The following is a 71,145-nucleotide window of genomic DNA, read 5'->3' on the forward strand; positions in this document are numbered from 1 at the left end:
CACCATTCCGTCATTCTGGATAACCCCTCTGAGTTTATCTAGCAGCATCTGAAGGTGCATATTCGGTCTTGCAGGGCCTTGTGAGCTCTGGACAATGCCCTCCAATGCCCTTATGTCTGTGGAGGACATGAGATGCCACACTTAACATAGTTATGGTCTCCACAGGCTGGGAAGCTGGTCTGGAGGATGGTCCTGGTAGGAACCTGGTAGGAACCTGGTAGGATGTAGTATTAGGTATACTTGATCCCCTAATCTCCTTGCTGAATAGGCTTTAGGGTTTCATCTCCATAGTGCAGACTAAGCATCTTTTACATCTTTTGTGCTCCTTTCCCTGCTCTACTTCATCTCACAGCAAAATGGAAGTTCTGAGAGTCCAGCTGCATATCCACCTCTTCAGATGTAGAGAAACCACATGCAGTCCAGATAAAAGACAAGGACACAGGGAATATATGGAAATTCAGAGAACGAATGAATCTGATTTCAAAATATTTCAAAACAAACATAATTTATTCTGGAACACAGCACTTCATTGTGACATCTGCTGTTGTATTTATCGTGGGTGGAAAACTGGTTATGATTACCAAAACTCAGGCAAAATGTAATCCATAGCCCAATAATTCAATGAATACAGCAGCAGTACTTTACTGTAGCTTCCATATCACAAGTCAGCAGCTAACATAGGAAAGCAAGGACCATGGGAACAGAGGCAACTACTTGGGCAAAAGGGTACACACAATATTTTTATTTTTACTCACTTACCAAGGTAGTCCTTAAGTATGGAAAAATGAAGAAATTGTAATGAAATTCAACACAAGAGCTCTCTGTGGCTCTGTGTCTGTTGAAAACAACAATATTTTTTTTTTTTTTAATTCCATCTCCAAAGTGCCATTCAAAAGCTGTGGTCCAGCTGAGTTTTATACCAATAAAAACACAGAGAATGAATGTCTCCAGGGGAGAAAGCATAATGCTAGTGTGAGCTGGGATTGCTTAACACCGTCTACATTTGCCAATTCATTTTTAAGAATTTCATTGACAGAAAACTGACTCATAAACTACTTGTGTATTCCACATTATTGTTTACTGTCTTTTGGCCGAGGAGTATGATAGCTCTCCAGGCAAAGGAAAGTTTTATTGGAGAACAAATAAAGCTACTGCAGGTGCTTTGGGAAACAACAAGAAATTATTAGTTCAAAATGTAATGCAACTGCTGAGAGAAATTATCTTCTGTATCATGATTCAATAACAGGAATTATAATAAACAAATGAATTAAAAAAATGCATAAAATGCATTATAGATGCTGCAGGTTGTTCAGACAGGTCTGAGGACAGCATTAATCTCCTCCAGTGTAGACATCCACAGCACAGAGAGATGTCTATGGCTGAACCAGTCACCTGGCTCTGTGCCTGGTGACGGGAGTGCAGCTTGTCTCATTTTCAAGCAGGGGGTGACCTCCCTGTGACTCTCGCTGACCACAGCTGGAGCCTGTGCTGAGATGAACTCTATGTTCTGAGTGCTCAAGTGAGGCATTTTGAAAGCCCGAGGGACCTATGGACTAAAAGTCCCAAGGAGCTTGCCCTGAAGGGAAGTTTGTGTAGCACTGGAGAATAGGAAGAAAGAAAAACAAGTAGAGGAGTGTGGCAGTGAGACACTTGGACACCTTGAAAATAAGGAAGTTGGAGACTGCTTTAATTTCTGCTGAGTGTTGTAAGACAAGGATAGGATTTAGGAGAAGCTGTTTTGCTGTAATGAATTGGTCTCCTTGTGGTAAGATAAAAGAGAATTGCAAGGCTACTCTTAGAAGGTCTGAGCTAATGTTTGTGTTTGAAAGACGTGGAAGGAAAAGGAAAGAAGCAAAAACATCTGTTAGTGTTATGTGTTATGAATACTGCCAATGACTAAAAGCCTACTGAGAAAAAAATAGGTGTGTCCTGATTGATGTGCTACAATGAATGACAGGGATGCCACAGGGAGGGCCCTGTAATAGGTAAGCTTTGTTTATATACCGGAACTGCAATGAAGCTGTGCCTCATAGGCTTTAAATCTGTCCATTTTGATGGTGAAACAATTTTGGTTGCATCTAATATGCTGGCACTGAGCAAAAACTATGGCATGACACAGCCATAGCAGTCTTCCGCTATGAAAGTGTTTGTGTTCAGTTCTTTCCACATGTACTGGTAAGTAGATGACTGAAATCCAGTTTCTGCTTCTTGTTTATAATCTGACTGTTTCTATTCTCCTTCCTCTTTTCCTTTGGCTCCTCTATTTGAGAGGTAGGTGGGTACAGGGTGGGCACACAATGACTGCAAAGAAAAATCTGTGTCAATAACTACATTTTGGACTTTATAACAAGTACTAAAGAATAGCAGATAGATGTCATTAATATAGCGTATATAGAAATTCTATTAATGTAGTATTAATACAAACCCAATAATAAGAATAATTCATGAGCCTTTCTCCCCAGGGAACATGAAAGTACCAAATTTTTTGAGTAAGGGAGCATGTTGTAATGCCGGTTGCATTCATTGCCCCAGACTGTTTGGTCTTTTCCCAAAAGTTCTTTGCAATTAGGCTAGCACTGGATCTCTATTCAGTTTGTACACAAAGCTTCTGAGGACTAATTAATTAAAAGCTACTAACAATGGCAGTACTAATTCTTTGTTATGACACTTTAGCAAAGTCAATGGCTTAGGCTGGCATAGAGTTCATTTTCTTCCTAATAGATGGTATGGTGCTGTGTTTTGGATTTATGATGACAACGGTGTTGATAACACACTGATGTTTAGTTGTTGCAGAGCAGCGCTTACAGAGGGCCCAGGACTGTTCAGCTTCTCGTGGTACCCTGCCAGCCAGGAGGCTGGGGGTGCACCAGGAGCTGGGAGGGGACACAGCCAGGACAGCTGGCCCAGGCTGACCAAAGGGATATTCCATACCACGTGGTGTCATGCTCAGCAATAAAAGCTGGGGGAAAGAACGTGGAGTAGGGGATGTTCAGAGTGATGGCATTTGTCTTGTCAAGAAACTGTTACATGTGATGAGCCCTGCTTTTCTTGGAAGTAGCTGAACCTGCAGATGGAACATCATGAAAGAATTCCTGTTTTGCTTTGCTTGTGCATGCTGCCTTGGCTTCATCTACTGTCCTTTTCTCTAGACAATTCTGTCCCCAATCCCACCCGGGGAGAGTGAGCAAGTGGCTGTGTGGTGCTTAGCTCCCTACTGAGGTGAAACCATAATAAGCAACAAGGTGAGAAAATAGAAAATCAAAGCCTTTGAAACAACTCAGCGATGATGCCAGCACAGGACATCTGGAAATGCATACAGCAGACAGAAAACTGACTGCTTGGCAAAAATCAAAAAGAAGTCAACTATTCTGCTGTGTCCCTGAAAGCATTTGAGGCAGCATTTAACACAGCGATTCATATTCAGGCAGTTAGAACTCAGCCCTATGTAAGACAATAAACTATTTTTCAAAGGAAAAGGGTTCATGCTCCAGTCATGGGAAATCACTTGCTGTTGAGTACTAATTCTTTTATTTTGTCATGTGCATTATCTTCCACACAGCTAGTACTTTGACTTTCTTGCTTTTTTTTTTTTTCTTCAAGAAATGTCATAGCTCAGGCAAAAATAGTTCAGTATTTATTTTCCTATGTCTCTTGCTGTTTTGAGGCCACAGCTTTTACAAGTGGTAGGAGAAAGCAACAGTACTGTCACTTTTACCTGCTTCTGAGGCAACTAATCCTTTCTAATCTGGGGTGAAATTACCAATAAACCTTAGTGTCTTTTGGGACAGAGGTTTATCTTTTTCAAAGCTCAATCTACTGCAGGTTACTGCTCCCAAAGATTCTTTCAATCACCACATTTCAGAGTCTGCTCTGATTTTGTGCATCTTTTTTTTTTTTTTTTCACTCTCCTAGCAATTTAAAGAAAATTTATTTTGTGTATGCATTTCCTCAGGCCACTTTGTTGCTCCAGTTTGCTTGGTTTTGTTCATATAATTTTAGTGGTATTCTAGCAAGGGACTAGATAACCTGATTATAGACATTCAGACATCGTACACTTTGTGCAGACTTTAATGTGTTCTGCCTCTTTCTGGCTGGGTAAAAAGGCTAAATTAAAGATTCTTTTGCTCACAGTTCTAGGTTCCTTTCAATCACATTGCCCTTTATTGTATAGTTTTTAAGAACAATTTCTGAGGGTACACGGTACATAGGAAATTCCAAATGCAGAAGTTAAACAGCCACTTCATAACAGCAGACAGATAGTACTCATTATAGCTGAGGGCATTTCAAACTCATGCTAGCTGTATGTGAAGGATAAACTACTGCATCCATCTTAAAGAATTCATTGCAAATTAGTTACAGCCATTTCAATTGCACTTCTGCTGTCTCCAAGAGCTTTAACCCACAAAGCAGGATAAGATCTTGAGGTGGCTGTGTGTCAGAGATATAGTTGTGAAACTTGATTTTCTTTTCACTGAGTCACCCACTGGCTAGTGAAGCCATCACTTTCTTTGGCTCTGGTGAGTTTTGTTACTGCCAGCATATGGGCTCCACCTCAAGGAAGTGGAGGGAGACCAATAATAACCCTGAAGTTATTCCAGGATATGCCTTGAGAACTGCTTCAGTTCAAACCAGAACTATTGAGTTAATGTCAGAAATACAAGCACTACTAATTTATTTAAGTGTAATCAGTAAAGCCAAAAAAGCAGGGTTTTGGACCTGCTTATTGTGGTGGATTAAATTTGGCTGGGCAGCAGGTGCGCACCAAGCTACTCTCTCACTTCCTCTCCTCAGCAGGAAGAGGGGGAAAGTATGATGAAAAAACTCATTGGTTGAGATAATGACAGGGAGATTGCTCACAAATTACCATCATGGGCAAAACTCTTAACTTCGGGAAGACTGATTTTCATTACTGCCAATTAATAACAGAGTAGAACAGTGAGAACTCAAAAAAAAAAAAAAAAAAAAATTACCAAACTAAAAACATCTCCTCCAGTCCATCCTCTTTTTAGGTTCAACTTCATTCCTGATCCTTCTACCTCCTCCCCTCGAGCGGCTCAGGGGAATGGGGAATGGGGGCTGTGGTCAGTCCCTAACACCACATCACTGCCGCTCCTTCACGGTCACTCCCTGCCCCTGCTCCACGTGGGGTCCCTCCCACGGGATGCCGTCCTTCCCAAACTGAGCCTGCGGGGGCTGCCCACAGGCAGCAGCTCTTCAACAACTGCTCCCACATGGCTCCATACCACGGGGTCCATCCCCCAGGAGCAAACTGCTCCAGCACGGGTCCCCCACAGGTGGGCGGCAGCTCCCCCCAGACCCCCTGCTCCTGCGTGGGCTCCTCTCCACGGGCTGCAGCTCCGGCCCGGGGCCTGCTCCTGCGGGGGCTCTCCATGGGCCGCAGCCTCCTCCAGGCCACATCCACCTGCTCCACCGGGGGCTCCTCCACGGGCTGCAGCGTGGAGATCTGCTCCATGTGGGACCCATGGGCTGCAGGGGGACAGCCTGCTCCACCAGGGGCCTCTCCACAGGCCGCAGGAGAATCTGGAGCACCTGGAGCACCTTCTTCCCATCCTCATTCTCTGACCATGTCTGCAGAGTTCTTACTTCCACATTTTTCACACTCCTCTCTCTCACAGCTTTTCTACAGGGTTTCTTGTCTTTTCTTAAATATATTATCACAGTGGCCCACACAGCATCGCTCCCTAGCTCAGCTCTGGACAACTGTAGGTCTGTTTTGGAGCCAGCTGGAGCTGGCTTTTACATGAAATGCGTGGTTCCTGGTGTCTACGCACAAAGGCAACCCCTGCAGCCCCCTACTGCCAAAACCTTGCCATGTAAATGCAATACACTTAGTGTGAATGAACAAGACTACAGAGTTTCTGCATGCTAAAGGCAAAACGAAAAAATCACCAGCAATTCTCAGCATTCTTCTCAGGAGGCAGGGAAAACAGTCACAGAAAAGATAGGGCAGAAGCATCTTGTCATCCTGTAAAGATATCCACAGTGATATGCATTTATAGGAGTGGATGGGAAGAGAAAGGTGCTTCTAGCTCTGCTTGCATTCCTGGTTAAGAGCTGCAATAGCAGTCACACCATTGCAGAGACCTCCTCCACTTTAGCTGCAGTTGCACATGGAAACATGTGGAACTGACGAAAAATCTTCCAGCTCTTTTGAAAGGAAAATTTAAATACCCGTTTTTATTCTAAACAAGATTCCAATTACTAAAGCTGTCTTTTGAGATATGTGGTGTGTTCAGGTTTTTCACTTAAAATGTCATTTTGAGATCAGTTGATCTAACCAGTATAAATTTGCTCCAAGTGCTGACAGATATTTCTGATCAAAAATGAACACTCTTTGCTTTGTGTGGAAATGCTGGACAGTGTGACTGAACAAGTCTGAACACATGAAAACATGCTTCAGATTACTGCCATGTGTACAAAGCAGGTTTGACCTGTCCTTGAAGTAGCACTAAAAGCACTATTATGAGTGCAGTGTGATGTCTTTTTACTTCAGTTGCTACTCTGTACTACTCAGTCTGAGTTTGAACTTTGGGCTTGGTTGAACATTCTGCACTAAACAGAAAATCAACGACTCATTCATTTAAGATTTTCTGGAATGAGCACCCTGGTAGACACAAGCTCTGATGTTGTGTTGAAACAGGTATGTTCAGACTGTAGAAACTGAGAACTGGTTTGTGTTTTCAAAGATCTATAGCTTTTGGTGCTACGGCAATCTGTAGCAAGACTTAACTCAGTATAAATAGATACTTTGGCATAACTGTGTTTCTTGTTTTCTTTTCACATTATCCTATTTTAAGCAACAAGTCCAAAGTGTCCCATGGAGAACTTCAGTGGAACTACCAGGAATACCTTTGAATTACCAAATGTGATAGCCATCACTTCCCACATCAGTGATGGATGAGTCAAGTGCTGTACCTTTCAGGACCAACAGGAACTAGTTACTGTATTACTCTGAAGTTCACCCTGGCCAGATACTCCAGGATACTGAAGGACACAAACCTCTGTCCAGTTTCTTGATGCTGACTGATTCCTGAACAATGAAGTCTTACTAGCAGCAACCTGGCATCTGCCCAGAGGTCTGAGCCCTGAAACATGCCCCAGGGACATGCAGTTGGAAGCAACGAGAGGCTTTTCCCAATTACGTGAGCTCAGTGCCTCAGTATATTCTCATGGTTGACTGTATAATTGGGGTAACAGGCTGGGTTGTACAACTCATGCGGGAGAACAGTTATACAGTAGGATAAGAACAGACTTTAGGAAAATTATTCTCCTCTAACTGGAGTCCTACTAGATGTTTCATGATAAATTCATCTACAACACTCAGGAAACTCTAGGAAACATCCTCTACTTTGAGAAAGATGCATACTTTGCCACTGAATCACAACTTGGCAGTACGGACACTTGCGTGCGTTCTTTCAGAATTGTACTTTTGGTTCCACATGATTAGCTTCTCTAAAACGAATGCCAGAGAGTACTTTGGGTTTTTTACTTTAGAAGTGTGGTTGTGACAGATATGAGATACCACAATTATGGAAATAGTGATGTGTGCCAGATTCTAGAAATGACTACTTTATCTTCCAATATGTAGGTGTTACTCTTTCTATGAGACTGATGGGTTTCTGGCACGCTCCCTGTTCCCTGGCTTTCCTGCTTATTGCCAGCTACTGGCAGAGACTTCTTTCTATGAACCGTCACGAGTCACCGACTTTCAGTCTAGTTGTGCAGCTTAACTGGAAGCATTGCTATCGTCCTTTGGATATTGTGGAATAATGTATTGCACAAATAGCCACTCGCAGCACCCTAGTATCTTTGTTCTTAGGATTGCTATAGCCTATGAAATGAATGTTTCAGTGTTAGCCAGTCACCTTAACACCACCCTTGAGTCAAAAACTGTGAAGGCAAAAATAGATTAAAATATTCCTTTAACAGAGCTAAAATAAATAGAAGAAGTTTGCAAAGGTTTATAAACACACAGGCAACAGGAAAAGAAATTCACCCATCTAGCTCATAAGGTTTTGTCTCACCCTTTATATCATCCAATAAGCTGGTAAGTATTTCATGGCTTTCCTTTCTGAGAACTCCATGGCTCAGGGAAGCTCTTCGTCCTAAAATTGTCAACACAGAAGAAGCCCAGTAGGACAATCCCTTCTTTTCTCTGATTAGTGTTAATGAAACCAAGAGACAAGCAATCTAGCCCTTTTCCCCCCAGAAGACTAAGCTTTCCACTTTGGAAATGGCAATTGTTGTGTAAGTCTGGAACAGAGGATTGGCTGTGCCATTTAATAATTTAAAACATTCCTTCCCACACTTTTCCAACCCCTTAACAAGTCCCTTCACACTGTTGTGGGAACTGTTCAAACCCCAAGGGGAGCCTTCTTACGTTTTTATAATTCGTATTATGAATGCTTACTTTATCTGGAATTTCAATGGAGTTTATGCATGTGGAAGATTTTGAATAAAAGCAGAGGTGGGAATAAACGATCACTGAGTACCCTCCAGTCACGTTTTTGAGGAGTGACCAAAAGTATGTCGGGTAGAATCAAAATGAAGGAGGCTAAGTCAAATTCAAGGAGGAGAGGACACTGAACTGAGAACTATAGGCAAGGAAGCGATTCCAGAGGAACTTTTCCCTGTTTGGAAAAAATTACATTTTTATGTTTGAACATGCTTAATTTCACCATCGAAGTAAAGAATGAGAACTTCTATAAAGTTACTACTGAAATCCAGAATGAAAAAGCTAATTGAACTGTAAGAGTGATGCCCTGAAACAGTAGAAGGGACAGATGACCAAACAGGACTAAAAGTAAACACTATATGACAGAAAGCAAAAAAGCTCTGCTCCAAATCCGAGCATAGACTCATAAACTCATGTTTATGACCCTGAGGAGCTCTGAGGAGGGCTCCAGACCACGGCTCTCCACGATCCCTGAAGGAAACCAGCCGGCGTTGAAGCCGTACCCTCGGAGCCATCCCACGGGCGGTGCAGGCCGAGGGGCGGTCCCGGGGAGGGGCGAGTCCCCGGCGGGGCTCGGCGGCCGAGGCGGAGCCTGCTGCTCGCCCGCTATGTGGCGGGGCCGGGACGGCCGCCGAGGCTCGGGGAGCAGACGGAGGTGAGGAAGGGCGGCGGGCGGCGGGGCTCTGGGGGCCGCCTCGGATTGAGGCGCGGCGGGGAGGGCGGCGAGAGTCCGACGCCGCGGGCCGCGCGGGGGCGCGACCATTTTCCCCCCGCGGCAGCGGGGGCCGGGCGGCCGCTGGTTCGCAGAGTGCGCGGCACCGAGCAGCCTCGTTGGGAGGCGTTTTCCTTTGGCGTGCCCCTGTGCTTCATCACCGCGTGTCCCACTGCACAAGAGCAGGTAGGAAAGGCTGCAGGGAAGCGAGAAGCGTAGGAGCGCCGAGCGTGCCACGTTTAAAGGCTTATAACAGGAAGCAGGACAAAGCTTTTCGTAAATCTCCTTGACCTGGTAAAACACCACAGCAACTGTTTATTGCACAACCCTGATCAAACAAGGATTTTTTTTTTTTTTTTTTTTTTTTTTAACTGTTAGTTACGATGACAAGAGCAGGCTTTGGGCAAAAGCGCTGCCCTGGTTGAGCTGCCTGCGGATCTCCCTGCAGCAGCCGTAGGGGCTGGGATGGTTGCAACCATTGCATTGCACGACAGCTCTCGATGGAGTGAAAGCTCGATAGGAATGAGTCGTCACCCAACAGCTACCGAGTTGAATCACGGTTCAAGTTTTCAAGTTTCCAGAAGCAGCTCTTAACTTTGGGGAATTTCGCTAGGGATGTCAGGAAAATGCTGGATGCGTTTTGTTTTTGTACCTCATAAACTTGGTAACTTCGGTCTTGTTTGACTTGGACTCTTTGTATGTGCTTAGACTCTCAAAAACAGTTCCTAAACGAACACTTGTCTTTCATACCGATTGTGAAATTGGAATGCTTTGAAAGCTGGGGAACTGACTTAAAACTCTTGCACAAATGTTTAATAACACAAAATCCTTAACTTAGATCCTTTAAGTTAATCCTCAAGTGAGAAGTACTTTCTGGTTTTGGTAAACGTTTTATTTTATTTTTTTCCCCTGAGAATAATGCATTAATTTTTATATTTTTTGCATCACTGTGTTTTTTATATTTATAGTTTTACCTACATGAGTCCTCCAGGTCCTTTTAAATGGCTCTGTTCTTTGAAAATGATGGTGAAAAAGTAATAATTTACTTTCGATTTAAGTAACAACTTTTTCACATCACTTTATATTGACAGGTATCAGGAGTTGAAATGACATAGAAAACTGCTACAAGCTCTGACTACAAAATGAGATTCTTCAACTTGATGCTGAAAGGAGGAACTGGGTTTGATTTATTTAAATACTGGTAAGTTCACTTCCTTGAAGGTGTCATGGATGCTCTCATTGTCTCCAGTTTGATGTGAGGTGGAAATTTGTGGATAGGTAGCTTTTCATTTTGCTGGCATCCATGGCTAGTTATCTACATCTACAGATATCCATCTGTCTGTCCGGACATCCATCCATCTCTGTCTCTCTCTCTTCCCCCTCTCCCTGTGCTTTGATGAAAGGTGAGGTGGTATCTGTAACAAACATTTAGCTCAGAATCTAGGCATATGGTTGCTAACACTTTTTCTCAAAGCTGAACTGGATATGGTCAGCTACATTTGGCTCTTATATTGAGCACGTTATACAGGAAAGTTGGGACCTCAGGTAGAGTAGACGGGAAACAAAGTATGACTGATAGAAAGTCTGTTTTGCTTTGCTTAGCTTAAAAAAGCCTAATGACAGGAGTAAACACATCAAGGAAGAAGGTGTGAGCTGTATGAATTGTTGTGGTGGGGTCTTGTCTTGGTGGTTGTATTTTGCAACAAGTACTTTTTTTGTTTGTTTGTTTTTGTTGTTACCCCCCCCCCCCACCTCCACTGTTTCAGTTAAACTTTAATAAAAATTTTAGTTAAACATAAAAAGTTGACTCATGTAGGCGTGCTTACAAAATCGGGGCACTTTATATCTCAAGTTGCACTTCAAGCACAATTTTTGTTTTTCTCTTTATGGCTTAGAGACTAAGGATCTGTTGGTCCCCGATAGTAACAAGTCCCTGTAGGTAGTGATCAATATTGAAAATCACTTAAATAAATTAATAGCAAAGTGCTGATAAACAATTGAAGGATCTAGATGCTTTCTAAGCTACTATCCTGAATGATTTGTCATTGTGTTGGCCTTTACAACAATCAGTCATGTCCATGTATTTGTAGATTATTTACAAGTAAAATCATTTAAAAAGTTGGAGACAGAAAATTTTGAAAAGAAAGCTACGGTTATGCCTTTTGCACAGCTTCCTGAAGGACAAGTTTGCTTAGGGGCCCAATATGTCTTTAAAAGCTGTTCTTACCGTGTTTAAAGTTGGCAGTGTGTCTAAGGCAAGTAAAAGGGCAAGTTCTGTGATGACAGGCATCTTTCAATGAACAAAAAGTCAGTATCTTAAATCAGGTCAACATATTTTCTATTTCTGTTTTCAAGATGTTAATTTTAAAAATTTGAAGGAGAAGTAATAAGTCGTATTTCAGCTACGGGAAGGTAAATATTAGGAAAGTAACTTGGAAATCAAAACTTTTCTTTTTTTAGTAGATCAAACCACAGATATGATTGGTAGGTGGGTGGTTTGTTTTTTTTTTCTTTTTTCATAAAGATTTCGCGTACAAAAATTTTTCCTTTGAGCTCAGCAAGCTTTGAGCTGAAATAGTTTTTCAAACTAAGTATGTAGGCAGTGTCATCAGTGAAGTTGCTGATCTCTCTACATAAGTGAGACTTTTTGAGCCTCTGTAGCTGTGTCATAGGGGCATCTCATACTGCTGTGACTGAGGTAGAAGGCAGTACAAGGCTAGTCACTAGGTATGTGAACAAACATCTGTGTTTTAAACAAAGTTTCACATTTATGGAGTCTGAATAATGTTTCACTGTATATTCTTCTTAAGAAAGAATGCTTGTAACAACCTTTTGTGTCACTTGAAACTGGAATAAAAATGCTCTGTATATTCTCAGATACTGCAAATACAAAAGCTGGAGGCTTCTTCCCTTCTTTCCAGAGTTTCCAAGTTCTATCATTGCAGTATTTGAACTAGGGGGAAAGAAGTTTGTAAACAATAGAACTTTTCCGAAAATGTTGAGCTTTACCATACGCTATTGGAAAGACATCCACCCTTGGTATTTGAAGCCAGTAATGAGTGCAAAACGTAAAGTTTAACCTGTTAGATTGCTTACTTATTTTTACCCTAAATTTAGGCATCGTTTACTTTTAGTAGTCAGCTCAGTCTTACAAAGTAGTTACTTATGTCTGGCTTTGTTGATTGCTTTGACATGTGTAATGTCGCCTTTTTGACAGAAACAATATTTTTCAAATCTCTAGAGTTCTTGGTCAGTCTTCGCTGCAAGTTTTGTTATTCCGCTTTTGTTTTAAGTAATGTCTCCAGTGTAGGCACAATTATGCTCTTGCTTTTACATTTAGGACGACTGTTGAAAAAAATTAGCTTTGTGTTAGCATGACTATTTTGGTTAGTCAGATTTTCAACCAAGTGATTGTCCCCCTGTACTTGGCTCTGGTGAGGCTGCACCTCAAATAGTGTGTTCATTTTTGAGCCCCTCACTACAAGAAGGACCTTGAGGTGCTGGAGCATGTCCAGAGAAGGGCTACGAAGCTGGTGAAGGGCCTGGAACACTAGGCCTATGAGGAGCGGCTGAAGGAAGGGGATTGTTTAGTTTGGAGAAAAGGAGGCTCAGGAAAGACGTTATTGCTCTCTACAGGTACCTTAAAGAAGTCTATAGTGAGGTGGGGATTGGGGTCTTTTCCCAGTCACCAAGTGATAAGGGGAAATGGCCTCAAGTTGTACCAGAGGAGGTTTAGGTTGGATTTTAAGAGAAATTTCTTTACTGAAAGGGTTGTTAGGCATTGGAATAGGCTGTCCAGGGAAGTGGTTGAGTCACCATCCCTGGAGGTCTTCAATAAATGTGTAGATTTAGAACTTAGTAGCATGGTATAGCGAAGAACTTCAGTACTAGGTTAAAGGTTGAACTAGATGATCTTAGAGATCTTTTCCAAAGTGAAAAATTCTATGATTCTATTGTCCAAATAGTCTGTTTTGTACAATCACTTTTCCCCTTTTCATTTTTTTACAGGTAAACTGGAATGTCAAGAATGATGATCAACTCTGACAAGTTACAGGAAAAACACTTACAAGGCAACTAAATAAAGGCTATGGTATGAATGCTTTGTCAGATAAACAGATAAACTGTCATTTCAAAACAAGTAAATACTTGGAAGCTTTTATATTCCAATGTTGAACTCTGTTCTGTGTGTCCCTTCCTTCTGCCCTGATGCCTCCGTATGTGCAAAGTTTCAAAAGAAGTAGCTGGTGGGGCCTATACATTGCTGTGTGAACTATATTGGATATAAAAGTAATTCAGGGCCATGGGTGCTTTTCAGGGAATACATGCTCTTCTTCCAAGCCATTTCTAGCTGATTAGAGTACTAGCACTAGGTCATTGCATTTGCAATGATTGTTACATGGGAAACCAGATTGCTTTAGTGCAATCTGGAGTAGCAGACAGAACAGTCACATAGGAAAGGCAAGACTGTTAAATGCAGACCTTAACCTACAAAGAGCTGCCAGAAAGGAAAGGGGTCAAGTGTTTTCCCGCTGGCTGTCAGTACATGGCTTGGGAAGGGCTCTGATGACATCTTGCCAAGGAAAAAGCAGGCCCATCTGAGAGAGGGCTTGGTTAAGATGCAGAGATTTTGTGGAAACCAACTGTGGGCTATGAGGGCAGTGGTTTTCTGTTCAGTCGTGTATGTGTTAGAGAAACCTGTGAAGAAGACCTGAGGTGTGAAGTGCAATACAGTTCTAGGAGGCTTTGCTGTTTTGTGTCTGACCACAGCAATTCACATCACCCACGGTTTCCACATATGTTTGTCTGAAAACGTTGTCACCTTTAGACACGAATTTAAGTGCCTGCCAGATCACCTTAGAGTTACAGTACGTTTGTCCTCCAGCAAAGAGCTACAAGTTCATCAGCTGTTAAAAGCAGTGCTGCCTCAATGGTAGGAGCACAGTTTGCAGAATGAAACCTCATGTATCTCTGCAATTGTGTCTTTCGTAAATGTGGAGAGCGGAGCAGCTTGGTCAAGCTTGGTATCAAAATTATACAGTATAACTTAAATGTTAGCTGTATGCTAGCATAATTTCATCCATGTTAAAGTTGTTTTTGGGTTTAGCTAGGCTGGCAAAAGAAAAATACACTTTATGCAAGAGTTCTTCCAGAAGAAAATTGGAAAAGTTCCAATGGAAAGCTGAAAACCGAGCAGCCTTCTGTGGGCACCAACTTTGGTGGTGGCCAAAATCTTCAAAGGCTGGGGCTAAACTGCCAAACCGAGTTTTCCCTCCCCACGATGACTAATGCTTCTAAATTTTTAAGGAGTAACGCAGGGTGCAGAGGACAGTGCAGCTTGGAACGCTCATACCACATTAATGGAAAATATTTTTTTCTTTGCAGCAAAAGATGACATCTACATTTTTCCTTATTGGTCATCTAATTCTACTGATACCTTTGTTCAGTGCTGGTAAGTTAAATACATTGTTGAAATTACCATTTTAAAAAAGAAAACCTGCAAGAGACAAGTTGTGCATGTCTAGTCGAAAAGAGTTACTGAGAGAAAATAGTGGATTCAAAGTGCTGAAGATATTCTGAATGCCGCGTTTTGGATTGAAGTTGCACTGGGCATGGGAAGGACAGGTTGACATAAATAGTTTTAAATCTAGTCACATAAATTTAGGGTACTGAGGCTTTGAATAACCACTCCCTAGTTCCTTTAAAGAAAGTGCAAAGAGATTGGCTTCCTTGACTACAAGTGAGCTGTTAAATGCCTTCTTTAAGAGATGTGCTGTTTCTCTAGTCCTGAAAACAGAAAGGTAGAGGCCAGTTTCCTTTGCAATTAATTAGTAATATTTTTAATGATAGATCTAAGTTTTCAGTAGAGTTCAGGCTACATAATTTAACGGTATTTACCATGCTGTTCTTGGAATAAGCAGGATAATATTAACGGATCTTAATTAGTTTAAGCTCTATAGGGAACTATTTCAAAATTTTAGATTAGGTGACAGGATGCTGGTAGGGGTGGAAAGGTTACTGAAGTCGTATTTTGAAATTCAGTATGTTAGCTTTGAATTTTATGGTCATTCAGCAAGATTTGCAAAATAAGATATTTTTCATACAAATTCAGTGTTGCATATGTATGCAAATGTTTGGAAGCTTTTAAAATCTGTTTTATGGCCAAGTGGCCTACTCTGTTTGTGATAAACTGGTATTTTCAAAGTAATTTCGGACTGTAGGCTTGAGTTCTTGATGACTTCTTGCAGTATCTGTCTGTCTTTCCTCTTGTATTTTTTGCCTGATGTTTAAAAATCCCTTGCTAGGACGCATGATTCTGTCATGTAAACTTGTTCCATGCCCATAATTAAAAAAATGCTCTTTATGCTCACCTTTTATGTGATGATCACAATAGCATTTTATCATTTAAAGGGTGGTTCTATTGGTAGAGGAGAAAAATTGCAAATACATTAAGGAAATAACATGTTATAGTCAAGATTTCCTACTCTTAAGTACTGCATCTCTTCAAATTTAAGTTACATTATGTGTTGGTTCACAGACTTTTTTGGTGGGTTGAGGTCTTGATCTAATTCCACGCAGTCATGTGCTTCAGGTCAAACACTTCCTCCCACCCCCCCAGATTTGTTTTTGGCACTACAGTTGGAGTAGTGTGTGCTGCTACTGTTTTCAGTATGCTTTTGATAGATGGTATCTACATTAAGAAAATGGTAATTCTTCATAAGTGCTAGCATGCTGAAATAGGTAGGATGTGAAAGATGTCATGGTTTGCAGTGATGCTATTGCTGACTACTTTAATAGGGAGAAGTTATGACTAAAGCTTTGTGAAGTGTGTGTTTATTCAACCAGAGGGTACTAAACAGACAAGAAGCAGTAATCTTGTGATATTTTAATGATAAATAGTTACAGAAAGTCTACTTCCTAATTCTTTTTAACTTTGAATGGATATTAATACTTCTTAAAACAACAACAACAAAAAAAAACAGATTAAAAACACTAATAACCGTTTTCTCTCTCTTTTTTTTAAATAGAAGAGTGCATTATTTGTGATTACTTTGTGCTTGTTGGAGAGCCTACAGCTATCAGTTGCCCAATAATAACATTGCCAGCGCTTTACTCTGATTACAATGTGACATGGTATAAAAATGGTAGTAATACACCCATAACCACAGAGAGACATGCCAGGATCCATGTGCGAAAGGGTTTGCTTTGGTTCATTCCTGCAGCGCTGGAAGATTCTGGACTTTATGAATGTGAAGTAAGGTAAGGAAAGGAGGAGGGAAACAACTGAATGACTAGTACTTACAGTGGAGTAACATCTGTAGGACTTGGGTGTACAGGATTATTTGTTTTAGGTAGAAACCTTAGATCAGTTAAAAGCACTGTCTCGACCATGCTTTTCCTTTTTTTTTTTTTTTTTTTACTTTGTGCACCTTTTTTTTTATCCCATGTGTGTAGAATTTAGCATTGCACAAGTGGTTCATACAGAAAACTTACGTTGAAGCTCAATAATATTAACAATATTATTGTTAATGGGTGTGTTAATGGGTGTGGGGTGTCTTGTTAGTTTTGAATGAAGGTCACTGAAAAAAGTCTTAACTCCGTCAGCGTTTCCTGTGTTCAAATGGCTGCTTGATACTGACACATCAGAATAACACTGATTTCTTCATTGAATGTGGTTAAATATAAGAAGGATCTAAGTAGAGAGTTCTCTTTATGTTACAGAGGATCAACAAATACAGACTTTCTGGAGAGCTTTACAACTTTTTGGGAATCCTTTGGGAAACTTACAAATCAAGATGCTGTAAACCATTCTTATCTGTCTTATTATAAAACATTGCAAAGCATTACTGGTTAAAAATGGGAATGCATATGAAGAGCAAAGCAATGTGCTAGACAGCGTTAAAGACTGAGAGTACTGTGTCTCCAGCACTGTTCAGAAGATCTAAGTGCATGGAGAAGAAACGAGAATTTTTTCAGCTTTTTGGCATCTTCAAGCTCTTGTTTGTTATATTTAGAGCTCAGATTTTTGCACTGGAATGTACTGCTTCAGGTGCTCAAATCTTACAATGGCTGAAATTCAGTGTGTGCTGAACAGGAAATTAATGTCAGGAAGGCGCATAAAATTTTTGTTGTTGATGTCATGGTCTTGCCACATCATGCTGAGAACAACTAACACAGACTTTTTGGGTGACCCAAAATTTGTTTTAGTAGGGTGTAGTTAGGTGTACTACTGTGCATACAGCACACCAGTTATGTTGAAGGAATTTGGATTGTGAGTGTAGTAACAGTAATCTGCAAGAATCTCCAGTGTAGGCACAGGTCATAAGCTGTTGCAGCTTCTTACTTCAGAGTTAATAATGAATCCCAAATTGAAAGAGGGAAGAAATGCAACTCCTTCAAAGCTAACTAGTTCAGTAATAAACATTGTTTTAGTTTAGACACTCTTGCTTTGTCTTCTCTTGGGCACCTTACCTCTTAAGCCTGGCTTGCATAATGTCAGCATGCCAAAAAGTATATGCTAAAGTTCCGTTGCATTAACCAGGCTATATTTTGTGCATCAGGCACTTAAGTCTTAATTATAGCATTTGTCAAGGTGCAGCAAACAAAAGTTGTAGCCAATTATGTCAAAACATACTGTTGACTTCTCTGGAAACCTCTCTCCTAACAGAGCACTGAGAAATGAAGAATAAACAAGAAGTAATGAGTATTTCTTTATTTCTGGCTTAGACTTCTGCTTTCTAGTGCTGTATCTTCTGGAGAGCTGCTATACCACAGGTTGTTCTCTGTTTCCTGTAAGCTCTGTCTGAAGTAGTTTCACACTGGTGTTTCATCTTGGTGCACACGGTATTCAAAAGCTTTGTCTGTCTTCTGCAAAAAGTTAAGCCTTCTTTTCTTAAAGTGTCCCTTCAAGGACACAGCCTTTCTTCATAGGAAGCCTTTCTTCATAGGAGAGGTGCTCCAGCCCTCTGATCATCTTTGTAGCCCTCCTCTGGACTTGCTCTAACAGGTCCACATCTTTCTTGTGCTGGGGGCCCCAAACCTGAACGCAGTACTCCAGTAAGTAAGATAAGTCCTGCATTCCCCTCCGATGCTTCCAGAGCAGAGCAGATTCCACTTCTATTCACAACGCAACATCAGAGCTTATCCCAATCTCTCATGGTCTGGAATGGGGAGTGAGGAGCTGAGAGTGGTGTTTAAGAGCTAGGGAGACTGTAGCAGGGGTGATAGGAGCAAGGCTGGTGGAAAATTTGAAGTCCCTGTAAGTCCTGAAATCTCCTCTCTATAAACTCCCTGAGGTGCTGAAAACAAGAGACGTTGTTGTTAATGACCTGACTTGTCTGCTCTTCTTGTTACAGGGGTCTTAATCGCTCTAACCAGAAAACTATAAATTTAAAGGTTTTTAAGAACGATAATGGTTTGTGTTTTAATGGGAAAATGAAGTATGACCAAGTGGTGAACAGTGCAAATATTGGAAATATTATATGCCCTGATCTAGAGAATTTTAAAGATGAAGACAACGTTAAGCCTGAAGTACACTGGTATAAGGTATTGTACATAAATATTTCAGATATAGAACATAGAAAATATTCTATTTAAAATGCGTTATGATCTAATTGTGAACAGCAGCTTTTTGAAGGAAAGTTTATTCACTGTGAGGTTTGAGTATGGCATCTATTTTGCCATACTGTTGGGAAGATGCGAGGAGGTATGAGAGATATTTAAAACAAAACAAAAAAAAAAAACAAAAAACAAAAAACAACACTGTGTCCACTTTGACTCTGAAAGAACTTGCAGTCTGAAAAATGTGTTGCTTTTGTTTGGTGATTTGTGAAGTGTCCAGTTTATATAGATGATAAGTTTGTAGGTAAAGTATGGAGGCAGTAAGTTCAAAAACTTGTGTTTCCTTAAATATAAGGCTCTGTATAGCTATTTCTATTTCTCAGAATATTAGGCTTGTCTTAGTTGTTGATTATGGTGCAGCATTCATATGCCTCTTGCTCTGATTCTGGCAAAATACTCTGTAGCCTATTCAAGCTTGGAACAGTATGGTTTTGGTTTTTTTCTATGTTGAGGTAAAATTCTAAGGCAGTTCAGCTCTTAATTCTGTTGTTGGTCTTAAAGCACCTATATGGGCCTGTATGTTATATCTGAAATAAGATGCACAAATGTAGCACCAAGGTTCTTTTTGAGATGATGTGGTTGTAAACTGCTTATAGGTCAGAGAAGAGAAAGGATTTATTTATTTATTTATTTATTTTTGCTGCTGTTGCATTGCCGCAGATGTGATAATACACCCAACAGCATGAGTCACTGCTACAACAGCTCAGTTTCAGGGAAGTAGAAATGTAGACACGCACAGGCTCACATAGTGGTTGAGGGTGAAAGGACCTCTGGAGATCATCTGGTCCGACACCCCTGCTCAAACAGAGTCACCTAGAGCACCTTGCACGGGGTGACATCCAGGCGGGTTTTGAATATCTCCAGAGAAGGAGACTCCACAGCCACTCTGGGCAACCTGTTCCAGTGCTCTGTCACCCACGCAGTAAAGAAGTTTCTCCTTGTATTAAAATGGAACTTCCTATGTTAGTTTGTGCCTGTTGCTGGAACCACCTTTTCAGTGGAGCCTAGCTCTATCATCTTGATACCCTCCCTTAAGATATTTAGATACGTTGATAAAATCCCCTCTCAGCCTTCTATTCTTGAGGCTGAACAGTCCCAGCTCTCTCAGCCTCTCCTTATAAGAGAGATTCTCTAGTCCCCTCACCATCTCCGTTGCCCTCTGCTGGACTTCCTCCAATATGTCCAGGCCCCTCTGAGGCCCCAGGCACAGCCCTCCGGGGTACCAGCGAGTCCTCCCAGCACTGTGCCACCAGCAAACTTGCTGAGGGTGCTCTGTCCCTTCATCCAGTTCATGGATGTGTAAGTTGAACAAGACTGGGCCCAGTCCTGACCCCTGGGGGACACCTCCAGCTACAGTCCTCCAGCTGGACTCCTGATCACTCCAACACTGCTGAGCACAACCCCCTGAGCTCTGCCATCCAGCCAGCTCCCAATCCACCTCACTGGCCACTCATCTATCCCGCACTTGCTGAGCTTGCCCATGAGGATGTTGTGGGAGACAGTCTCAAAGGCTTCCACTGCAGGTGTAAAAAACTTCTGGTACACCTGGGGTTATCTATTTAACTCAAGATATTAAATGAAGGCAGTGAACTAAAAGACTACATTTGAAGACTTAAAGAATTGGCTGCCGTGATATTTAAAAGGTGCAAATGCAGCAAGATCTCTTTGGGCTTCGTGTTAGAGCACAGTGACGCTTATATATGACCCACATTGTGGTTAAAAAAAAAAAAAAGACAACTTTTAAAATTAATTTTCAATAAAAATAGCAAGATGCTGATTTTTATTTATTTTTAATAATCAGTAGAGTTCATTAATGGGCTTAATTATAAGATGGTTAGTTCCCCTAACTCACAGGTACTTTTGATATATCTAGGAGTGTAAGCCTGGATTTCTAGAAGACAAGCGATTTATGTTGGCAGAGGGTGAAAATGCTGTCCTGATTCACAATGTATCTGTACAAGACAAAGGAAACTACACATGCCGTATGGTATATACATACATGGGAAAACAATACAATGTTTCACGAACCATGAGTCTAGTGGTTAAAGGTGAGTTCACAGAGGTGGTTTTCTGTTTTTTTTTCCTCTACTATTGTTATTTGTATGCAAGCATAAGCAGTCTGGCATGATACTTTTCAGCTCTGTGAAAACAGAGCTCCACATTACCTTTAAATCATTTTTTTCCCTAAAAAGCTACAACTGAAGTACAACAATGCATATTGCTTACCCTTGAGCATTGCTTCAGAGGAAGAACTGTCATAGGGAAATGAGAAATGTGGGGTTAGAAATTAGAAGAAAGCAGTGGTTATGGGAGTGTTGGTTTGTTTTTGCAAAAAACATGTAAATAACCATTAAAACAAAAACAAACAGAAGGATTTTATTTATTTATTTATTTATTTGCTGAGACCATCACAGCAGAACTCCTGCTGGCACTATTGGTCAACTTGTCTCTGTGGACAGCATTAATAATGACCTGAGCGCTACCATGGCTATAGTCCTTTCGGAAAGGAGGTAAAGTGGAGGTAAAGGTTGGAGGTAAAGTGTCCATCTTCTTAGATTAAATCAACATTCTTGCTTTAGATAGGTGATACAAGAACAGTGGCTTGTTAGCAGTGAGTGTATCTATCATGCAGAATGATAAAATTCTAGCCCAGTTTGTGCGTTCTTGACAACTCTTTTACTTAAATAGATGTTCACCTGATGTAGGAGGTCACTGAGGTAATTTCTCTTTCTCTTCCTTATCCATCTCTTTGACAGTTCATTGCACTTATTTGCTTGTGTTTTTGTTATCTGGTTTTGTATTATTCTACATCAACTGCCAGTAAGTCTGAGACTTTTTTTTTAAATGTTTTAAAGATAAGCTAAAATTTCCTGCTATCTTGGAAGCTAAAACTTGGATGAGTACAGTAAATTTCATTAGAGATTTTTTCCATTGGAATTTTGAAACTGGTAGTACATAATGGTGCTGCATTAGTACCAAAAAATAAAATGAAATCATTGTAAAACTGTTGGTTGAAGTAAGTCACGGAACTCATTGTCCAAAGATTTCATTTTTCTTTCTTTCTGTTAGAAAGCCCACTGCAGATGAGACCAGAGTTTATTTATCCAAGGAACAATACAATTGAAGTGGAGCTTGGTAAGTAGTGACTATTTAAGAAATCATTAAAACTTAGGAAGTCCGGGAGTTTATCTGTTTTACTGAAATAACATGTTAACAATTCCAGTGATTTCAGCAAGACTGGTACTTAGGCATCTGGATTGAGGTTATCTGGAACACAGATGATAGAACATGATTCTCCCAAGTAATTTGCAGGGAGAATAACTGTGTGCACCTAAGATTGGAGTTTCTTGACCAGCAATGTCATGTTGGGTGCATCTGTTTTTTGTTTATTGCCATATGCGCTTTGTACCACTTCTCACTGCCTGTGTCTTGACATATATACAGTATCATTGGGAATACAGTTACAAATACGCAACATCTTAGGATAGTTACCAGTTAACTGGTTTAGTAGTTTTTCTCTTCCTCTGTGTTTCCTGTCTCCCTTCCCTCTCCAAAAAAATTGATTTTTATTCCTTCTTCTAGGGCATTAAACGGTTTCAGATACCATTTTGTACCAAGTAGAATTGTTTCAAACTAAGTCTTTGATTTAAAAAAGGCTTTAACTGATCTTAGAGAAGTGAGTGGCTATTTACTACAATTTCCTAGTGCAGAGAGATCTGAGATGTCTTGTACTGTTGTGAGTAAACAACTATTAGCAGTTAGGGTATTAAAGAAGCTCAGAGGAAAGGTCATGTTGGGGCTTTAGCTCCATATGGAAACTGAGGCTGTAGCACTGTGGATTATTCTTATGTAAATCACAGCTACTTCTGCTGCTGCTTTTCCTGGCGTTGAGTTTACAACTTCATGTGAAACATCTTGTCCTGCTCAACTTCTGACTTTGAGCACATGGTAGTAAACTAAAGTGAACAATACTGAGATACTGGGTAGTTTGTTTCCTTGCTTGTTTTTTTTTCTCCATTTTTTTTTTCCTTTTTCTTCTTTTCCTTTTCTTTTTTGACTTCTACAACTTGTGAAAGATACCTTGTTCTAAAGTTGCCAGATTCTGGTGAGGATGAGATTTTGATCAGAATAAAGAACAAGCTTTAATAGGAGTTATTTTCCTTCAAAGTTTAGAAGGTTTTATTTTAAACAATGAAGTTTACAGAAGTGGGAAAATTCAGGACCTGATACAAATAGTATTTTACAGACTTACGGTGCTGTGGTCTTCAGATGATCATTTAACTCTGTTGGAAATAGTTAGAAATGGCTCAACAGCCTCCTCTCTTTTGGTAATTACAGCTTCTCTGGTTTTGTTGGAAATACATGTCTGAAAAGCTCTATTTGTGCTCTAATAAGGAAAAGCACTATATGTTCTGCTAATAGGGAAATCTATTTACCAGATCTTAGGCTGAAATAGGGATACTTGCCACCATCCTTTTATAAACTCATACAGCCCTCATCTTTTTATGAAAACTTACCTTTTCCTTTGCAATAGTAACTGTGGAAGAAATAGAGTAATATCATGGTAGCGTTTCCCTGTACTGAATCTTGCGGCCACTCAAATGTCATGTAAATCTCATCCCAAATTCTTACCGGTAAATTAATTACGACTTCCCATATAATTCAGAAAAAAAATCTTGCCAGTGCAACCACTACTCAGGAGTCAGAAGTGCCTAGGACCTTAAAAAGCATTTTCATTTACTGTATGCATCCTTTAGGATTTTCTTTCTCCTTTGATCGTACTTGCTGAAAAAATGGAGAATAAAGTAACTAGCAGTCCAGGGCCTGCGTGTGGTCCTCAGCCTGTATTAGGATTTGTTATGGGACAATTTGTTTAGATTCCTTGGTATTTTAAATGAACAGTTGATCCACATTCGTTTTGGCTTGAATACTGTTGATTATAACTTGCTGTCATATTATTGTTCATTTTAGCTGGTCTAAGGTACCCAAATCCAGCTTTAAGTACCTCACAGATCCTAAGAAAGCAGTCACACATGAGACTAGAGGGAGACACTTACACATGGGTATCTGCATATGAGGTAGGTAGGGGCTTCAACTCATGTTATTATTAATAGGACCTCAATTCAGTTGCCTAAACATAGATGTCTAGTGCTGTTTTGGATGAACTGGCTGCTCTAGATATGCAGATTTTCTGAAGATCTGGAGGCCTATTTGCCAGCTCCCTACAGATGTCTGGGTTTCTGGAGAACATCTCAGATGTCACCATACTATGTATAGGCAACTGATTTGGGCCCTGGAGATCTTTCAGTAATAGTCAGTGGAGTCCAGAGAGCCATTCAGATATAAGACCCAGGTTTCTATTTTAATATGAGCAGAATCCAGTGGAGGTGAACTCCTTTATAGCTTAGACATCTAGTTCACATGTAGACATGAACATTCAGTTACCTACATTTAGGGTGGGATTCACATCCAGATTGGAGACACCCAGTTGTGGAGTAGAAATGGATGAGTTTAATGGACTCTGCTTTTCATAAGGTAGGTGGGTTTTTTCTTATCCCTCCTTTTCCCAGTTGTTCCCTGGTCACTTGATCCTGCTTCTGTTACAAGAGTTTCAATCGCTATATTTAAATGGTTTGTTTTGTTTTGTAGGCTCTCACGTAGTCATGGAATGCAATGTATCCTCTGGCATAAATAGCTTGATTCCATACTGGGAAGTTAACGATGAATATGTTGATGACTTTGATAGCACCTACAGGGAACAGTTTTATGAGTAAGTATCTTTGTACATTGAACTGTAAGTGCATTTCTAGGTGATATAATCTGCAGTTACTTGCAATGAATTCACTGTAAAGTTGACTAGTAGTCAATGGCAGTAGTCATTGAAAGACTGCTTAAAAGTGCATCAAGTACATTATATTCTTACTGCTTGATTTTTAAAAATAAATAATTTATTATAAATACTGATGCATGAATGCATGAATACATGATACAAATGGAATGAAGCAGCCATACACACGTTTTTAGAATGCTATTATGAAACATATCATATTTAAGCCTTACATATACATTTGTTTTTATGAAATTCTTTTGTTAATAGACTACATCTTCCCCTCCATCATTAATATGGGAAGGGTAGATTGTTCCAAGGCAAAAAAAAAAAAGCCCTGTTGAAGTACAGATGTGGCTGTTAATTTCAAAGAACACGAAGGAGAAGCTCTTGTTGTAGAACATCTCTCTTCCAAGAGAGCAGGACCTTTGTTACTCTGTGGTGATTGGTCTGCGCTATTGTAGAGTGTGGATATATCGATGCTTTCTCATTATAGCAACCACTGCTATTAATTATAATCCTTAAAACTTATTACAAAGAAGTATGTGGGGGGGAAAGGGTGACAGGATTTTCAGCATATCAGTTCAGACTCATGCAGAAGCATTGTTGTTTCCACCAAGTGCCATCATCAGTTAAAAAAAAAAAAAAAAAAGTCTGGTGCTACATTGCAAACTGCTTTCTTTTCTACAAACATCTTAGGTTTGTAGAGGTCAAAAATGAATGTTCATGTATTTGCAAATAGTGTTTAACGTGAGATAGATTCAGCAGAGATTCCAGTTTCTATACTGATATTTCTTTTTTTATTTTAATCCTTTTTTAATGACAGAAAGGGGATGCCTCATGGAATTACTGTAGCTGGAACAAAATTTAACATTTCAAAAGTGAAACTAAAGGATTATGCCTATAAATTTTTCTGTCATTTCATATATGAGTCTCAACAATTTACATCATACATCAAATTGGAACGCCCAGGTAAAATATCAAATCTTGATAAAAATTGTGATCAATGATGCCTACTTTTCAATTAGTTTGATACCACACTACTTGCAGCTAAAACTGTTTCTTAGCAAAATTAAAGGGAGTAGCACTTTGAATTTGCTTTGCCTTCTCTTGTTAGGTGTTTTAGCAAGCATTAATGAAATACTTAAATACATTGAAGCAAATATTAGGCCTCAGTGGAATTCTGTGCTTCATTTTGCACACTTGTGAAGAAGCATGTGGATCAGAGGAGATCATGTGTGTAGAAGAGGAGTGAAAACGGCCAGTTCTCTTAAAGAGCTGAGGGGAAACATAACCAAGTATGGAACAGTGTGTCAAAAGCAACTGAACATACATGCGCTACCTGATTGTCCTGTCCTACAGTAACAAATAATGGGCTCAGATTGCCAGGAGAAAAAAAAATAATCTGTTTAGATAGTAGGAAAAGCTCTTAACAATGATGAAGTGAAACAGTGAAATAGATTGCTTGGAAGGTCAGGGAGTTACTTGATTACTGATGCATATGCTTTGTTACCACCTTCTAGATAGGCTCAGGAATGTTGGTTGGGAGCATCCAGCTTCTTGTTGAATACCCCTGTCTTGTGCTCAGAGACAGGGTAATTTTGACCTGGCACTGGCTAGTCTGAAATCTCTCTTTTTGGTAGATGAACCTTCAAGTAAAGGTAAAATGAACTTGTAAAAACTCAGATGCAAGGTTCAAAAAATTCGTTCTTTGTAGTCAAGAACAGATTCACAGAAAAGCAAATCATTAGATATTTTTAAGTGTCCATTTTTATTTTTTTGTTTTTTAATATAGCTACAGAATATTCCCTGGTCTCTTAAGTGGCAAAGCTGATTTTATTGATTGTGAGCCAGTCCTTTGACAGGTGTCACTTTCAAATTTACATTTAGCTGGCCACATTGTAAACAGATAACTGACTGAAAGTGGATGCCAGCCCTATCTTGCTACATAACCTATAAACAAATTATTTGCTTACTGTAAATAAAGGTCTTCACAATGATTGACAGGGTAGGAATTAACCTCAGACATTCTTAAATGCATGAACTAAAAATTGCAGTTTGTGGAGTCATTTGTGGGCTTTAATCTATTTATTTAATCTGTTTTTTAATCTATTAAGGACAACAAATTAGTTGGTTCAGTGGTGGGTCTTTGAAGAGGCTTGACACAATGAAAAGCTGTTTGGTCTATGGAGAACAGTGTGGTCAGAAAGTTATCTCCTCTCCTCTGACTTTCTTGTTTTCTGACTGATCAAATTTTGTATGAGAATTCTCTGGGCTATACATTAATATTAATATATATATATATATTATATAATCTTAATTTATATATATAATATTAATATTTTGGTGCTTTGGCTGAAGAGTAGCCTCTCTTGTCTCACTGTTAAGGTACTCTGAAAGATAAAAGCACACTTGTCAAATAACAGTATTTGTAGAAAGAATACAAGGAAAACTTTCAGTCCTGTCATTCATTACATCTTTTTTTTTTAATCCTTTAATGACTAAATATTTGAGGGGAAAACTGCCAGTTTTTATCATCTCGTCTTATTTCTTATCTATAACTATATTTTTGTGTCTCCCCTTTTATTCCACTTTCTACTGCAGCTCAGAACATCCAGGGTTACTTGATTGGAGGAGGAGTTTCTTTGGTATTTTTAGTGTTTGTTACACTCATTATCTACAAGATCTTCAAAATTGATATTGTGCTTTGGTATCGGAACTCCTGCCATCCTTTCGTGGGTGAAAAAGGTATGCTTATGTTGCAGTAAGGTGTACTTTGAGTGTGCTGTGTGTTGTAGTGAGCAGATTGTCTCCATCTTCTCTTGCAAAGCAATGAGTTAACCTCACTGAAGCATGATTGGTCTTGTTTGGGGTTTTTGAAAATATGACACATTTTTAGGATGTATAGAACTAGTTCAGAGAACAAAAATATCTACGGGGGAAAATCAGCAACTTTTCAAGAATCCAATTCTATCATTCCTTTTCTTAAAGACCCAATTCAGTGGTTTGAATGCTGTTCTGGCCTTAGCTCTTCAGATATCATTTAATTACTATTCTTACAAAAAGCAGTAATACAATGGAATTGCCCCTCACTCCGGATGAACCAGGACAAATTTCACTTTATTTTATTTTTTTTCCTATTTGAAGACATTTCTAGTTAGTTTACTTTCTGTAAAATCCTGGCATTCAGAATAATGTTGACTGGTGTGCTATAAGACTGGTGTATCTATAAGAGCAGCATGTTTAAATATGAGTCATTTCCAAACATTTGAGGGGAGGTATGTGGATAGAGAAAGAGAAAACATCTACTGGAAGCTGTCGTTCTGTTGGATTTCTGTGAAGCCTTTTAAGTTTGGTCTTTCTGGAAGGCTGGTTCCAAAATACCTAATGTGCTTCTGATCGTGAAATTTGCCAAATATTTTGTTTTGTTTTCATGTCTAAGTGATTGTTGTGTTATGAAACTTCAGGTTACAAAAATAATCTAGTTATGTGGCTGCTGGGTTTCTTAAGGATTCACTTGTTCTACTGGAACAGCTATTTTCTAGACAATTCACTGGTAACGCATATATATATTTAATTCAGGGTTGAATAAAGAATACTTAAACTATCTAATTTTGCAAGTTTCTTGCCTATTCAGATCCAGTGTACTGAATCTTAAAGGCCTGATTCTACAAATACGTCAGGCTTGATATAATTATGCATGCTTAGATAATAGTAGTATTAGAACCCAAAGTAATGCTTCAAGTGGAGTGGGATAGTGTTTAGGAATGTTTTTCTGTTTATGTCTTTAGGTTACATTTTTATATTTTTTAGCTTCAGATGGGAAGATCTATGATGCCTACGTTCTGTATCCAAAGAACAGAGAGAACTGCTTGTACTCATCTGATATTTTTGCTCTGAAGATACTGCCAGAGGTCTTAGAAAGACAGTGTGGATATAACCTCTTTATATTTGGGAGGAATGATTTAGCAGGAGAAGGTAAGCTATCTAAAGACAAATTAGACTTGAGTTTTCTTATTAGCGGCTGAAGTGAGCTGCAAATATAACTCAGGAAAAGATCAAACAGGTGTGGTACTAAATACCTTTCACCATATAAAGAGCTCTGATTTTCATTTTTCTGTGTGAAGAATGAGGCATTTCAGCACTGCATGCTCCCTTAGAGATAGTCTGTGAGTTTGTTTATCTCAGCCTTTCCCTCATCATTACTTAGGTCTTAGAGACTTGTTAATGTCTGGCTAGCCTAGACATCTGAAGATGGAATGATACTGAGGGGAAGAAGAGTTGAAATAGTGTTTGTGAATGATGACTAATGGCAGGAAGCATGTGGGTGAAAAGATATGAAAAGAACCTATTGCTTTGAGGTACCATTTAGCAGAAGAACTTCTGAACTGTATCATTTTTATTTGCTTCAAGGATTGCTGTCAAAACACAGAGGGATGCAGTAAAGGGTGCAGTGGATTTTCAGACACTGCAAGTCAAGAAAAATGAATACAAAACAACACAAAGTTATCAGGAAAGATTGTCTGAATCCAAGAGTATTTTTCCCTAGTGAAAGTTCTTACAAAGCATTGCCTTACAAGGCTTTAAAATCCTCATGGAGGTTTCCTTTGTGTGTATATGCACATCAAATTTCAATTTCTAGCACCTGACACTGAAAATTGCAAAGTCCGTCCCACTGACTGCTTATGTGAGATGAAATGAAGAAACTCTTCTGAATCTTTTGCAATTTCACCTATGGTAATAATAAAATGACATCAATGAGATAAGTAGTAGAAAGTTGGTAGCTCTTCTCTGTTTATGCAATACAAATACTTATGTTTTCATGTGGTCAGTATATGTTTTCATGTGGTCAGAGTGCTGCATTAGCCAAATCTCTACTCGTCAGCTAACCCACAGTAACGGCTTGGATGCTCTTATCCTGTCCCTGTTTGTGAGGTAAAGGGAGGCTCAAATACCAAACAGTGAATGAAGCAGTTGCAACACATGAGTAACAAAAAATAACCCCCTGAGAAACAGCCTGATTTTTTTTTTCCACAATTTTTCTCTCTACAGCTGTCATCAGTATTGCAGATGAAAAAATCCGTCAAAGTAGAAGAGTGATAGTTATTTTAGTACCAGAACCATCATGTTACAGTATTCTAGAAGACGCGTCTGAAAAGCATCTAGCCATGTATAATGCTCTTATCCAGGATGGTATTAAAGTAATTCTGATTGAACTTGAAAAAATACAAGATTATACTAACATGCCAGAATCCATCAAATATATTAAGCAAAAGTATGGGGCTATCCGATGGAAAGGTGACTTCTCGGAAAGGTCTCGTTCAGCAAGTACCAGATTCTGGAAAAAAGTACGTTACCACATGCCGTCCAGAAAACGTGGATCTTCATCAGGATTTCACTTGTTACCATAAAATACCAATTCTTCCTAAATAACAGCAGAAAAATGACAATCACTGCCGCAGTTCATGATAATTAGTGATGGATGAATTGAAGGTCATATGTATCTGTTTTGTACAGACAATCTCATCCAGATTTTCTGGATCGAAGGTACTCCAACTTTGTCTACAGATGTGAATCACACTTTCTTCTGGCCAAATCAATAGAATGTCTTGAAATACCATCAGTAGCACACTGATGACATGGAAGCCATATAGGAAGTACATAAGGATACAGAGAATACATTCTCTTTCAAGAGAATTGCACTGTGATTTGTTGGAATATTTTTGACTTTAAAAATGGAAGGGGGAAAAAAGAGAACTTCTTTCCATCAGTTTAAGGTTGAATATGAAGGGAACTGTATTAATTATAATTGTGATGTTATGTAATGGGCTTGGTTGATGCCAGTAAATGTTTGCGCTTTTTTTTTTTAATGAAATGACATGAATCTTATTTGTTACAAGTTTGTTATTTGCTGCTTTGTTCAATTTGCTCTAAGATAATTCCATCTGTGTTAGTGCGTCAGTGTGGTATCATCCAAGAGAAAAGGTAAGAGACAATCCCAACCCCCCCAGAAATACTATTCAACTTGGCAAAGCATAGATTCTCTTACCTGATCTTTTTTACGTCTTAAAGAACTGCATGGTTTTCAGTCACTTATTCCACTCAGACATCATAAAATAATATTATATTGCTGTACCAGGTCATAAAAATCTTAAATCTCCAAAGGACTTTTTTTCCAGTTATGTGGCGTAATATGTTCTTATTAGCCATGTGGAGCAATGAGCTCATGACACATTCTCTCAAGCAGAGTGCAGGATGGTTGGTTTCATCCCCCTCTCCTTAGGGAGCAGAGGGCTTCAGTGCACAGGCAACACAGCTGGGCAGTTTTCATGGGATGCCATTGGTGAAAGAGAGCAGGTCTCCCCTCCTGTTCCCAGCCAGGGTGCTGGCTTTAGCATTTGTCACCTCTGAAGACTGAAGCTGCTGGAACAGACTAACACGGCAGAAATTCTTTTCCTTGTAGCTTTCTCCCAGGTCAATGAGTTGATCTGGTTCCTAGAGGGGTCCAAGCGCAATGGCAGAAGTAAAGGGATAGTGTGGTCATGCTTTTTGGCTCCATGTGCATTTAGAAAATAGAGCTAAGATAACGTTGCTCAGTACTTAGAGAGTGAGAGAGATGGCCTGTGTTATTGCCTGTAGCTGTTTGCTTTTCTTTTTTCCCCTCTCCATTGATGTTGTAAGGAATCTAAGATGACTGGGCACCTAATTTGGCTGGGGTCAGATGAATTTATGCTAGAGTAGCAACTTTTGTGCAGCTGTTTGGGAAAGGAATTTTTTTAAACTTACTGCGGATGTCAAATGCTTTTCCTTTCCCTCTTTTTTATTTTTTTTAGCAATATTGTGTACAACACAATTTTGTTAGCTCTGAAGCTAAGATGTGTATAGACAGTGATGTAGTTCGTAATAATAAATTCTTTTGCAGGGAATTGATTGTTAAGAAATTATCAAATCTCTTTAAAATCATGTTTATAGCTATGAATTTTACAGGAATGAGAGATGTGAGAGCTAAATCGTGTGTGCTTTTCAGTGTATGCTCAAAAGTTTACATTTTTAAGTTAAGAGATTTGTTTTTGTATGGAAGCTTCAGCGAGTGTCTGTTACAAGTGGGCTGTGTGCTCGGAGTATAAGGCATATTTGGTCCTCCTGAACAACGTAGACAATTTCAGAGTTTGAATTGTATATTAATCTGGAAACTAACCCATGGTTCAAGTTAGTTTACACAGACATTGCTTTGCTTCTGTCGCTAGTGATTTTTGGCTTTTTTTTTTTTTAATAGTGTTTGGGGAAGATAAATATTGCACCATTTTTGTGATTTTTAAAATGTAGGTTTAATGAACAATTGACTGCATTTCCAAGGAAGAAATATGACAACTCTGCTAATTGTGCAGTAGTAGGAAAAAGGCAAAAGGTTTGTTACTAATTTTAAAATGAAGTCTTGGCTTACATGGCAGTCGCAAAGCATGCAGGTAGGCATAGGTAAGGCAGAGACCTATGGTGATTTTTCTTGGTACAAGTCACAATAACAAGGTATTTCTAACTCTAGCTTTTCCATATGTTAAATTAAATTTAGCTGGGTTGGGGAGGGGAAGCTGTGTATACTAACTCCTCTGTGATTGTTTGCTCCAGTGATAATAATTATCCTACTACAGATGTTCAAGAGAAGACTTCTGAGTAGATTGTGATGATTTATTTGTAGCAAGAGTTTCAGATCTGCCTTTAATTGCTGCTTGCAACTCTGAATTCCTGTCTGTGTTGTATTAGCTTCTGTCTGGCAGCACCTTTCGTTCTCCTCCAACTCAAGTTTCAGCAAATCTTTTCTCATACAACTCCCTTACCACAGAACAACTAGCTTACTACTGTGTCAAATTCCAGTGCTTTCCAAGCTGTACTTGAAGGCTGTTGTTAATTACAGTATTAGGCAGAAATTTGGTCTTTGAGTTGATCCTTTGGTGTCATTTGTTCATCTGAAAAAAATAATGCTCTGCATCATTCGGAATTCTTCTGCTCTTTGAAGACTGCTTCCTTCATTTTGACACTACAGTATTTATTGGCTTTTTCTTCTTTCATGGCTTTTCTTCCCTCCGTTCTCAACCAAAAGAAACTGATAATATGAGGTGTCATCCCACGGAACTGCCCAGTGACCATGGGATGCTGTGACTCTCTTGTTCTGCCTCACTGGTGACAAAACCAATGGAAATAGCTTCCTCTCCCACCTGAAGTTATTTGGTTACCTCCGTGTATGCCGGAAATTTGAAACTCTGCTTCTGGGGGACAGTGCCTTCTGAGCTTCAAGCTTTGTGTGTTGAGTGTGTGTCTGACCAGACTGGCATAAGAATCTCTTCACAGGAATGGAAAAATGTGCATTTGAAATGTCAAGATATCTCCAACTTTGACGATAATGGAATGTTTTATTGATGAATGTCATGTATATACAGACCAACGCATATGCTTATCTTCTGTTCTCATTCTATGTTTTGTACAAGACAGAAAAGTCAGGGAAGAAACACTTTCGGTCATGAAGTGCCACATTCACTTAGCTGTTGCACTCAATCTCGTTTTCAATATGGTGTGTGTTTGGTGGCAGCCTGTTGGGGGAGAGGGTAAAAGAGCCTTGAGATCCATCCCAAGTTACTGAGATCCATCTGGGAAAGGTGAATGTGTGAATTGTTATGGTTCACATTGACAGAAGAATTCAGTGGGACAGAAGCTGTGTGGTTTGGTTTTGGAACTCTTGTCAGAAGATTCCTTTATCAAATGTGAAGACTAGACACTGGAAGTATTGTATTTATACCCTGAGGACTAGGGCATAATATTGACTTTGCATTTCCACCGTGAGAGTTTGTGGTTTGCAGGCCAGCCAACAGAGCTCCAGCAACATCTGGCCTCCTGAATTTTTATTTTTGTTTTTGCTGTCTGGAATAGATTGTATGAAAAACTGCTACTTGTTATGCCTACCTTGGGTGGAAAGTTACTTTACTGAGCCAAAATACTGTTTGTTTGTTTGTTTTTTTTTTTTTGATACTTGTTTCTTTTGCTATATTTATATGACTGCTGAAGTTTTCCTGTGTGTTATATAAAGACACTTTGAAGAGAGGTCCATTTTTAATTCAATAAAACACTACATAATTTTTTCTTACAGCATTGCTTTTTTCTCCTCGTTCCTCCACTGAAGCACACTGTGAATGAAGAACGTCAAACAGCTGTCTTGGTTCGAAAGTGTATCGAACAAGATGGCTTTTACTAGCTCTCCATTCAAGCTACTTTTCCCAGAATTGGGAGTGGAGGGGAGAGGGTCTCACTAACATGGGTTTAATCTGGTCTCAGTACAACATTAGTGTGAACCGCCTCACCCTGGTCATGTGTAATTCTTTCTCATTCTCATTACTCTGAAGTTCTATTTCACTAGTCATTTTTACAGCTAAAAATTTCTTATTAAACGTTTTAATTTACCTTATAAAACTAAAACTCCACCTGCCTTTTGCCAGTGCTAATGGCTGTGAACTTGAAAACAGGTCTTTGTTTACCGTCAGTCCCATGGCCCATTTCTCTAGAGTTTTTCTTGTCAACACAGTTTCCCCCAGGTGAGTTTTAAGCATTACAAACCTGCAGGTAAAGAGAGAGAAAGTAAACTTGTTGGAGGGATGAAAACTGATGAATCATTTCCTGTGAGGGGGGAAAAAAAAAGGACAGGTTTTGTCATAAAAAGTGCTAAAAGTGCTCCTGTTTTTTTTTTTTTTTAATTTTTATTAGAAACTAGATGGTTCTTTTAGAAATACAGATTACTTCCTATGCTTTACTGGTGAATAATTTGCAAGATGTTTAATTACCACACCTATAAGTCCAGAAAAAATCCTGTACAATGGATGTAAATGCTAAGTGAGTTGCTCAGTGTTAAAATCAAAAGTGGGATTGATTGTCCAGTAAAATGGAATTACACATTCTCAACACTGAAAGCACATTTAGGCAGCCTTGACGTTCTTAGTTACCTGATTTTTGGATAAACAGTACTAAACCAGCCTGTTTATTGCAGCTTCAAAGTTATCTAGATAATTACCTGCAAATACATTTTGTAGTAAATTTTGTAGATTCAACAAAGAGTTTCATTCGTGCAAAGATACTCCTAATGTCTTTAGCAAAGCTTAAAGTAGAAGTTGTAGGAAACTATACAAAAAGGGCTTTAAAATTCTGTTAGGTTTGGATTTAACCTTTTCAGTGTCAGTTGAGAAAGAAATATGGTGAATATGTATTGTAGCCAAAAGCAAAAGATAAGACTGTGGCTATGAACCAGATAGCTTTGCGCTAAATAGACTTCCGGCTGTCTTAGAGACATGCTGTGACTAGAATCTCTTTTCATGCAGAAATTTACCAGGAACAGGTAAAACACAAGGTTACTGAGTTCTATCATTTCCTTTTAAAAAGTAGCAATTACATTTGCTTGCTCTTGTCACTTGTCCTAAAAAAAAACACAAAACAAACACACAACCCACGCACCTCTCTGTCTCCCCTCCACTCCCTTCTTTCCCCCTCAAAAGAAAAGAAGGGTGGAGAGTGCTTTATGTTAGTACCTTAGCCTAGGTCTATATGAGCAAACATTGTCCTGATTTTTGCAGGGTAGCTTGGCTGGTGTGGAAGACCCGGTCTCCACCCAATGCACATATCAAGAGGTTTTATTTCAGACTGTTGTCAGGCAACTTCCCACCCCTACAGCAGCAAACATTCTCACTCTGATTTGCAGGATGCAGAAGGAATGAAATATTTATTTCAGGCGTTCTCATTGTTTATATATCATTTATCAATGAAATACTATCCAAGGTGGAGAAAAAAAAAGGGATTTCACAGAGAGATCCTAGTTGACAAATACATCATTTGGGAAAAAATGAGATGTACCAACTGCTACACACAAATCTGGTCTCCTCATTACTCATTACCACCTCCTCAGTCACAGAAAGATAAGCCATGTCATGACCATTGCTCTGCTGCAATCCGTTTTCAAAGATGGCACTGATAAGTTGAATTAGAGTCCTCCCTGTGCAAATTACAACATCATTCTGCCTTAGAGCTTCATGGCTTTATTGCTGGAGCTGGCGGTTCTTGGTCTGCTTTGAAGTAGTCCTGGTGACAACATCAAACGTTCATGCAAACCAATGTCAGGTGATGGACTTCTCTGGTTTTCCCTGCCCTTTTTGACTTGTAACAGCCAAATTCTGTACTTCAGGAGTGATATACCCCCAGATTTTGCTGTCTCATGAAACTCAGTCATTTCAGGTGATATTCCTCCAGAGGATTTGCTGAACTCTAATTCTTATCAGTCTCTGCAAAGTTGAATTATTGAATAGTTTTCATTTTACCTATTAATTTTGGTAATGTTTTAACAACATTTTGTTTACCAGAAACATTTTTTCACTATTAGTGATATTATAGTGAAGTTATGAGAAAAAATGAATACTTCATAGGTCCCTACCAGCCTCAGCCATTCTGTGATTCACACAGCAGAACCTCCTGTGTGTATGTCTCGGCATTCTTTAAAAATGATTTATTATTTTTTTTTATTAGTGTTTCTAGAAAAAAAGCAGTAGAACAGATTACGGAACCCCTCACTTGTCTTTATGATAACCAGATTTGAACCCACAGATGTTTTTTTGTTAGTGCAAAATAACAACACGGAAACTAGAAAACTTACATAAAAATAATTTGACCTTAAGCAGTAAGTGCGTAAGAAAAATTTTCAAAATGAAATATGGATATAATTGCTGACAAAAGGCAGAGTAGGTAACTGCGTAAATCCTTCTATCTTTACGGGGCCAGGAATGAGTTCATTCTCTGTGTTCCTCCCAACAGGATAACGTCTGGAGCTGTTACAACATGCCTGCAGCCAGCGCTAAGTACCTCCCTTTGGTGGAGGGCAACATACGCAGGCATAGCAGAACTTCAACTCTTATCTTACCTCATCTTATCTGTGGTTGTCATGTGGTGAGCAGGATGGTAGAATGTGTTTATATTTGGTAGATACAATTTAGAAACAGTGCCAGAAAGTGCAATAGAAAAAAGCAAGGTGGGACAAACAGGACAAGGAAGGATTATTCTCCACAGCTTTTGCGAAGTGTTTGTCACTGGCTTAGCGAGTTTAGCAAACGTGTTTACAGTGTACTTTTACCAAGAATGAGAACCTGCCTTGGAAGTCCCAAAGAGCCCGTGATTTCTGATTACTTTGGAAGGAACCTAGGGATGTTCTTTGCTCTATCTGACCGTGTATTTTCAGGTAAGTTAATCAAAAAGTGACAGCACAGCGTTAAAATGCCTGTATCTGATTCTGTACTGGCCATGTGGTTTTGAAGAGCTCTGAGTCCAGCAGCGGTGTGTGAGTGAAGCAGAGAGCCCCACACACTGGCGTATTGTGAGCGCAGCGCTCCCAGAGCAGCCGCAAGCTAAGTAACCTCCAAACACGCCATCACAGCTATTTTGTAGGTGTTGAGTTCGCAGGCAAAAGCTTGGCAGTGAGATGGGACTACACCTGTATGTTCAAGTTAGAGCCAAAAAATAGCTCACCGTGACACACGGCATGACCAAGCTGTCCAGGCAGCCTCTTGAAAAAGCTAACAAAGAGCTGATGTCCCTGAGGGGCTCCTTCTGGCACCTCCATCTTGGAGGTACACGGTTTCCTCAGCTACGGAAGCGTGCTTCTGCCGCAACGATAAGAAGCTGCCTGTGATACAAGAAGAAAAAAAAAGGAAAAAAATAGAAAAAAAGAAGTCAGTGACAGTCTGTTGTGATCGTAGCTGAGGTAACAGCGTGCCGGGCGGGGAGGGAAGCCCAGCCCTGACGTGGGGCTGCCTCACCACCACCACCTCCGCTGCCTGCGAGCAGCAGCAGGGGAAGGGGAGGCCTCGCCGGCTGCAGCTGCCCACAGGACGGGGTGAGGGGCCCCTCTCACCCTCCTCAGCCCCTACACAGACTGCCGGGGAGCCAGGCAGCAGGTAGGCAGCAGTGGGATTTTGCCCGGGAGCCCTGGGAACTGTCAGGGGGGTGGGGGGATTGGGAAGGTGCCCACCAGCCTGGGCTGGGTGTCTGGGAGTGGGGCTTGAGTAGGGCAGCAGCCTATGTGAGCTCACAGCGGGGATCCGTGCTCTTCTTGTCAGTCATGTCGCAAGTCATTTGGCATCAGCCGGGTTGGGATAATTCCTCTTTCACTCCAGAAAAATTGGTAGAGGTGTGCAGGTAATCTTTGAGGTCCTGTTTTTTTTTGGGGGGGGAGGGGGGGGAGGGCAGGGAGCAGGGTGGTGTCTCTGACCAAAGTGTTGTCTTTTGGCTAAACAGGGCTGGAAACTTTACAAGCAGGGGTGAAATATTTCATAAAAGGTCAGTGTTTTCCTCCGCGAGTAATGTGTGGTTTGATCTGACTCAATTTCGGAGAGGATTTATGCAAGTACGTTTTCTCTGAGTTTAAGCATTGGCTCCTGGGCCAGATCGGTGTGCGTAGCCCGTCACAGTGCTGTTGGCTTGCTTAGCACGGGCTGGTTGGGGACTGGGAGCGCCATTATGCTCAGGTCCTCTGCTGCTGGGCAGCCGCAACCCCACTCACGTGTGTGTTTCGAGGAATAGGTAAGAATTATAATGCTGTAAAGTGTTTTGGTCCCCTATGTGGTAAGGGATGTGGGTGATTCACAGAAAAATGGCTAAAAATAGATCGTGCATGAAAGTCCCGGTTCTGTAACCACCTCTGAACGGGCGGGCTAACACAGCTCTCCAGCGTCAGCTATATTGCGAGCATAGGCATTTGTTGCAAACATTTTTCCTGCATCGGGAGAGACTTGACAAGTTCTCATGAAGAGTCAGGGCAGACTGTGCAGTTAGAAGAAGCATTTAAGGTAGTATATACGTATATACATTTTCTGATTTTAAATATTTGTGGGTTTATGTAAAAGAAATGGTGTCATAGTCTTGTGCGTGTTAGTTCTCTTCAGTTCCGAGAACAGGAGTGTTGCACATTTTAATCCATCCATGTGTTTGAACAAGACATTCAAAGAAAAAGTGCTGTGAGTGTGCAGTAATTACCAAAAGCCATGATTCTTCAAAGTTTTGATGAGAGTATGTCTTTTTTTTTTTTTTCTTTTTAATTGAGTATATCTACTTTGAAAGGGCTAAACAGAAGAGGAACAGGTGGCTGTACTAGTTTAATCACAGATTTTGATGAAAATTACGCATTACTTGTTGTAATTGCAGTTCAGGTGCATGTATCATTGAAGACCTCTTTGAGACACTTCTGCCTGTCTGTCTTTTAAACTGATGAGAATATTTCCTTTCAGGGTGAAACTGTGGACATGGCCTCAGATACAATGATTCTTTTCCCCTCTGGAGAATTTGGGCAAAAATAACTGCAGCTGAATTCTGTCCTGAGTGGTAAAACTCTACAGGTCACATGCAGACTCAAGATGTGGACAAAATGGCTGGGAAAAGGGAGAAATTTAGCTGTTTGTCATGGCATAATGTGGTAAGAAAAACATTTGCACTTGACTCCGCAGTCATACTTTATTATTTTCAGCATGATTTATGAAAACATGTCTACAGAACAGAGCCTGTTTTGCTGTCAGGTATAGCAAACATAAATGGAAGCCGTTCATGTACATGGTTTTACACAGTGCTATATATTTGCAGCTCTTCCATGTTGGCAACAGAGCAAGTTAAAAAAATAAGTATTTAGAAAGAACATTGAACTTATATAGAGAAGGAGGGTTCTGAAAGACTGTTCTTCAGGACATGGCAAAATACTACTGCTGGATAGTTTCTGAATCTGCTGGTGAGGCAAAAACTGCTCGAAAAGCATATTTGAGACAGAGTAATAGGGTAAGGTAATAGAACAGAGCTTATTAAAAAATGATTCAAAAAGCTATAAAGAAAATACCTGGTCATAAGTGGAGTCCATTCAGTCCTGTTTTCTCCTTAAATTAATTCCACTAAAATATTTTCATCTTCTTTAAAACTAAAATATAGAAATTTTAAGAATTACTGTTTATTCATCACATTTAGTGAAGAAAGGTGGAGTTTTGTACAAACACACATGAAACGCCTCTGGTGATTTAGAGCTTAGTGTGTTTCTTTTTATGCTCAGCGTTCTTGTGGGGACTTAACTCCTTAAATCTAAGCAAGAAAAGACGTGCCTGGCAATTAGAGCGGAAATTGCAATGAGGGAGGAGGGAAGAGAAGGGGAAGAAGGAGTAAAGCAGGCATTGCAAGAAGCAGTGGGTATGGCTCAATGTATGGCACACTCCTGAGTCAGTTTGGTGAAGAAAGACACAGCAGCTGGAAGCATCATATTTGACTATTGTTTAGCTTGGTGATTAGCTAAAGATTTTTAACATCAGGATGGGATTCTCCTGATTGTTCTTCAGCTTGTATAACTGCATTTTTTCCTTTCATAGCCCTGTAAAAAGTGTAGTAGGTATCTGCAGAAGTTAGCTTTCAAGAATGGAATTAGCAAAATTGTCAGTAAATTATATAAGGATGGAGTCAGCATTAACTTTTGTGAAGGGAAGTCATGGCCCACGAACACTACAAGTGTATTGGAAGTGTAGATGTGTATGTGAACACACTGGCTGCAGGAGACATGGTTAATATAATCTGTCTTAATTTCCAAACGGCATTCAGCAGAGCACTCAGTGAAACCAGACTGCTATGGTATATGTAGTCTCACATGTATAAATATGTAGTTAAAAGATAAATGTTCAGTTTCTGAAGTGGAGGAAGATTGCCAGTGGAGTCCCAAGTGAATCTCTTCTGTTCAGCCTATTCTTTTAATGATCTGGACAATGCAGAACTGTTGCAGTGGCAGAATTTGCTGACAATACAAAGTTATTCAGGGTAGAAAGTGGAGGTGTTAATTGCAAAGAGTGTCATCAAGATGTCATGATAGCGATGCAGGTAAATGTAAAGAAAATTTTAAATGAAAACATATGGGTGAAATACTAACATCACATACACAGTGGCTGACTGGGCTTCCCTGACTTTTTAACACTCAGTGATGAGATCATAGGCCCATGAAAATATTAGGTCAATACTTAGTTGTAGTCAAAGAATAAATAGAAGTTTATAGATTACTATGAAGTTATTAGAAATTAGTCCAGAATAAATAATTGTTTCAGTTTATAAATCTGTAGTGCACCTATGTTTTGATGACTGGATGCCACTTCTGGTTTTTCCTCACCATCTCAGGCAGGCTGTAATGTACCTGGAGAATCACACTGAGGGGATGAGGTTGGCAGGAACCTCTGGAGGCCACCTCGTCCAACCCCTGCTCCAGCAGGGCCTCCCAGAGAAGGCTGCCCAGGACCATCTCCAGGCGGCCTTTGGAGATCTCCAGGAAGGTACAGAAGATGGTGGCAAAGATGATCAGAAGTATGAAATCAGGCTCCATCTAAGGGACAGTTAACAAGATGAAGACTAACTTGTAAAAACAAGAACTGGGGAGGAGTGTGCTAGAGGTGTGGAAAATTCTGAGTGCTTGACAAGCTGAATAGGAAATGTTCACTTTTTTTTTTTTTTTTTCTCTCTTCTGGTATAAGAGTTAGGAGCTGTCAGATAAAAAGAGCAGATAACAGGCTCAAAAACAAGCCAAGGCAATTTTCTGTGTCAGTATTTAAAATCTGTGGCTCCTTGCCATGGTTTCAATGGGTTTGGAGGGTGTTGGACTAGTTTCGTGGGAAAGAATCTGCTGGGGGCTATCAAGTATCTAGAGACTGACTCTGGCATAGCTTCCTAAATCATAAATTGATGGATTCTAGGAGACTATTCCAGAGGAATGTCTGTATATTCTTGTTCTCTTGCACTTTATTTCCCAAGTCATCTGCTATTGGCCACAGCTTGAGACAGGATATTGCTTTTGAGGGACCTCTGATGTTGCTGGCATGGACATTCTTATGTATAGTTAGTTGCCTGTCACATTCAATCAGAATTTAGCCTTCCTTTTCTAAGAGAAAACATGTTATGTAGTGGGGTGGCCTCGTAATTATTGCTTTTTAATCCTAGAGATGGTTGTATTTTCTTGTAAGGTAGATAGTTTCTTTTAATATGCTACAAACATGTAAAGTGAATACACTTATATGAGAAAAGTGCAGTTGACAAAAGACACTGAATATGTAATAGAAACTGTGTAATGCAAATGTTGATTTTCAATTGTGGAAATTTATATTGTAAAACACTAATTCAAAGTTTTCTTTTCTGTAGGGAAACATTACAGCAAAAACATTACTTTCCTGTAAGATCACAACAGCATTTCTGTCTTTAATTATTGCAGGTAGGTTCATTGGTGGCTATGGAATGCCTTGTTTGGAAACTTAACTTTTCACATAAGTAATAGTAATTTTCTGTGAAAATGGTTGAAAATTAAATTTAATGGTGAGTTAAATTTATGTGCATGCCAGAGAGATTTTTTTAAAACATTTCTAAAAGCAGGAGCCTATAAAACATAAAGTGTGATATCTTATGTACTAACTTACACAGAATCACTTAGGTTGTAGGTGACCTCTTGAGATCATCTAGTCCAATCTTCCAGCTCAAAGAAGGGTCAGCTGGAGCAGGTTGCCCAGGACCATGTTCAGTTTTGTTTTAAACATCTCCACAGATGGAGGCTCCACAATCTCTTCGAGCAACCTGTTCCAGTGTTTGATCACCCGAACAGTAAGAAAGTGTCTTCTTGTGTTCAGATGGAATTTCATGTGTTTCAGTGTGCCTCATGCCTATTGTCCTGCCAGTGGGCACTGCTGGGAAGAAGCTGTCTCCCTCTTTTTCATTCTGTTCCATCACGTGTATATGTTTACACATTGATAAGATCCACCCCACCACCAAGCTTTCTCTTCAAGTTGAACAGTCCCAGCTCTCTTGGCCTCTATGATGCTCCAGTCCCTTACTCATCTTTGTGGCCCTTCACTAGACTTGCTCCAGTAAATCCATTTCTCTCTTGTACTAGCAAGTGCTACTGCAGATGCATCTCACCATTGCTGAGTGCAGGAAGGATCACCTCTCTCAGCCTGTGGGCAGCACTCTTTCTAATGCAGCCCAGGACACCTTTAGCTACCTTTGCCATGAGCAAGCATTTCTGGCTTATGGTCTGCCAGGACCTGAAGGTAGTCTGGAGTCTCCTGGAGCCTGAGGGGATTCCTCCCCATGTACAGGACTTTGCATTTGCCTTTGTTGGACTTCATGAGGTCCCTGTCAGCTCATTTCTCCAGCCTGTTGAGGTCCCTCTGAATGGCAGCACAACTCTCTGGTGTATGAACTGATGAAAGGAATTGTAGTTCTAACGTTCCAAAGTGTGTTCATGTGACTTTTTTTCCATGTTGGAAAATACAGCCATTTGACAATTAATACAACATCTCGATTTTTGTAAAACTACGCGAGTATTCAGTTTAGTTTCTGCCCTTCAGCTGTCAACCAAGAATCCAGTGCATGTTTAAAACTTTTCAAATGGATCAATTGAGTTGCTGTCATAATCTTGTCTTACTACCTAGAATCTTGCTGCAGTGCCAGATTGTTAGAAGAAAAATACTCTGAATTTCCATTCCTTGAGTTTCTATTGTCTGTGGATGGACAAGTTCCTACACTCATCAGTCATTTGGATATTCTCTTTTTTAAGCTGAGTTAAAATAATGGCCGGCATTGGCGGAGAGGGATTTCAGAGAATGTAAAGCAGGAAGTGCACAAAATATGATACTGTTTCAGAGCCTCAGGACTTAGTGGCAGAAAAATGTATCAATTCCTGTGGCCACAGCAAGTAATTATTGGTCTTCATTTCATAACCATCAAAGTTATTATGGAGCAATCTGTACAGATATCTGAGCTATTCAGTGTTTTGTTAAGTAATTTGGTATGCATATAGGACATCTGCGTGTACTGGATGAATGTGGTGAGAACATTAAGGTAGAAATGCTTGGGTCGAAATACTACCTTGACATTTCTGGATGCTCTCTGGAACCATTATCTGTGTCTTCAGTGATGGTCAGAAAAGCAGAATTTTAGGAAAGAAATTCATTAGAAAACAAGGCTTTGTTATGCCCTATATAACTTCATGGCAAATGTGTATCAGTTGAACTCTGCAATTCTGATTATTCCGTCTGGGAAAGACTGGGTCAAAATAGGCAAAGTAGGTGACAGTGTTGTCTGAGATGTGATGGCTTCCATATGAGAAGTCATTAAATGAATGAGGATTCTGAGGTAAAGAAAAGAGATGATGGAGGGAAGGTGTGATAGAGGTCTGTAAAATCATGAGTACAACAGAGTAGGCAGATAAGGGAATGTTTATGTTGCCATTTCTCATAACAAGAAATAAATGATACCCAGAGAAATAATAAAAGGCAATAGTTTTTCATGAAGAGCATGAAAGGGAAGAGAGGGGTCAAAACCAAAGTATTAATTTACATGTTCTGTCCTACTTTACTTTCTTATACATAAGGAACTGACTGTTATCAGAGACAGGCTTTTGGACTGGGCAGACGCTTGCATGGCCGTGCATGGTTGTTCTTGCATTCTAATAAAACGAGTTATTTTAGATAAATAGTACTGATTCTGGAATGTGACCAACGTATCCAGAGTTGGTGCCTTTTTTGTTGTACTGACAAAAAGAAAATACAAATCTTGTGGTGTTGCTCTTTTCCCATCTGAATCTCCTTGGGTTTGGGGGAAAGAAAATGAGCTCATCATAAACGCTTGTAAAAGTTCCTCTCTAAATGCTCATAAAATGAGAGGTGAGTTGAAATTTCCATAGCAAATTACTTGTGCAACTGCAACTTTAACTTTCATTGTCCTCTTAGGACATTTGGGTACTGCAAGTATAGTCTGCCTTGAAAACTTACTTTGCCTATACTTAAGTGAAAGTAGCAAATAAAGACATTAAATTTGAAAAATGTGTGTGCACATGTGTATTATGCGTGGTAAACAGACTGGAGAAATACAAGGACTCTAATCATTTGCGTCTGAACTAAAACATACAAATGACAATCAGATGCAAACAAAGTGATTCTGTTAAGTGTAAAAGTTGCATTTGGAAAACAGTACTTCATTTCAATAGCATAACTATGTCTGTATATTATTGAATAATGCTCTCAACTCCAAAGACACGGGATTATAATTGTACTTTAGTAAATGACTTAAGAATGAAGGTGGACACCACAATGAACTTTGTAAACATGATCAAGATACGAGTTCAGTGTATTCTTTCACAATGTTTGAGGTTTTCTTTAATGTTTATCTCTTTCCTTTAGAGAAATGTGAAGCCTATGATGTGATGTTTAGGCACAGTCTTGTGCCTGATGGGCAGCCTCTTGCTATTACATGTTCTCTGGAAAAGAGCTTGAATTTTAAAAGTGGAGACTACAACTTAACATGGTATAAAGTTGGTAACCAGACAGCTGTGCCTAGAGACAAACTTTCTAGAATTCATCAAAAGAAGAATTTAATTTGGTTTCTCCCTGCAATGGTAGAAGATTCTGGAGATTATGAATGTGTCATAAGGTGAAGGTTAAAAAAAATTAAATTGCTATAGAAATGAATTGCAAATGGAATAACTTTTAAAAAGCAAGTAGGATTTTTGGGGTAAGAAAAATACTAACTAAGAAGGGAGAAGAAGGGAGAATATGTTCACAAAAACTAACTTTATACTGGGGGATGTAAGGTTTTTTTTTTTTTTTTTTTCATAGTAGGCAAAAGTAAATCTATAAGAGAAATTATAAATTGTAGTCCTCTTTTTCTTCTCCAAAAAGAATACAATATATTTTTGAGTTGGAAAATATTTCAAGTAGCTTAACTTAATTATGTTATGTTAGTTGCAGGAATATGACAAGCTATAACAAAATGTCTACAAAAGTAACAGTTTTCGAGAGGATTGATGGTTCATGCTTAAATGAAAAATTTGCTGTAGAGGAGGTGGTATTCACTTTATCATCTGCAAAGGTTGTGTGTCCACATTTGAGTTACTTCAGGAATGAGAAGAATGTTCTGCCTGTTCGCTGGTATAAGGTAACAATGCCCTCTTTTTTACTGACATAAATTATTTAATTATTATGCCAATAATTTAAAATATAAGTAACTGAGGTTTATGAATTGTAGGAGAAAAACTACATATTTATTATAAATGTGAGAAAAAATATTTTAGAACAACTGGAGGAGGGGGAATAAGACTTTCATCTTCTAAAGTTATATACATTTTTTTTTTTTTTTGAATAATGGGATAGGAATTCAGCTTAAATGTAGCTTTGACCCATGTATCCACTAGGTGGCATCTTTTAACCTGCTAGTGAAACACTGTCATTCATTTCTTTTGTGTGGAAACAGACTTAATGTACTTTGTGAGACGAAGCATATCCATTGTGTGTTCAGTATTGTTCCATCGAATAAATGTCATTTCGTATTGTTCACAATCATTTAATGGCTCTTTCTCTTAAGAACATATTGCCTTCTCCAGCGTTACTGCCTCATGCCTGTGCAGTCTATAAGATACTGAGAATATTTGAGTACTTGAAAAAACTAAGTCTAATTATTGAGTGATTCTTCATTAACAAATACTTTTATAAAACCTGACCCCTCCATGTCACTTCCTTATTTCTCTCTTCAAGAGATATATATATATATATTTAATATGAGAATAATGGGTGTATCTGTGAATTAAAAACTCAGAGTCAAAATGAAGTGTGGTTTGCTTTTATTTTAGCCCCCTTCCCCTTCCTCAGGCCCCACAAGGAATCCATCCTTATGTTGTGGTCCACTGAAAGCTCAGATTGCATTAAAGAGTTTCAAATCATGTGATAGTGATATGAGTTCTTTACACATGTTTAGGACTGTCAGCTATTGAAAGGGAGAAGGTTTGCCTTTTCAAACAGTGATCTTGTGATTTTCAATGTGACTGTGCAAGATCAAGGAAACTATACTTGCAAAACAACATATATCTACAATGGAAAGCGATATAACATTTCACGAGATGTTATTCTGACTGTAGCAGGTAAGTAGATAAATTCACTTTTTGTTTGTAACAATGACTCTACAAAACTTTGTCGAGGTTTCTAATGACAGCTAAAAGATTCAATTTGTAGTAGGCATGCATAGGACTATTAGTTTGCACCTAAAAAAGGGAAATAAATGCTAGATGAGAATTTATATATTTTAATCTACTGTTGCCACTTTGTTGATTACTCTCCCTTTGTAACTTGTAGAGAGAAATAAACTTTCCAGAGTGTCGTATGCCTAGTACTAATGTAAACATCTAAACAGGAAGGTTGGTGTTGTAATTCCTTTAGATAGTGCTCTTGTCAGAACTGTAAGGCCTTTAACTGGAGTACAGAAATTTAATTTCACCTTTATAATAGTGAAAGTCTAAAACAGATGAATTGCAGTCTAAAATTATTTCTCTCCAGTTTGTATCTGTGAGTTGCTGACTGGTAAGCTAGACAAACTGTAAAGTGGTAATACTATAGATATTTACCCATATCCTTCTCAGCACCTCTGCGTGCAATATTACATGATTTATATGTCATGGAATAGACAGTCTGTCATCAGCATGATGACATCAGATTAATAGCACTACATTTTGGAAAGGGTGTAGTGAAGAATAGTTGAGCTTCAAGTCATAAGTAATATGACTGTCTTAGATATGACACTGAGTATTGAGTGATGTCTGTTGTAAAATTGCTGTCAACCTTGTCCATAGGACAGGGTGTTTTTAGGTTGCTGTTTGGTTATAGAGCATAGAACAGGCTGCAGCTGTCCCTGGTTTTCTGAAAAGGACTTTCTATCTTTTGCTTAGTAAGCCCACCAAAAAAGCCTCCAGAAATATCTTATCCACGAAACAACTCAATTGAAGTGGAACTTGGTAAGTAATTTTCTCTATAAAAAAATATGATTTTGTATCCTAGTGAAAATTCATGCCCAAGAAGAGTGTGTGCTTGTTTTCTTTAGACAAAAAATAGTTCAATGACCAGCTCAGTTTCTCCTTTACATTAGTCTCTTGCAGGAGAAGTGTTTGGGAGTGGGAAGGAAAGAGACAAGGGGTATTGCTTATAAAGTCATAGAAAAGCTGTAGGGAAATTTCTCAGATGCAAAGAAAGTTATAGGGAAACCAAGTGATTTTCTGCCACATCCATCACTTTCCATCACTCTGAAAGAAATTCTGAAAACAGATCCATCTTTGAGTCTGCAGGGAAAGTGATACCACAAAGGGAGACATCTTCCTGATTTGGCCTCTTCCATTCTATGTCTCTTTTTGAAACAGCACATCACTGAATCTATAGACACTGTTAGAGGAGATTTTCTGAAAGGGTGTGGGGCCTTCCTTAGCTGGTCTATATGGGAGTCTGTGAACAGAACTGTATAGCTTTTAATTAGAGTATGAAAATTAACTTTTCACTTTGTAACACAATTTTATAGGCTCACAGGTTACAGTGGATTGCAATACAACAGGTGCTGATGGGTATGAGGTGTTTTGGACAGGCAACGGTGTGTATATTGATGTATTTTATATGAGCAGAATTTTTGCAAGGCGTTATGAGTAAGTATATTTTCAGATTAGAAAATACTGGGTTGGCAACCAAAGTGGAACTTTCTCACTCTTACATGAAATGCTTGCCTCCTCCAATTCATTTTCTGTTTGAAGTAAAAACTTGAAATGTAGTAGGTGCATGGATTTTGTGTGAATTATGCTATTTCTGGTCATTATAAAAATCTATCTAAATTTCTGACCTTGGGAAAAAGTGTTCTACAGAGGCTTACAGTCTCAGAACTGTAATGCATTTTCTATTGAGCAAGTTCTGGCCCAGAGGACAGAGACCTCTTTCAGCGGGGCCAACCATGTCCTGCCACATGATCTTCAGACTGTCCCTCCTGTGTTCTCCTTGTCCTTCCCATCTACCTCTCTGAAAGGTTACAAGAATAAACTGTGCTTTACGGGAAAAATTGAAACTTCTAGTTTTAAGAGTCTTGAGTTAGAGAAGTGTAGCTGAGATCAGGTGGAGAGCTAATGGAAGATTTTGTTGAGGATGTGCGCTGAAGCTTAGTGGAGTGAGAGGAGAAAAGGAAGACAGATTTCCAATGATGGGTTGGGGTCCGGGAGAAAGACTGGCATTTGGACTGAGTGAAGCAATTGTGAGATAAGGTGAGGATGAAAGGTAGGTTAAGTGGAGTTAGGAGGGAAAAAATTTGACCTGACTTGGAAAGGCAACTAAAAGTGGAGCAGAAGGAAATCTGAAAAAGTGTCATAGATATGATAGGTTGGGAACTAAGGAACTGAAAGCTAGTTTTTTTGTCAGCCCTCATCTCACGGTGGTGCTATGAAGAAAAAATGTGATTGCTTTTATACGTTCTCAAGCACCATCTGTGAGGGAGAAACTGATGAAGAAATGAGAATGATATCTTCAAGGTAAGAATATGGTTCTGAGAAATTATTAAGTCCTTATCGTAAAACAAAGGGGGAAATAAATGCTGAATTCTTTTAGTGCTCACCTAGAGAAAACCCTATACAGAAGTCATATCTTGTAATATCATAAATAATTGTGATGCCATAAACAATTTGACCATAATACAGTCATTGAGCTGATATCATAAAAGTGATGTTATTTTTTATATTTCCTAACACTTAAATGGCTGTCTTGTTATATTTGCAAACATAATATTCTCTGGATCTATTCATTTGTATTAATGATATTGATTCATTTACTCCTTACAGTGTTCAAACTGCTATAACCTATTGGTCATATACCGATTTGTGTGGTCCTATATGTGCTTTCTATGATTTATTTCAAGCCTTTTATCATTATTATTATTATTTTGCATTTCAAATGGTAATTAGAGTATGTTTTAAAGGAAGAAAATTCTTGGCTAAATAGGCTGGTTAGTTAATTTTGCATTTGAGATCTACTGTTAATGAGGTAGTAATATCCCTCATTTTGCTGTTGGTTAAAAAATTACTTAGTTTGAACATCAGTAACACATAACAGAACACGACTAATTGAATGTGCAGCTTTAGTATTATTCTTTTTTTGTGTGTGCCCTTATGCAATGGGAATAACCTGTATGTTGTAATGGTGCAGCCTGATGTTACAGTTGTTCAGAGTCTATTCTGACCCTTGGGATGAAGAGCAGTGTAGACCCTATTATTTCCTGCAGGTGGAAACACATCATGAGTTAGTGTTGTCCGCTTTGGTTGACAACTTCAGTGTCTTTCGTGTCCCAGAGCTGCTCACCAGAAGATGATGTCCTTGTACTGGGGCCTCTGGTTAAGTCATTTCACGTTGTGCAATTTTCTCTTCAGCCAAGCACTGGGGCTCTCCACCTACTTTTACAGGGGCTGAGAACCCCCTGTAACAAGGGGGTTTTTATGTTTGTAAGATATATGTTTGTACTGTAGTCTATAGATATCATATTTCTTTGGGGAAACACAGCTCCTGATAGGATTGGCTCATGTTTTCTGATGTCTATGCTAAACCTCAGTAAGAGGCCCAACTGCTGTTTGGGTGTCCCTCATGTAATGCAGTTACTCATCTGTCCAGTTGCCATTTGCAGATGGAAGTGACCATTGTCATATTTCAGCTATTAGTGATGAAGCCATTACAGAAAGGACCGTGGTTTTATGACTCTATTTGTCACCTTTTGGATAGGGAGGAAACTTCTTATGATGGACGCCCTATCTATTCTGTGAAGCTCATAATTTCAGAAGTGAATCGTGAAGATTATGAACAACCATTTGTCTGTCAAGCTTCAAATGCCTTTGGGCAGGTTGCATCCTATATTATACTAAAACACAGAGGTAAGGACTACTGCTATTTTTTGTGGCCTTTGTTTCAGTTGACTTTCCCAGGAGGGGTTTTGATACCAAATGCTCATATATCGCATCAATAGAATGCACCAGAATTACACTTTGTGTATTTATGCATGTACCCATGCAGAGAGGAGGAGTCACTGTAGTAATGTATTTATCATTATTAAAATAACAGGTGGAAGTGAAAAATATGATATCCAAATTTGTATTACATTTGTGTGAAAGATCAGATTTGGACAAATTCAACATTTTCTTTTTATTGTTATTATATTTTGTGCAGTTCCTGATACACGAACATGGCTGATTGGAGGGTTTCTCTCTTTGTTGCTTTTAACATTTATTATTTTAATAATCTATAAGATTTTCAAGATTGAGCTGGTGCTTTGGTACCGGGATTCTGGATGTGCCTTTGTAAGTAAGGAAGGTAAGTGAGTGTGACTAATTATGTTGTAACTAGCCTATTGATTTTTTTTTTTTTCATTTACCATTATTTCTAAGCAATAATATGATTATTTAATAGAACGTATTTGCAATTTCCTTGAGAATTTTTCAGAGATGCTTCGAAATATTTTTTCAGTCATATGGGTGAAATATGCAATCATAATTGAGGTGATAAACACTGAATAATATTTAAGGCAGTTAAGATGAGTTATGGTCAGAAATAACTCCATATTTTTTTTTCCAAATTAGCGTGTTGCACTTTTCTGTAAAGCAGTCTCTCTGTGTGTAGATTTGTGGTCACTGATGATGATCAATAGGTGTCAGCAGAGCTACATCCCGTAGACTAGCTGTTTAAAAATGCACATTAAATATTTATATTGAAAATGAGACTCTCATTTTCTCAGAGAAAAACATTTATTTGTTTGTTTTTGTGCAACTTCTCTGTCTTACCCATCACTTTCCTTATAAATCCTGCAAGTTATGATGGTTACATATCAAAGAGAAGAAATTCTACTAGTTGTCTCTTCTGTGATTCTATTACTTATTATGTGTTATCTATTAAATATGTGTTTCTGTTGATGTAGTGTAGATAAATACATTGAATGAGTGTGAAAAAGTGGGAATAAGTGCAACATAGTAGATATTTTGCTTGGGCAGCCCTCAGAATTCCATTGTCTGAAGTTCCCCAGAGCTTGAAAGTAAATGGATTACGTGCAATAAGATAGTTAACATATACTCACAGCTATCTGAAATGTCTTCACAAAAAAAAAATTGTCAACTTTTGTTAAAAGCTGTTTTTCCAGTAAATTTTAATATTCTAATGAAAAAATAAAATCAAAGAAACTATGTTTTGTAACTTGTTGAACGAAACTTATCTTGTTGAGTTAAATTTGATTTTGCTTTAGTTTCTTCACTGCACTCCTGTTTATTATGCAATACTGACTCCAAACTTCAGGCTTCTTCTGGTCTCTATCTGCCTTTTCCTCTCACAATTATTATGAAAGAATTGCCATTTTTCCACCCCCCTTGCTGGTGGTTCAGCATAAGTGGAGAGAACTGCTGTTGGGTTTGTTTCAAGAGAGGTGGCAAAGAAAGTCCTGTAAGAAGACACTTTATTAATGTCCTGGCACCTGTGGGGCTGGGGGCTCCTTCCTGCAGGCCCCAGGGTCTTGCATCCAGCCCACTTGCTGGCAATGTTCTTCCCCATGACAGGAAAAAGAGATCAGGTTCTGTGGTTCATCATCTTCCTTTTGACCTGTAGAGCATTTTAATGTTTTGCTGTTATTCTGTCAGAGAGGTGTGAATAAATCCCTCATTACTATTTTTTAAGCAGTTCAAAATGAAACCTTCTAATAACCTTGGTGTTTTTCCCTTTTTAACAGAAACATTCATGTTTTTTTTTAGATGGGAAAATCTATGATGCATATGTCCTGTACACAAAAGGCAGTGGAGGCAGCAGCTTCTATCATCTGGAAACCTTTGTTCTTAGAATACTCCCCAGTGTTTTAGAACATCAATGTGGATATAATCTCTTTATATTAGGAAGGGATGATTTACCAGGAGAAGGTATGGTTTAATTAGCAGGGTTAATATGTTGGGGTTAGAAGATTATATATACAACTGAAAAAGACAGCTATTATTGGAAAGCAAATTTAAAACCAAGGTTTTTTGTTTGTTTGTTTTTACATGGAGAATTTGACCTCTCGTCCATTGGATAATTTGTTAATTTCTAATTGTTTTTTTTTGTTGTTGTTGTTCCATACCCAAATTCTGCTTTGATGTTATAAGGGTCTGCATTTTCTTTCTAATGATAAACAAGCTCCTGGGGACTGAAGAAAACAATTTTTGTCAGCAATTTTATGCAATGGATTTGAATCATGGATGATGGTTGGGAGATCTTAGACCTATCAGTTCTTTCTCTGAGCTAGTTGCTATTCCATATACATATATATATATATATACATATATATATACACACACAAAATTTAAAAACTATGAAATATTTTGCATCAGTTATAAACTTTCTATGCAAACTTTGATTGTTCTTTCAGCTGTGGTCAGTGTTGCTGATGAAACCCTTAAGCAAAGCAGAAGGCTGATGATTATTTTGGCATCGGAAACACCTAGTTGCCTGTTAGAAGATGCTTGTGAACAACAATTAGCTATGTATAATGCTCTCATCCGTGATGAGACTCAAGTAATTCTTATAGAAATGGATGAAATACTGGACTACACAAGTATGCCAGATTCAGTCAGGTACATTAAGCAAAAACATGGGGCTATCCAATGGAAAGGAGACTTCTCAGAAAAATCTTGTTCAGCAAATACAAAATTCTGGAAGAATGTACGCTATCAGATGCCATCTAAGAAAAAAATATCTCATTCTGAAATTTATTTATTGCGCCAAACTTTGAACAGTTCCACAGCGAAGGGAAATTAAGACCCACTTATTAAAATAATACTGCAAACGTAATTCTAAAATGCTTTCTACAAAATTCTGTGTGTTATGAACAGTGTTTTCTTCAAGGAGTATAAACTACTCATCCTGTCCCCAAAATTATACCCTAATAGGAAAACTCCGTGCAACTTTGTTTCTGTTTGGGCTATAAATAGTGACACAATTTATTGTGTTGGCCTCAACCAGACATTTGAAGTAAGTGTGCAGATGTTGGTGGACTGTTAAATAGTGGTAATCTACAGAAATGTAATATCCACGGAAGAACCAACCTTGAAGTCCATTTGTTTTCTAATTGAAACTGCAGATGATAAATTAAAAACATGTTTGTGTAGTCTGCGTTTTCCTAGCCTTTCTATTCTTCTTGTTGCCCCTCTGTGGTTGTCTGACTTCCTCATTACCACAAGAATCTGTACTGTGCAAGCTCTGGGGGCCCTTCCTGAGCAACAGTCCTCATCATTGCTTCTTTAAGGGGATGGGGAAATATATGACATAACAGGTATATTTTAAACTTCTCATGGTACTGTATGCATTTCAGCTGAACAGTTGATTACCAAATGCGTTAGAGAAATGGAATGAAATCCATGACTTCTTAAACATTTGTTGAATAATCCTGCGAGACCTCATACATGTTTTTTTTCTAAACTTAGTTGCTTGAAATGGTAAGGAAACTGAAAATATTTCAGACTTCTTGCAAACTCGAAGCTTTCTAGACTATGCTGCTACTCAGGAAAACATGTTCTCATTTTGTGTCTCACCTGTGTTACCTACAAGCCTAGACATTTTACTGAGAATTTGTCAAAGGGGCTGTGCTTGGGCTGAGCATCCTGGATAGGGTGGAAAGCGGCCAGTTCTGAAACCTGACCAGGAGCTGACGACAAGAAATCATATCTTGTTTATTTGCGGCAGAAAAAAAATAGAGGCATGTGGCTATATTTACTTGGAAGTAGCTTTGTACTTCTGGGCCCCAATCTATTGTTTTGTGTGTATCACCATGAAAAGGGGAATGCTACTTCCCTTCCAAGATGGTCTGAAATGGCAACAGTTTTCACTCTCCATCCTTGAAGAGCATCATCTGAATGCAAATGTGAATTTTACTTGCTTTTTGTGTTCATGTCTAAAATTGAGCAGGTTCTTAAATTATCTTTCTTGTCAGGATAACATCTCTCACTGAGTCCTTTCAGATAGTTTTCAGACATTCATGCTCTGGTATATACTCATAGTTGGGCTTTATTTGTATTGATGGGACAGACAGTAAGATCCAAGAGTGTAACATTTATAAAGTGAAAGATTTGCAATAGCATTTCATGGTAGCTATTTCTTTGTGAAGGTTGAATGATATTCCTTACGAGCAGTGTCCCGCTGTCCTGGCTGTTGGGTTCACAGCTTTGTAATTTTCCATGGCCTACACTGGCTAGAGGCATCTTCTAAGATGTTGCCATGTAAATTGAGATCAGAATAGATCCATCAGATGAGGTAATGTTGTTCTAGCACTTTTTGAATCAGTCTTCTTTAGAAATGCATTGTGTTTAGGCTGGAACCTTTAAAAAAATAAATTTGGGAAACTGAAGAGTTTAAATAATCACTAATGTCAATTTTTGTATTGTGTTTAGGCTTAAACTTGCACAGAAAATTGTTGAAAACTACAGTTTGCTTCCAAGATCTTTTTTCACTTGTGTTAAAAAACAATCTTCTTATTTCCATGGGATGTAGCAAGGGAAATAATAAAGAAAAGATGCTGAAAACATGGTTGATTTTTTCAACTTTATATTTTTATGTGCTCTGAAATAAAATAATAATAATAATACGACTCTAGGATTTGTAGTATTACAGATAAGTACATCGACTTGCATGGAGTTGTGCTGGTATTTTTTTGTTTCATCTGTGGAAGTACTGTGATGATTTCTGTTGACTTATTTTTGTAGTTCTTTTCAGATGTTTGCTACAATATTTGAGACAAGCATTTTTCCACTAAGACTCCTAAGGACTGTAAGTGAAGACAGATGATTGTAAATCAGCATTTATCTACCTGATACTTTCTTTCAAGCAACCACATTTAGTATGAGTATTTAGGCATTTTAGGTTTTGTGTGTGTGTGTGAAAAAGCGGGGGAGAAAGGTTTTGGTTATTGTGGTTAATTGTTAGTTAACTACTGGAGTGCAGCCCAACACAAAGTGCCTTAACCTTCTATCGTGGGAGTTTATTTTGCAGTTGAATTTTGTATCTGTTTTCTCTTCTCGGAAACTTTTTCTTGCAAGACACATAAGAAAGCAGACTTTTTTTTTTAGTTCAATAAAAGAACTCCCATAGAGACAGATGTGCTGATTGTGCTTGATTAAAAATAAAACAAACGAAACAACAACAACAGATTAGTTAGCAAGGTTTGCTTCTGGAAACTTCATAGGTCCAGAAGAAAAAAACAAATATGATATAATCTGTGAAGAAGTATTTGTTCACCACAATGGGGTAGATGTACTTTAGTTTATAAAATCAATGTTTATAAAATCTATGTTTATAATCTATGTTTATAAAAATCTAGGCTAAGGAGAAACTTTTTTTGTCTGAAAATACTTAAGTGAAGGGATGCAAGACACGGACTCCTGATGGCTCTTGAACAGGAGACGTTTATTGCTATTTTTCACTACTACATATACTTTCCCCGTAGCCCCACGCGCCCGAATCTGTCATACAATTGGTTAGAGACCCTCAGACATGCACCTCGAGCCAGCCAGCAATTGGCCACTGCCCAAAGCTCATCTTTAACACTGTAGCCAATTTACTTTATCTCGACCTTGATAAGTTTTTGGTTCTACTGCTTGTTTCCTCATTATCTCTAATTCAGGGACAGGTGAAACAGCGCAAAGCCACCTGCGAATTCCTTTCCCACACTTCAGGGTATCTTTATCTCCAAGAAGGCATGTAAGTAGAATTGGTCACTAGCAGCTTTATTCCACAGTACCCAGGTCTCTGGTTCCGCAACGTATGCTATGGCACAGGAACAGTAAAGTTTTCTCCTCTCTTCCCTATGCTCATTATTTCCCCTCCTGCCAATGTAAGCAGCAGCAGAGCAAAGGTAAAGTATGCCAAGTAACATGCATGCTTGTTCTCTTTTAAGATCTGATAATAACAACAACCAGGGCTTGCTGAGACAAACTGAACATTGGTCACTAAAAGTGAGCTAGAAAGCAATAGTACAGTTCACTTATGTCCTCAGCCCCCTCTGATTGCTTCCCATGTTGAAATTGATTGGAAAAGGAAGTCTGATGTCTGCCAGGCAGCAGGCAGGACAGATAACATCTTGTTCAACATCTGCATTGATGACCTTGGTGAGGGAATAGTGTCCACCCTCAGCAAGTACACTGATGATACAAAGCTGGAAGGAGTGGCCAACACGCCAGAAAACTGTGATGCCATTCAGCAAGACCTGGACAGGCTAGAGTATTGGGCATGAAGAAACCAAATGAGGTTTAACAAGAGCAAGTGTAGAGTCCTGCACCTGGGAAGGAACAACGGTACATATCAGTACAGGCTGGGGGATGACCTGCTGGAGAGGAGCTCTGAGGAGAAGGACCTGGGGGTTCTGGTGGACGACAGGTTGACCATGAGACAGCAGCGTGCCCTGGTAGCCGAGAAGGCCAAAGGGATCCCAGAGCACATTAAAAGGAGCATGGCCAGCAGGTCAAGGGAGGTGATCCTCCCCCTCTACTCTGCCCTGGTCAGGCCTCACCTGGAGTACTGTGTCCAGCTCTGGGCTCCCCAGTACAAAAAAGACAGCGATCTCCTGGAAAGAGTCCAGCAGAGGGCCACAAAGATGGTACGGGGCCTGGAGCATCTTCCCTATGAGGAAAGGCTCAGAGACCTGGGTCTGTTCAGCCTGGAGAAAAGAAGACCGAGAGGGGATCTTATCAATGTTTATAAATACCTGAAGTGTGGGAGACAGAGGGATTTGGCCAACCTCTTCTCAGTGGTTTGTGGGGACAGGACAAGGGGTAACAGCCACAAGATGGAGCACAGGAAGTTCTGCACCAACATGTGAAAAAGCTTCTTCACAGTGAGGGTGATGGAGCACTGGGACAGGCTGCCCAGGGAGGTTGTGGAGTCTCCTTCTCTGGAGATATTCAAGGCCCATCTGGATGCCTACCTGGGCAACATGCTCTAGGGAACCTGCTTTGGCAGGGGGGTTGTACCCGATGATCTCTTGAGGTCCCTTCCAACCCCTACAGTTCTGTGATAACACTGTGTGACTCCTTTTGAGAGAGCACCCAGGTCACTATGTCTTTACAGTTAGTGTTAGAGCTTGGCTGGGCAATGGCTGTGATGATCTAGAGTCAGAATTTAATTCTGAACAATGGTAGAAACCTTACCAAATCATTTAGGTGATTTTTCCTAATAAATGTTGATTTTGAATTGCTGCTGCACATCGGGTGCCTAAAAAGCATAAATTATTCTGGTTTGTTTTGGCCTCAGTGTGGCCGTTTTACCCAGCTGGGCAGCTGAGCTCCACCACAATCTCCTTCTCATTCCCCCTCCTCAAAGGGAAAGGGGGAGAAAATATGTAAACCCAGATGTGTGGTGCTGTGCACCAGAGAACTTCCTCCCAATAAGATACCTTGTTTAGGAATGACATACTCTGTGGTGACCTGATTTTTAAAGTTCCTTCAAAATATTCCTAGTGTTATGTGCTAAATCACACTGCCTTAATCAAGAACTTTTTCAGCCACTGTTATTGACTAGAAATTCTTTTTAACAATAAGTGGTCAAACCAAAGATCTGGGGGACCAGATCTGGGACCGAGGACTGCCCACTGGAAGTTGGAGCAGCAAGTTTCTCAGAGAACCCCTTTTTCCCCAGTTGTTTTTCCTTGCAACTCAGGTACCCGTGCATTTAGTGCTGTCTGCTTTGAACGAGATGGAGATAGCAAACAAACCTGTAGGAATGTTTTCCAATAATTGTCATTGTCCATAAGCTTTAAATTGGTTCAATCCTTGAAAGTTAATTAATGTAACCTCAGGTTGCATCACTGAATTTGAAGTAGTAACATAGACTTGCACCATTGCAGAGCCTCAGTCACAGTTTAAATTAGCACTGCCTCAAACTTCACAAGAATGAAAGAGAAAAGCACATATTTCTACCTTGTCAGCTACTGGCAGACCTAGAGAAAAAAAAATATCAGATTTAAAAAGTAATGCTGTTTTTAGGACATTTTGCCAAATATGTAATATTTAGTAGTAACCAGACAACAAATGAACGGGAAGATGAAACAGCAGAAGGTACTTGCATGGCCTTACTTTACATGGCAAATGACAACCACCACAACTTGCAATGATTTGCAAGTGACTTACACGCTTCAGGCCTGAGACAGAAAAATGGGATTCCCATATTATGTAAGGGGAGTGCAATCCCTCTCAAAATACGAGAGTCTGGGGTACACTACTGAGTACTGAAAACCTTAAGACTAAGCAGCACTGAACTCAGAGAATGGAGGATGAGTCTCTGTAGATGTTCACGTAACAGAAAAGAAACTCAGCTTTTAGCCCTAAGGAACTAGTTACAGAGAAAGGCTGGGAACTGGTTATTTTTATGCCAGGAACACCTTCAGCACCTTCAACTCTAAAGAACCAGTTGTGTGCTCTGCTGAATTGTGTTCCAGGAGGAAAGGACTGGGGCCCAGGACTGATAGCTGAGACACTGCTTTGGACAGGTGGATAGGAAGTTAAATTCTCTTCAAGTTGGTGGACCTTTTCAGTATGTTTCTACATAGCCGAGACACAGGCCTGTAGCAAAGAGGAGAGACTTTCTTCGTACTGTCAGACTTATTTAGCCAATTCATCCACCATGGGTTCCTCATGATCTTACCGGTGGAGGTGCCCCCTGCTCCAGATGCCTGTTCATATCCTCCCACTCTCTCTGCCATACATACCTATCCTGCCTCAGGATACATCTCTGGATGACGCTCTTAAGTATTTGTTTAACCTTAGACAAAACCTGAAGTGCATTCAGGACACATACCGATAAGAGCAAGCTAGTCTGAACATCCCAGGATAGTCAAAGCTTTGGAAAGATAACATAACTCACTTGGAGGAGAAGAAAGGGAGAGCAACCAAGTGGGAAAACACATCTTCCCCTGACCCTACCTCAGAAACTATTAACAATTACACCTTTCATGCTTTTTCTTCGGGGAGCCAGTCTATGGACCTGTCAGGGGGAGATGGCCATCAGTAATGTCTTTCTTTAAAGTTATCTCCTTCAAACTATAACTTCTAGTAATTTAAAGGCATCTGACTTGCCTATTGTGAAAACAGTATTTCTTTTATGAACAGCACATTCTCACAATTTCCACTTAGTGGAAGTAATGATAATGCCACCAGTATCTACCCAAATCTGTTCCTTCTTACCAGGAAGCAAAATTTGAATTCACAGTAAGGCACCTTTTTCACACAGCCTGTTGTTCAGTCTTAAACAATACTTCAGAACATTCTTGAAAATCAGCCTTACCTGTATGCACTTGAGCTTCTGAGTTTTTATTTTATTTTTTTACTATTTTTTTTTTTTTTATGTTTTTAGGGCTGGGAAGGAAGCTTAGAATCCATGTAAGTAACTTCATGGAAAACAGACAAGGTGAAGGAAGTACTCAAACTCCTCAACATTAAACAACTGTAGAACCTGGGAACACTTACCTGCTGGCTTCTAACCTTGAGTCACTTCCAAAGTGCTTCACAGTGAAGTAGTACCCCCAGGGTTTTACTGCACACTGAGTCTATTTCACCATGAGAAGCCAAAAGCACCCTAGATAACCTAAGCCTCAAACTCCCCTGGGGAGACAATTCCCCACACATCCTCATGCTTCCTATATAGCAAAGGTCAAATGATCCACACCTGGCAGATTTCACTTAACAAGGGTGGAGCCAAGAGACCTTGTGGAATAGGCTCATCTACCTGGCTTCAATGTTTTAAGGTCAATCGCTCCTTATCACTAATAGAAATAACCTGACAAGGGGTTTAGTGGTTAGAGTTGACCTAATGAATTAACTACAAAAGGTGCATAAGGGTCATATTTCTGTTAGTCATTCTGTGAGGAAAATTAGTACAGAGCCTGTTAAAATAAGATAAATAAAAATAAATAAAAGAAATAAATACAAGAAAAAAGAAAATGACATTAAAGGCAAAATTGCTATCACAGATTTTCACCTGTCTAGTCACGACAGATAAAGAATAGAGCAATCAGAATTACTTTTCTTGACATTCATGTTATTTAAATTTGCTTTTCTGATATCTCTTCTTTATGCAGGACTTTTCAAAATCTAGCCCCATGACCTCTGACTACTGTATTGACTTTGCATATAAACTATCACGTATAAACGCCAGGATCCGGATCCTCACTCACTCTTCAGGTCAAGGACTGGGCTGAAAGTTTGGGCTTTTATTTGGTTACCCACCTACATTCCTGTTTTCTGGCATGTCATGGGAAGAAGATTGGCTGACTTGGGGGAGCTTCAGTACACATGGTTTTAGGCTGCAGCCAAAGTGTTCCTCTAGATCTGGAATTTTGAAGATGGTTGCAGTCTCCAAGCTCATAGACAACTACATATTAGTCTCGCGCAACTGACTTTTGTGTTCTTCGCACTAGCTGTTCCTTCACCTTCTCTTCGGATACAAGGACACACGTCTCTTTCATGCACCTTCATTAGTAAACAAACCAGGATAGATTAAAGCCTTTTTGTTTTTTGGAAATTGTCTTGCAACAAAGATCCTTTGGTGACTGAAGGGTCTAAGAACAGCCCCAGGTGTGCTTCATGTTGCCCTCAAATGTATGGTGCTGCCAAAGCTGGAGTTTTCTGCTCCAGCTCTCGGGAGGCTGGGAGCAGTCCCTGGCTTTTTGGGGGAAGCTGGCAGTTGTGGGAGAGAGGGACTCAGGGGTCTGGTGGGGCTTCAGAAACCAGGGAATCATGTCATGCGCTTATTTCCCTCCTCCCCCAGTCTATTTCTTTCTGCTGGAAACCCTTGAAAGAGCCCACCTCTTGTTCATCTCTTGTTCATCCCTTTCTCTCTTGTTCATCTCTCATACTCAGTGGCATTCAGCTGCTTCTCACAAAAAAAAAAAAAAAAAAAAAAAAAAAAAAAAAAAAAACACAAACCAAACCAACAACAATAACTATTAATTCCCCTGCACTGTGTGTTACAACAGATCCTAGCTGGGCTAGGGCCTTTGAGAACGGACTATATATATTTCTCTCAGAGGTGTGAATGATATAGGATAGTGGCTATTTCTACTTAGATTTTCATTAGATTAGATTCTAAGATTTTCATTAGATTAGATTCTAATTTCATTAGATTAGATTTTCATTAGATTAGATTTTCCTTAGATTACTTGGATTTTCATTCAAAAAGGATATTTTGCAAAGAAAACATACAGTTTCTGAAAATAACCTTAAGACAACCTTTGGCAGCTAAACAACATCTCAGTTGGGTAACAGGCTAATTGAAAAAAAAAATCTCATAATGTTTTAAAAAGTGTTTATCCAATCTGACCTAGACCTGGCACTATTATAAAGTTTTTGTGTCCTGGCCCGTACTGGAGGAGAATAAGGGAGGAAGAGAGGAATAATAATGGCAGCAGTATCTTACTTAATTACCGATTAAGATCACAGGTAGCATTTGAGCTGTTTGTGGGACATGTGAAGCAGCTAAGTGCAGTTTTATCCTTGTATGTACCTCTCTCTAAACACAGATGTATATAAATGGGCGTATTTCACTGATTGTTGTTTTTCTCATTGAATATAACTTCAATCAGCCTGATGATCATCTTCTGATTTCCTCATGGAGGCCACCTCCTGGATCACAGTGTTCCTCTCACAAGACTCAGTGTTGTGGAAATTCCCTTTACTTAGATGCAAAGCAGATTTTTGCTTCCCCTAAATGCTTCTGGTTTGCCATCAACCAAGTCTTTTCAAGCATGAGTACAGAGTACTGAGTAGGAGGGGACGGGGAGCAGAGGTTTTACAGACTGTATAGACTCAGCTGTGAAAGTTGTTACTTTTGACCTACACTGAAAATCTTCACCTGTATTTCATAACAGAATGTGGGATGTATCCACCTCCAGATTATTATAAATGTCTTGGTGAGGAAAAAAAGGCTTTTGACATGTGATGAAGTTTGGTTACAGATGGTGCGTGCCTGCATGCTCCTTGGGACAGGGGCTTGTAATGGACGAAGGGAGAAGAGCTTGCTGCAATAGCTCCAGCTGACATACTCCTTGGGCCAAGGGCTGTCTTGCAGCCAAAGGACCCAGTTGACTTATGCTGTTTGCTGGGAAAAAAAAAAAAAAGAGAGAGAGCAAAAACAAGCGCTGGAGAATAACACATAACACAAGAAACACTTTGCAGAGTCAGGCCAGCAGCCAACTGACACAGGCATTTTGTCCTCAACAGTGGCAAGAGGAGCTTCTGAATATCTGATGGACATCTCAACAGCAGCACTGACAGCTTCACTGGGCATCTGGGCTGGATCTCTGCTTGCTGAGGCAGCTGGGTAGGTCCCTGCTATCTGCTCCCCTCACTGTTCCAGCTTTGGGCAGGTTGCTCTGTCGTCATGGGGAAGGGTGTTATTTCTGAGGGCTCAGGTGAATGTCCAAGCTGAAGCCACCCTTGCTTTGGTGCTGCACCAACAGCTTCTCAAAGGTGCTGGCTCCAGCTGTGCCTCTTGTTGCCATCAGCTCAATCTGCCTTGGCTCTTGCACCATAGCCAGACAACTTCTGTGCTGTCACCATCACGTAGGCTGCTCATGCAGTGTCTCAGGTCTGATCCTGGACTTGTCATCCTTACAGCTTCCTCAGGTGCTTCCTAAAGGCTAAGAAATAGAGCCAAGTGCAGGCAGGGTGCTTTGCTTTTCCATCTCCCAAACAAATGTCAGCAGGTAGTATGCACATTTGCAGTTGTTGAGCTATGGCTAATTCAGATTACAAGTATTTTATATCCAGCATTCAGGATGTGAAACCTGAGCTCCATTGAAACCCCAGAATCGAGAAAACATGCTCTTGTCTAAACCCTAAAGTTTGGTTATGCTTCCTCTTCGCCTCAGTAGCAACAAACAAAACGTGATACCTGCCAGGTTTTGTGCAGCCTGTTTGGCCTGTGTTGCTCCAGTATTTCATGGCATTTTGCCCCTGCCTGTAGTAATAGGTGTCAAATGAAGTTGCGCACTTGCAGTGGGATGCCTTAATCATACTTACTCAGCAAATGTTTAGACTCTGGCATCCTGCTGACTTTCTCTCGGAGTAAAAAAAAGAAGTTTTATATTTCCTGCAAAATCTATTTCTATTGGTGGGAAATAAAGTCCATGGAGTGAAGTACCAGAATCTAAACACTGTCCTGTAAGCCTTGTAAGCTGCATGGAACAGAGCTCATTTCCATTTAGATATAATTATGCTGAGTTGGTCTGTTGTTATTACACAGTTAACCATTACACAGTTAACCTCCCTCAGAAGGGAGATGGAGATGTCTTTCCTTATTAAGGTGACTTTGGATGCTGAGAGTTATTAAAAGATTCACCTTTGCTCTTGAAGGAAACATCTTTCTTCATAGGTTCTTGGTTAAAAAACACACAATATGAAATCACCAGGGAAATAAATGCCTGCAGACATCACGTTGACACAGCCATCCAGTGTAGCTGAGTCACTGGGAGAGGTGTGACACTTTTTCCCTCTTCTTCTGGTATGGTCTGACAGATGTTTATGTTCTGGCCTTGCTGGTTTGGACTGTCCTGCTGTGGTGGTTTTACTCGGGTGGGCGGCTGAGCTCCACCACAACCGATCTCTCACTCCCCCTCCTCAAAGAGGAATGGGGAGAAAATATGATGAAAAGGGCTCAAGGATTGAGATAAGGACAAGGAGATCACGCAGTCGTTACCGTGACGGGCAAAACAGACTCAGCATAGGGAGATAGTAAGATTTATTGCCTATTACTAACAAGCTAGAGAAGTGAGAAACAAAGGAAAGAAACCAAAAGCACCTTCCCCCACATCCGCCCTCTTCCACCTCCTCCCCTCCCCCGAGCGGCCCAGGGGAACGGGGGAATGGGGGTTATGGTCAGTCTATAGCACTTCTTCTTTGCTGCTCCTTCTCAGTCACTCTCATCCCCTGTGCTGTGGGGTCCCTCCCACGGGATGCAGTCCTTGCCGAACTGATCTGGCATGGGCTGCCCACAGGCAGCAGCTCTTCAAGAACTGCTCCAGATATGGGTCCGTACCACGGGGTCCATCCCTCAGGAGCGAACTGCTCCAACCTGGATTCCCCACGGGCAGCAGCTCCTGCCAGCTCACCTGCTCCTGCATGGGCTCCTCTCCACGGGCTGCAGGTCTGGCCCGGAATCTGCTCGGGCAGGGGTCTTCCACAGGCCGCAGTCTCTGTCGGTGCAGGTCCATCTGCTCCACCGTGGTCTCCTCCACGGGCTGCAGCGTGGAACCCTGCTCCACCGTGGTACTCCATGGGCTGCAGAGGGACAGCCTGCTTCACCATGGTCCTCACCACAGGCCACAGGGGACTTCTGCTCCGGCACCTGGAGCACCTCTCCCCCTCCTTCTTCACTGACCTTGGTGCCTGCAAGGCTGTTCCTCACTCCTCTCACTCTCCCAGCTGCTGTGTGGCACAGCATTTTTTTCCCCTGTCTTAAATATGCTCTCACAGAGGCACAAAACAACATCACTTATTGGCTCAGCTCTGGTCAGCAGTGGAGCCCTTATCAATCATGGGGCAGCTTCTAGATCCTTCTCACAAAAGCCACCCCTATGGCCCCCACTACCAAAACCTTGCCACGTAAACCCACTACACCTGCTCACACTTGCTCCAAGGATGCCCCTTCTGTTGTACCAGCACAGCTGTGAAGCTGGCCCAAGAACCAAACCAGCTGAAAAATAACTAAGTTTTTCCTGTTCCTCTTGGCCAGTTATTTCTTAGGCAGATCTATTTTCAGAGTGGTCTGCCATCTAGGAAAATACAAAGTTTTTGTTTTGTTTTCTAGTACTGAAAAGGCAGGGAAGTCAAAGTGGTTGGTTAGGATGGCATGAGAAGCACTGTTCCTAAAGTACGGCTTTGGGAGGGTTAAATGGCTGGGTGATGTTCCGTCCTAGTGTGGCCACACCATTTCTAGCACTCAAGCTCTACGCACTGAAGTGTCGTGCCAGGAACACATTGTCTGAGATAACGTCTCCTTTATCTGGTCCCATGTTTGGGTTTGGGGGATTTTTTCCATGCATTGCATCTGATAGACTTTCAGTTGCCTTGGTCGAGGGATAGAATAAAAAAAGTCATAAGCCACAGTGAGCAGCATGTTCTAGGACACCAGTTTCAGATGAGGGGTATGTTTTGCAACCCACACAACTTTCCTTGTTTTGCTACCCATCAAGCTTCAGCACAATTTCAGTGCTGGCCATTCAGTTCATTAAACTGAAATAAATGACAGATTTTATGAAAAGAATAGCAGTGCTGTAGCACTCCTTGCCAAAAGACGTTGCAGCAGTAGGAAGCCTACATGGGTTCCTGGGGAAGCCAGACTTGGAAGAGATATCCAATAGCAGGTGAATGAACAGATAAATTTTAACAGACTCAGGGATTTCCTGGTATTGAGAGCAACTGGCAGCTAGGTGAGTGCTGTGGAGGAGTGACAGTATACGCTGGCCCTGATCTTACTCTTCACTTTTCTTAATAGTCCTTCCTGCAGAAAAAGTACTGAGATAGGTGGTGTGAACCCACACAGCTGTTCTCATATTCCTATTACTGGAAGTATAAAAACATGACAATGATGGAACTTGCTTGGTCATTCCTTCAGTTCACTAACACCACCGTAGACAATCATTCTTTCATATATATTTTTTTTCATGTAATTTATTAATGGTTTCATTCCACAGATATCAAGTCTTAGAGGGAATCCTCGTGTGCATAGTAAACTCTTCAAAATTTGTCATCTGTTTCTTCTATTTATCACTACCTGTTCCATTGTTTCAACAAAGTCTGCTGTCTTTGTCCATTACATTGCATCAACAGGCTTCACCACTGCTTTTTATCCCTCTGAGAATTTGTCATTCTGGCATTATTTCAGTCACCTAAGTAGCTATTTGTCGTCTCAAGATGTGAGTTTTCCAGTGTTTGTAGCAATATATTTTTTTTCTTTGTCTTTTCAACCTTTAATGGACCATCAGATGAAACACTGTTGGTGAAAATCACCTGGAATCATTTGTGTTGAGCAGGCTCTTTTGTCATCATTATTCTATTGTATTAGCCTTTGGAATATAAATATTTATATTGTCTTTTTGCAGATGATGCTGTTCCAGCTTCTCATTGGATATTATTTTTTGATTGAAACTTCTCACTTCTCATTAATTTACTGTGATTTCAGTCATAAGATGTTGACTCTTTCCAGACATATTACCCTACAATGAGGTCACTTGGCTCTGACATATATAAAGAAAGAAAAAAGAAAAAAAATAGGACTTGGAACTTTCCAGACTTTTCTATTGGCATGTTGCAGGGAGATGCATGGACTAGATATAAATGTTCCATTGTGTTTGGAATGAAACACAGTTATGACAAATACTACTTATAACCTCCTTAAATTCCACATTTTAAGCTATAATGGTAGGTGAAATTGACCATAATAAAAATGTGCAGCTGTTATTTAATGGTGGGATTTCCACTATAGGTTTTGTATTCTCCAAATCAAAAGATCTCCTCTCTCCTCCTCCCAAACTCCACCCTCTTCTCTCCCCCCACCTCCAGGGGGGGGGAGACCTCCAGGGATGGGGTATCCACAGTTTCTAGAGGCAAACTCTTCCAGGGCCTCACCACCTGCCGAGTGAATAATTTCTTCCTAATATCTAATCTAAATCTCCCCTCTTTTAGTTTAGAACCATTACCCCTTGTCCCATCACTACACTCCCTAACAAATAATCCCTCTCCAGTTTTTCTGTAGGAATGCTTTAAGTACTAGAAAGCTGCAATGAGATCTCCCCAGAGCCTTCTCTTCTCCAGGCTGAACAACCCCAACTCTCTCAGCCTGTTTTCATAGCAGAGGTGCTCCAGCCCTCTGAGCATTTTCATAGCCCTCCTCTGGGCCCACTGTAACAGGTCCATGCCTCTCTGGTGCTGAGGGTCCCAGAGCTGAATGCAGTACTCCAGGTAGAACAGAGGGGGACAATCACCTCCCTCACCCTGCTGGCAATGCTTCTTTTGATGCAGCCCAGGGTACGGTTGGCTTTTTGGGCTGCAAGTGCACATTGCTAGCTCATGTTGAATTTTTCATCCACCAACATCCCCAAGTACTTCTCCTCAGGGCTGCTCCCAACCCCCTCATTGCCCAGCCTGTATTCATGTTTGGAATTGCCCTGACCCAGGTGCAGGACCTTGTACTTGGCCTTACTGAACTTCATGAGGTTCATATAGACCTTCACTGATCTATCAACCACAGAGTTGCTATTCTATTTATGACTACTTTTAAACCGTGTCTTTCCATCCTTTAGCATATGAATTCATAGAAAAAAAATACCACTGTGCTAGTGATGTAGAGAGAGATTAAACTGATTTTCTGGTTTTATTTTGTATGATAAACTCCCTTTTCTGCTGAACTATTCAAACTCAAAGTCTGTGTCTATCCAAAGGTCAGATCTGACACCTAAGGTTTTTCTGGGGCACAAAACCAACCTGACAGAAACTTTATAGTGACTTTACTGTGTAGATAAGCTTTGTGATGGCAGTAGGCAGAAAGGCTGTGGAAAGAGCTACCCGCACAAGCATCCCCATTCAGAAGACTTCTGGTTATTTAACTAACTAGGATAACTTAATTTTCATAAATGTACGACTACTTCTGTGATATCCTGCAGAGTTAGAAACATGAGTACCTTGGGCAATATGTTTGCTTGAATTTATACACACAGAAACAAAAGGGAAAGGGATGGTCTGATATGCCTATCTAGTCAGCGGCAGAAGGTGAGGACCTCTAAGACCTTCAGAAGGAGCTCTTCTCCCTAAACTGGCTACCGTTGACCCTTGCTGTTGACTGCATAGGGAAATAATACAAAATTCCTATTTCTACCCCCAGTCATGTTGTAAGCTGGCTATACATGTTTTCTGAGAATAGATGTTACCAGTGAACTCCCACTCAGATCTTCATTCTCAGACTAGCTTTGTGGTCAAAGCAGTCAGTACAAAATACCAAAGCAAATCGGACTAAACCAAATGAAAAACAAGCAACAACAACAACAAAAAAACATCTCTTGCCCTGAAGACTGCGCTCTCTCACAACCTATTTGGACACTTTCTGTTTCTTCTGAGGTAGCTGGGCTCTTTTGTGCCTGGTAGTGAAGTTTTGCCTGTTGAAGGAAAACAGGAGGGACCCCAACCCACCTAAGAGAAGTCAGAGTCTCAGAATACACATTTCATTTTAATGTCCATCCCACATTAATTTGGCTAGAGTAAAATTCATTCTTGCCTGTTGTCCTGGTTTCAGTTAGGACAGAGTTAATTTTCCTCCTAGTAGCTGGCAGGGTGCTATGTTTTGGATTAGAATGAGAAGAGCGCTGATAACATGCTGATGTTTTAATTGTTGTAGAGCGGTGCTTACACCAAGCCAAGGACTTTTCAGCCTCTCTCTGTCCTGTTAGCGAGCAGGCTAGGGATGCAGCAGGAGCTGGGAGGGGACAGACCCAGGACAGCTGACCCAAACTGGCCAAAGGGGTATTCCATACCATCTGATGTCATGCTGAACAATATATAGGGGTGGCTAGCTGGGGTGGAGGGGGGGCCGGCTGCTCGGGGATAGGCTGGGCATCGGTCAACGGGTGGTGAGCAATTGCATTGTGCATCACTTATTTCGTACACATTATTACTATTAATACTATTATTATTATTATTATTGTTATTATTTTTCCTGTCTTAATAAACTGTCTTTATCTCAACTCACAGACTTCACTTTCCCGTTTCTCTCCCCCATCCCGGAGAGGGAGGGGGGAGGGTGAGCGAACGGCTGTGTGGTGTTTGGCTGCCAGCCGGGCTAAACCACAACACCTGTTCTCTTTCTTCCACATGATTTATAATCCCCCAATACATAACATCTCAGTTTCAGTGGGCAGGGGGGAGTGTTCTTTCAGGGATGTAGAAAACTATACAGAACTGAGTCTTCTGGTTTCTGGATAAGTATTTGGACTGAAAGTCTTCTCTGGGCATTGTGGATTTTTCTCAGTCTGAGTTGTAAATGATTTTACACAGGAGAGCAATCTTTGTCTTGTCCAGAGGATGGGATTCTGAGTGTGTAGAGTACCTGTCTTTAGCACAGAAGAGACCCTGAATGAGTTAGGCAATTCTGGACATTATCAATGTACAGGATTTTTGCCTGAGGTGTGGGTCAGTCCTGTTTTCAGGCAATTGTCAACTAGAAATACACGACAGCTGGAGCCTGAATGATGGACAACTTGAGGCCATGTCTATATTGGCAGGGCTTGAAATGACCTTTGGGAACAGCAGACTTACTCTAACCTTCATAGTGGTGCACCAGAAAAAAAATAAAAAAACAAACGTCCTTTAGCATTTTCAAGGGTAATGGAAATGAATACCAGGAAAGAAAAGTCTCCTGCTAGTTTGAAATTTCTTTAAAGAGAGAAAACAGCAAATCTGATTACTGTCTGGATGTGTAGGGTCTGACCCAGTTGTCTCCATGTATCCATCTGTCCTGTCATATCCACAGCGGTGTGGCACATCTGCACCATGATTGCTGAGGCATAAGGAGCTGGCCAGGGAACATCCTCAGCTCAGTGGCCTAGTCTGTGATCAGTGTGTTATGTACTGCACATAAATGCAATGCCACCTGAGGAAGTCAGACAATTCGTGGAAGACACAAGCCTCAAGATCCTTACTAAGCTAATCAGAAATACAGAGACAGGCTGTAGCAATCCTCATGTACAGTTATCATAGAATCATAGAATATCCCGAGTTGGAAGGGACCCATAAGGATCATCAAGTCCAACTCCTGGCACCGCACAGGTCTACCCAAAGTTTTAGACCACGTGACTAAGTGCACAGTCCAATCGCTTCTTAAATTCAGACAGGCTTGGTGCAGTGATTACTTCACTGGGGAGCCTGTTCCAGCGTGCGACCACCCTCTCGGTGAAGAACCTCTTCCTGATGTCCAGCCTAAACTTCCCCTGCCTCAGCTTAACACCGTTCCTGCGGGTCCTATCACTGGTGTTTACGGAGAATAGGTCACCTGCCTCTCCACTCCCCCTCGCGAGGAAGTTGTAGACTGCGATGAGGTCCCCCCTCAGCCTCCTCTTCTCCAGGCTGAACAGGCCCAGTGACCTCAGCCGCTCCTCAAATGTCTTCCCCTCTAGGCCCTTAACCATCTTCGTCGCCCTCCTCTGGACACTCTCCAACAGTTTAATGTCCTTTTTGTACTGTGGTGCCCAGAACTGCACACAGTACTCGAGGTGAGGCCGCACCAGCGCAGAGCAGAGCGGGACAATCACTTCCCTCGACCGACTAGCGATGCTGTGCTTGATGCATCCCAGGATACGGTTGGCCTTCCTGGCTGCCAGGGCACACTGCTGGCTCATATTCAACTTGCTGTTGACCACAACCCCCAGATCCCTCTCTGCAGGGCTGCTCTCCAGCATCTCGTCGCCCAGTCTGTACATATAGCTAGGGTTGCCCTGTCCCAGGTGCAGGACCCGGCACTTGCTTTTGTTAAACTTCATGTGGTTGGTGATTGCCCAGCTCTCCAATTTGCCCAGATCTCTCTGCAAGGCCTTTGCACCCTCATCAGAGTCCACAACTCCTCCAATTTTGGT

General features: G+C 40.2%; 2 protein-coding genes and 1 long non-coding RNA gene across 17 annotated transcripts; 2 read left to right on the top strand and 1 right to left on the bottom strand.

Annotated features, from left to right (window-relative positions):
• Positions 1-641: 641 nt before the first annotated feature.
• LOC121059473 lies at positions 642-8,155 on the bottom strand. Its single transcript, XR_005814570.1, has 3 exons — positions 8,046-8,155; positions 5,911-5,986; positions 642-2,301 (listed from the first exon to the last, which is right to left on the bottom strand). It is a non-coding gene; the product is annotated as an uncharacterized LOC121059473 (long non-coding RNA).
• Positions 8,156-8,495: 340 nt separating this feature from the next.
• On the top strand, positions 8,496-33,766 carry LOC121059426 (interleukin-1 receptor type 1-like). Of its 8 annotated transcripts, none has more exons than XM_040536331.1 (13): positions 8,496-9,131; positions 10,280-10,389; positions 13,197-13,278; positions 14,571-14,637; positions 16,214-16,445; positions 18,542-18,731; positions 20,680-20,854; positions 21,876-21,941; positions 24,456-24,576; positions 25,460-25,605; positions 27,238-27,381; positions 28,447-28,611; positions 29,047-33,766. In XM_040536331.1, exons 3-13 carry the CDS (start codon positions 13,276-13,278, stop codon positions 29,076-29,078), a joined length of 1,341 nt encoding a protein of 446 aa, XP_040392265.1. In that variant the 5' UTR covers positions 8,496-9,131; positions 10,280-10,389; positions 13,197-13,275; the 3' UTR covers positions 29,079-33,766. The 8 variants fall into 8 exon arrangements, with proteins under 8 accessions (XP_040392265.1, XP_040392220.1, XP_040392261.1 ...); XM_040536286.1 differs by having other exon boundaries at positions 29,686-33,766; XM_040536296.1 differs by lacking the exon at positions 8,496-9,131 and adding an exon at positions 9,187-9,374 and having other exon boundaries at positions 29,686-33,766.
• A 315-nt stretch (positions 33,767-34,081) lies between these two features.
• On the top strand, positions 34,082-53,652 carry LOC121059401 (interleukin-1 receptor type 1-like). Of its 8 annotated transcripts, none has more exons than XM_040536279.1 (13): positions 34,082-36,892; positions 38,937-39,121; positions 40,840-40,991; positions 41,851-41,920; positions 44,883-45,132; positions 45,444-45,636; positions 46,453-46,615; positions 47,417-47,482; positions 48,037-48,157; positions 50,262-50,410; positions 50,703-50,846; positions 52,268-52,429; positions 52,915-53,652. In XM_040536279.1, the coding sequence occupies exons 5-13, from the start codon at positions 44,906-44,908 to the stop codon at positions 53,301-53,303; spliced, it is 1,614 nt and encodes a 537-aa protein (XP_040392213.1). In that variant the 5' UTR covers positions 34,082-36,892; positions 38,937-39,121; positions 40,840-40,991; positions 41,851-41,920; positions 44,883-44,905; the 3' UTR covers positions 53,304-53,652. The 8 variants fall into 8 exon arrangements, with proteins under 8 accessions (XP_040392213.1, XP_040392144.1, XP_040392183.1 ...); XM_040536220.1 differs by lacking the exons at positions 34,082-36,892; positions 40,840-40,991 and adding exons at positions 37,525-37,607; positions 37,948-37,989 and having other exon boundaries at positions 38,989-39,121; XM_040536210.1 differs by lacking the exon at positions 40,840-40,991.
• The last annotated feature ends 17,493 nt before the right edge of the window (positions 53,653-71,145 follow it).

Source organism: Cygnus olor, chromosome 1, assembly GCF_009769625.2.
Source record: "Cygnus olor isolate bCygOlo1 chromosome 1, bCygOlo1.pri.v2, whole genome shotgun sequence".
NCBI classification, from domain to species: domain Eukaryota; kingdom Metazoa; phylum Chordata; class Aves; order Anseriformes; family Anatidae; genus Cygnus; species Cygnus olor.

Bases quoted from the DNA above. Each gene is read 5' to 3' on its own strand.
- LOC121059426 (XM_040536327.1), top strand. The intron at 27,382-28,446 runs GTATGCTTATGT...TATATTTTTTAG, and splicing joins TCCTTTCGTGGGTGAAAAAG to CTTCAGATGGGAAGATCTAT. The intron at 28,612-29,685 runs GTAAGCTATCTA...TTCTCTCTACAG, and splicing joins GAATGATTTAGCAGGAGAAG to CTGTCATCAGTATTGCAGAT.
- LOC121059401 (XM_040536210.1), top strand. From the start codon at position 39,050: ATGCAGACTCAAGATGTGGACAAAATGGCTGGGAAAAGGGAGAAATTT. The intron at 45,637-46,452 runs GTAACAATGCCC...ACACATGTTTAG, and splicing joins TGCCTGTTCGCTGGTATAAG to GACTGTCAGCTATTGAAAGG. The intron at 50,411-50,702 runs GTAAGGACTACT...TATTTTGTGCAG, and splicing joins TATTATACTAAAACACAGAG to TTCCTGATACACGAACATGG.